Source organism: Lactuca saligna, chromosome 3 (genome assembly GCF_052625555.1).
Source record: "Lactuca saligna cultivar CGN05327 chromosome 3, ASM5262555v1, whole genome shotgun sequence".
Classification (NCBI taxonomy): Eukaryota; Viridiplantae; Streptophyta; class Magnoliopsida; order Asterales; family Asteraceae; genus Lactuca; species Lactuca saligna.
In genome coordinates, this window is record NC_136419.1 from 128,294,138 (window position 1) to 128,366,226 (window position 72,089).

General features: G+C 40.3%; 1 protein-coding gene and 1 long non-coding RNA gene across 2 annotated transcripts in view; both read left to right on the top strand.

The window, feature by feature from the left end:
* The first annotated feature begins 26,218 nt into the window (after window positions 1–26,218).
* Window positions 26,219–49,898, top strand: LOC145035967 (uncharacterized). The gene is made up of 4 exons (XM_078984459.1): window positions 26,219–27,709; window positions 27,829–27,905; window positions 28,500–28,937; window positions 48,797–49,898. Exons 1-4 carry the CDS (start codon window positions 26,219–26,221, stop codon window positions 49,896–49,898), a joined length of 3,108 nt encoding a protein of 1,035 aa, XP_078840585.1.
* A 21,118-nt stretch (window positions 49,899–71,016) lies between these two features.
* The window catches only part of LOC145033939 (uncharacterized), a 1,524-nt gene continuing 451 nt past the window's right edge, over window positions 71,017–72,089 (top strand). Inside the window, exons 1-3 of the long non-coding RNA XR_013677788.1 lie at window positions 71,017–71,690; window positions 71,802–71,852; window positions 71,941–72,089. The exon at window positions 71,941–72,089 is cut by the window's right edge and continues 451 nt beyond it. This is a non-coding gene — a long non-coding RNA (uncharacterized LOC145033939). The remainder of the gene's footprint in view (window positions 71,691–71,801; window positions 71,853–71,940) is intronic.

Consider the following 72,089-nt stretch of genomic DNA (forward strand, 5'->3'; position numbering starts at 1 on the left):
GGTTGCATGTACACCATAGGAGTGTTAGAATGCTCAAAACCCAACAGAAGGAGTGTTTATACAAGGACTTCACCAATGCAAAACCTCGATCCTTCAATGGCACTGGAGGAATCATTGCACTAACCCATTGGTTCGAGAAAACCAAATCAATATTCTAGATATGTGTATGCCCTAAAACAAGCAAGGTAAAGTTTGCAGCATGCACCTTCAATGATAGAGCAATAGGTTCGTGGAATAGCCAAGTCACATCACTGACTCTAGCGATATCTAATGTTGTGAGTTGGGATGATTGGAAGAAACTAATGCTCGCTGAATACTGCCGACAGGGCGAGATGCAAAAGTTAGAGCAGGAGATCTGGAGTCTAAAGATGAAGGTCTCCGATATTGCTTCTTTCATTGCGAGGTTCAGTGATCTTGCTCTTTTATGTCCTGGGATGGTCACCTCGGGGAGCAAGAAAGTGGAGAGATTCATATGGGGATTAACTCCCTCGAGGCAAGGGAATGTCGTAGCTACCAGCTCACTCATTTTTTATAGTGCCAAACAACTGGCGCAGACATTCATAGACCACCAGGATCGTCAAGATCCTGTGTCAGCCGCTCAAGAACCACCTAAAGAGAGTGGTGGGAAAAAGAAGTTCTTGAACAAGCGAAAGAGCCAATCTTCAAAAGAGCCCTCCAAGAAACCGCAAACACTAGTTGTCCATGCTGCTACCATTCCTGCTGCTGTTCCCACTACTCAAGCACTAGCCAGTAGATATGTTGGAACCCTCCCAAGATATGACAAATGCAACATCCATCATCACAGACCCTGCCGTGACATCCAATGCACCAACTGTGGCAGAAAGGGGGACACAATTTGTTTTTGTAAAGCACACGTCCAGCCAACCAATTAGGCTCCTGGAGATGGAATAGGCCAAGCCTGCTATGAGTGTGGTGGAACCGAGCGCTACAAGAGGAATTTCTCTAAAGCAACAACCACATGCAACATAGGGAAAGTGCTAGTAATGGGCCAGGAGGAGGCTGTTGCTGATCCCATCGTAGTCACGGGTACGTTCCTCCTCGACAACTCTTATGCATGCATTCTATTTGATAGTGGTGCGAAGAGGAGTTTTGTATTTCATACATTTAAACACCTACTCAAACAAAAATCCAAACCTCTAACCGAAACATTCACTATCGAGATGGTTAACGGAAAGAAAGAGAGAACTAACGACATATTCAAAGGATGCACCCTCACTCTAATTGAGTATTCCTGTCCAATCAACCTGATTTCGGTCTCCATAAAAAGTTTTGATGTCATCAGTGGCATGATTGGTTGAGTCCCAATCGTACTGATATTGTTTGTTACGAAAAATCCATTTGCCTCAATCTACTAAACGGCGAAGCCCTCGTTATCTATGGAGATAAACTCAGCACGAACCTTCGCATCATTTCGTGCATCAAAGCTAAAAAATACCTTTGAAAGGAGTGTCATGCATTCCTGGCGCATGTAGTCAATGAAAAAAAAATAAGTTAAAGACCTTGAGAGCATCCACGAAGTCTACAACTTTCCCAATATCTTCCCTGAGGATTTTCTAAGAGTTACTCCTGAACGCTAAGTTGAGTTCTGAATCGACTTGATTCATAGAGCTTCCCTGTAGCTAAATCGCTTTACCGTCTAGCACTGGCAGAAATATAGGAATTATCCAGCTAGCTGAACGAACTGCTCAACAAGGGATTCATGAGACCAAGCTTCTCACCTTAGGGAGCACCGATCTTATTCGTCAAGAACAAGGATGAATCTTTCCAGATGTGCATAGACTACCGCGAACTAAACAAACTCATAATTAGGAATCGCTACCCTCTACCTAGATTCGACAACCTCTTCGATCAACTTCAAGGAGCCAAATACTTTTTAAAGATAGACCTGAGATCTAGATACCAATAATTACAAGTCTGGGAGAGTGATGTTCCCAAGAAAAATTTTCGGACTCGCTACGGTCACCACGAGTTTGTAGTGATGCCCTTTGGTCTAACCAACGCACCCATTGTATTTATGGTTCTAGAGCACATTTGAGTAGTGGATCGGAATTTTGGGGTTAAGTGCTTAAGCAACTAAGCACTTATCACAATTTGGTCCTACGAGGGTACGCCCAGCGTAAGTTTTGTATGCCCCACGTTTGGTGTCAACCACCCTGATGGTGGTCAATGCAAGGCGAAGTACGCCTAATGTACTTAAGGAGTACACCTCGTGTACGTCATGTATTTAGATTTTAGACTTGGGCTTCGAGTATTGGGCAATTTGTTGGGCCTTGATGCTTAAGGCCCTAATGGATTAACTGGATAAGTGTGTTTTTGACTAAGTAGAGGGTTGAAACCTTTGGGTAAGGCCCAATAAGGAGTTGGGCCTAATTTGGAAAATTTGGGCCAAGTGTAGGATTTAAGTAATTTGGGCATTTGGATCAATATTTGCGTTTGGCTTGCATTGGGTTGTGATGGATCGTACGGGATTTCATGTTTTGGGCTTTTAGCTTGTTGGATCTTCTTGAGTGGAGGCCATTAGGCCTATTTTGGAAAACTGGGGAATAATTGGACTTAAGGAGTTTATTTTTATATTGGACCTTTTGTTATCTGGTTGGCCCTTGGCTTAGGGCCATGTTTGAGGAAGGGTAAAAAGATCTTTTAACCTATTTATTAGACTCATTATATGGGTGGTGACTAGATGCTGGTGTTTGTCATTTTGGTATTCACTAGCGGATCTGCAGTCAGAGAATACTCAGGGAATTAGCTTTGATGTGTTGTACTCTTGATGATCGTGGTTCCAGATCTGGTAGTCAGTGGTCAGGGATCGTCTGCGTGTTCGGCGGTGCGAGGTGAGTTTTCCTCACTATACTAACAAGCTCTAAGGCACCTCGGCCAACCCTTTGGATTGTTATCCTTCTTTATTATTATTATTATGATACATTAGATCGGTATCTTTATAGATAGGTTGTTTCTATTTCGTTATGATCTGTTATATCAGTATTCTGGTAAATAAGATGTTATTATGCTTAGTGATCTGTAGATCGGTTTGACTATTTGTAGACTGGTATGTAATTATCTAATATATATGACTATGTTTAGTTGGTGGTTGAGGCTTTTCTGCTTTGTACATGGCCAACAGAACGGGGAAATCCAACTCGATCGTTGTGGGCCAAGATTATTCCATCCTGAGGATGACTGGACTCATAGTATGTGGGCATTCCAACCTGATGGTTGTGGGCCGAGTGTATTCCATCTCGTGGATGATTGGACTCATAGTATGTGGGCATTACAACCTGATGGTTGTGGGCCGAGAGTATTCCATCCTGAGGATGAGTGGACTCATAATATGTTGGCATTCTAACCCGAGGGTTGAGGGCCTGGGGTATTCCAACCCGATAGTTGATTGGACAGATAGTATGTTGGCACTTCAACCTGATGGTTGAGGGGCCTGGGGTATTCCAACCTATTGGTTGATTGGACCTATAGTATGCTGTTATTTATATGTGTGCTACTGTTTATGTGTTGGTACTTTGGGGGAAACTCACTTAGCTTTGTGCTTACGGCTTCAGTTTATTGTTTTAGGCGCTCTAAATGTTTTGGTAAGGCGAAGGCGAGATCATGCACATCCTTGGATTTTAAACTTATGGTTTCTGGGAAACTCTGATACGAATCTATGTTGAAAACGTTTTGTAATAACAAATGGCTTTTGATTGTTTGAAAAAGTTTTAAGTTTTTTTATGAATTTTATGGATGTTACAGCTTATGTTAGGTAATTTTCTTATGAACTTTCTACCTAACCTAGTGTTGTTTGAATCAGCTGTGAGTTAGTCTTTAGTGTCATCATCCTTTTTTCGTTGTTTTAGTATCGCATGGGAGGCCTTGAGTAGACCATTGAGGATTTCTATAGCTGACGAACTTGTGGTCTTCCGTATGGATATCTATTGGGGCTATGTAATAGAGATATTTGGTGTTTGGTATCCGATATATACTATTGCTATTTTGATGGGAGTTGTAGGTGTTATTGTTGGAATAGTGTCGAAGCCCATAACTATATTTGGTATGACCCGGTTGTGCATGGTCCTTTTGGGTTGCCTTCACCAAAACAACTTGACAAGGTAATTTAAGGAGAAAGAGAGAATATTATGCTTTATTATATATTATAAGAATAATATATTAAAGGATAAATCATATTTACTTAATTAGTATTGCTCATAAATTAATTAGGAATTAATTTGGTGACTAAAAGAGATGACTTAAATAAAGGGGTATAAACTGTCAAATGTATGATAGTTATGTTTTGGGCTAAGGAAGCCTTATGGACTTATGGGGGAACGAAAGTATGATGGGGATCCATCATATTTTCGTCCAAGGCCTTATTCCAAAAGGTTCCTTGGGCTGCCTGGTGGTTAAGCTGTCCATTAGGGTTTTGACTGAAACCTAGTAGCGTGTATGTATAAATAAGACCCCTATGCTGTGGAAATCGGTGACACTTCATTCCAAGAGAATCCTAGTGCCGATTTCTAGCATCTCTCACCCTATCTCATATTTCCTTCTTGCTTGTGGGGTTTGTGAACCATTAGAGGAGTTACAATTATGACTCTAAGCTCAAGATCAAGAAGATTATAAGGATTTCAAGCTACTTGGAAGAGGTAAAACACTTATATCTATTTTCTTTATGATAATTTCGAATTATACATGATAGATCTAGGTTTGTAAGTCTTGGATTCAAAGCATGTACAATAGGGAAACCTAGATCCAAGCATTAGGGTTTGTATGAGCACATAGGATTGTTTCTTATGCATAAAACCCATCAGTGGTATCAGAGCCTTGATTGGTTTCAATTGTATGTGATGCTTAACTGTTTTGCTTGATGAAAATCGAGTTTTTTTTTGCCTCTGCGCGACTCAATTTGGCGAGTCAGTATCTGGACTCGGCGAATTGGCCCCTACTCGGTGAGTTCAGAGCTGACTCGGCGAGTTTGTGCGTCGGGCAGAGGGTATTTCGGGATTTAGTTGCAGTTTTGTTATCGCTTTAATGCCTAAATCGTTTTTTCAAGTTAAAACCTGAATTTTACCTTAATTAAATGATTAACCTTGCCACAACAATAGATAATTTCAAATATTTGAAATATTGGTTGTTTATATGATAAATATGGATTATTTAAAATTATTTGGTAATTATCTAATCACTAAAATTGGATTAGGTTAAATATAGATAATTATAAAATTAACTGTTTAATTTAAATTATTTGTTATTTGATCCCTTTAGTTTTGAAAAGTTCAAAACTTGTCCTCAAGTTTTGAAATTTGAGTTTTGTGATTAAAAGTTTAATTTTGAAGAATTTAAATTTCAAACCCTTAGAGTTTTACAAGTTTAAAATTCAACCCTATATTATTATATTATTACAAGCTTAATGAATATATATATATATATATATATATATATATATATATATATATATATATATATATATGTATGTATGTATAATTAAAATGCTAGTCTTATCGTTAGTAGGCCTCATTCACGAAGCCGGTTTATAAGGTGGGTATAAGGTTGCTGCCTATAAAATGGCACTTAATGGGTGTACACTCACACCCACCGCTTGCTTGACTGGTGGAGGGTCGTTAGCTGAACGGGTAGGATAGGGCAATCCTCTCCTCATTAAAAGTATAATGTAAGATACAAAGTAACTACATGTTTTACAAATTTGCAATCTTAGTTACTTTAGGGTAAAATGAGAAAATGATGTTATTCAATGGAATTACATTTTGTACCCTTGTCAAACGTTAGTGGAGTGTGTGTGGTTAACCGGCACACTAATTTGGGATTGACATTGGTGGTGAAGGGTGACTCGATGTTTATCATTTATCAATGGAGCGTATGTGATTTACCGGCACATTGATTAGGTGATAGAGACATTGAGTGCACCATGTTTATTCGCATGGTTATTTACAACTTGCTTGCGATCCTCGGTATTCCAGTTGAAAATTTGAAGTGCATATCGAGATTTAAACATGCCATTGAATAGTTCAATGAATCACAAAGATCTAGGAGTTTTCAATACATTTAAAACTTCAATTTTTTTTTTTCGTTTTTCATGGTAAGAATTAGTGAATCGTCATTCACTTACCTTCAAATTATTTACTTTTAGAGTACGGCATCCCTTTCTAAGTTATAAATAATGTTGTTGGGTTCTAGGCCTAATCTCTCATTTGGGTGTTTTATTAGGGACTCATTTCTAATCAAACTTTGTTCCTTTTCTTTTTCAAATGTCTGTAAACAACAATAACAACAACACTTCTGGGTCATTCTCGTTGATGAACCTATGTCAAAAGGTGACATTTGATGGCTCAAACTTCAACAAGTGGATGAGGTATATTCGCATGATCACTCGCTACGAGGAAAAATAATATGTACTCGATGAAAAGCTTGAGAAGATCATCCCAGATGTTGCTACTCCTGAAGAGTTAGTCGCCTTTGAGGCCCATGAGCATGATGCTACGAAAGTTCATTGCATCATGTTGGCCACCATGAGCCTCGAACTTCAAAAGTCCTACGAGGACATGTATCCATATGAAATGCATCAGGATTTGATGGACCGGTACCACCAAAGCACAAGGCAAGAGCGCTATGAGATCATTACTAACATGATCACCGCTAAGATGGGGAGTGGAGAATCCCTAACCTCTCATATGCAAAAAATGAAGAGGTATGTTGATCGTCTTCTCAAACTTAATGTTAAGTGTGATGAGGATATGGCTATCGACATAATCCTCCACTCTTTCCCCTCCTGTTACAACCAGTTCTGAAAGACCTACCACATGAACAAGGAGGAGGTCTCCTTGAGCAAGCTCCAAGGACTGCTGAGGGCTGCTGAGAGCAACCTATATGAAATGCATCAGGATTTGATGGACCGGTACCACCAAAGCACAAGGCAAGAGCGCTATGAGATCATTACTAACATGATCACCGCTAAGATGGGGAGTGGAGAATCCCTAACCTCTCATATGCAAAAAATGAAGAGGTATGTTGATCGTCTTCTCAAACTTAATGTTAAGTGTGATGAGGATATGGCTATCAACATAATCCTCCACTCTTTCCCCTCCTGTTACAACCAGTTCTGAAAGACCTACCACATGAACAAGGAGGAGGTCTCCTTGAGCAAGCTCCAAGGACTGCTGAGGGCTGCTGAGAGCAACCTCAAAGAGAAATACATTGCACCATCCCCTGATGTGGTTGCTCCTGTGTTGGCAATTGGTCAAGGAAAGGGAAATAAGAGAAAGGCTCCAAATAAGGGCCACCACAAGGGTAACACCCAAGATGGTTCCTCTTCTAGTGGAACCAAAGTTGGTTTGATCAAACCCTCTTCCGACCCCAAAGAAGCAGAGTGCTATTACTACCACAAGAAGGCCACTGGAAACGAAGTTGCCCTTAATATATGCAAGACATAAAGGATGGGAAGATCAAGCCCACTTTCGCAGGTATCTACTCTATTAAATCTAATAACTCATCATTTGCTACTTCATGGGTTCTTGATACAGGTTGTGGTTACCACATTTGTATTGATTTCTATAGCCTAAGAAGAAGTAGGGAAATGGAACATGGGAAGATAAACTTGATTATGGGAAACAGAAGATCGTTGCTTGTGACCAGATTCAAAGTTTATTCTTTATTGCTGAGTAATGGGTTAGGGTTAGATTTGGAAAATTGTTGTTATTCGCCAGATATGGCTAGAAACATTACTACATTTCATGGATTGTTTAGACAAGGTTTCGGATATTCCTTTGATGATAGTAATGGTTATATTAATGTTTATTTGAATGGTGTCTTTTATTTCAATGCATTACCTTGTAATGGGATTTATGAATCTGTGATCGTTGTTGATAATTTAGGAAATGATGTATTGAATATTGATTCGTCAACTAGCCTACACAAAGCATGCTTGTGGCATTATCGCCTTAGCCATGTCAACAAGAAACGTATAGCCCAACTCCAAAAGGATGGAGTGTGGAGTCATTCGACCTTAGGGACGATGACGCGTATGAATCTTGTTTACCTGGGAAGATGACCAAGTCACCCTTTACTTGCACTTGTGAAAGGGGTGATGGTCCATTGGATCTCATATACACCGATGTGTGTAGGCCCTTTAGATCCACCACAAGGGATGCTTGCCACTTCTACGTGACTTTTACGGATGATTATAGCAGATATGGATATATCTACCTAATCAAGCAAAAGTCAGAAACCTTTGAAAAGTTCAACGAGTTTGAGAATGAAGTGGAGAATCAGCTGGGCAGGAAAATCAAGATGCTTCGGTCAAACCGAGGAGGAGAGTACCTAAGGCTTGAGTTTCACAACTATCTAGAAGAATGTGGAATTGTTTCGCAATTGACGCCTCCGAGAACACCACAATTGAATGGTGAGGCTAAGAGACGTAATCAAACATTGTTGGACATGGTTTATTCTATGATGAGTCAGACTTCGTTACCAATATCTTTCGGGGGGTATACCTTAGAGACTGCCGCCCACATCCTTAACTTAGTTCCCACCAAGAAGGTTACCAAGACTCCTCATGAGATGTGGACATGGAAAGCTCCCTCGTTAGCACATATTAAGTTTCGGGGTTGTGAGGCTTTCGTAAGACGAGAGACTCACAACAAGCTAGAACCTTGTAGTGAGAAATGTTATTTCATCGACTATCCACAGAAGTCTTTTGGCTATCTTTTCCATAAACCGAATGACAATGTTGTCTTCTTTCCTAGAAGAGGAGTGTTCTGAGAAAGGAAATTGATAAGCCAAGAAGAGAGTGGGAGGAAAATTGATCTTGAAAAGATTCAAGAACAAAGCGATGAAGGAGCCTCTAACACTAGCGCTCAACCCGAGGAGGAAACTCCTGTTGAACCCGTTGATGAGTCCTTAGCTCTTAGACGTTCTAATAGGGTTAGTGTTCAACCCCAGTTTTATGGTTTTCATATTACTACTGAAGGGGATACGTTTATTAGTGATGAAACACTAATGAATTTGGACGAACCTAGCAGTTACAAAGAAACCATGGTAGGCACGGAGTCTGCTAAATGGAAAGAGGCGATGGACAACGAGATTCAGTCCAGGTACGACAATCAATTTTGGAACTTGGTTCATAATATACCGGGTCGTAAGACAATCGGGTGCAAGTGGATCTTCAAGAAGAAGATGGACATGAATGGGAATATGCACACTTATAAAGCGCGATTGGTTGTGAAGGGCTTTACTCAAACTCCCGGAGTTGACTATGACGAGACCTTCTCACCAGTTGCAAAGATAAAATCTATTAGGGTAATGTTTGCAATAGTTGTGTTTCATGATTATGAAATATGGCAGATGGACGTGAAAACCGCTTTCCTTAATGGGAAGTTGGCTGAGGATGTGTATACGAATCATCTAGAGGGTTTTGTCGATGCGAATCCTCCAAATAGAGTGTGTAACCTTGAGAAATCCATTTATGGATTGAAACAAGCGTCTCGCAGATGGAATCTTTGTTTTGACGAGAATGTTAAAGAGTTTGGCTTTCTGTGAAGCGAAGATGAATCTTGTGTATATGTCAAAGCTAGTAGGAGTATAGTGAGCTTCCTTGTATTGTATGTTGATGACATACTACTCATAGGAAATGATGTCCTAACCTTGTAGAAGGTCAAGTCCTGGCTTGGGAAATGTTTCGCTATGAAGGATCTCGAAGAGGCTGCTTATATTCTGGGAATAATGATAGTAAGAAACAGGGAAAAGATACTGATAGGACTCAATCAGGAAGCATACTTGGACAAGGTACTAAAGCGTTTTAGTATGGAAAATTACAATAAAGGGGAGTTGCCAATCCAAAGCAATACCAAGTTGAGTAAGCAGATATCAGGGGAACCCTAGTAGAGCTCATTGGATTGCGGTAAAGAATATTCTTAAGTACCTATGAAGGACCAAGGAATGGTTCCTAGTCCTCGGTTGGAGTGATGACTCGAGAGTACAAGGGTACATTGACGCTAGTTTTCAAACTGATCGGGATAGTTATCGATCGCATTTGGGTTGGGTCTTTACCCTAAATGTAGGAGCAGTGACCTGGAAAAGTTCTAAGCAGGAGACCGTGGCTGATTCAACGTGCGAATCAGAGTACATTACGGTAAGCGAAGCGTCAAAGGAGGCTATATGGTTGAAGAAGTTCATTGGATACCTTGGAGTTATGCCATCCATAAAGGAGATAATGGAAATTTTATGTGATAATGAAGGAGCGGTTGCCTTAACCAAGGAACCAAGAGATCATGGTAGATCTCGACATCTCGACAGAAAATACCATTTTTTCAGACATCGGGTAGAAGAGGGACTCCTCGTTGTGAAGAGGGTATCTTCAGAAGAAAATCCAGCAGATCCCCATACGAAGGGACTGAGTAGGGTCAAACACTTGCAGCATGCTAGTAGCATTGGGCTGAAGGATTATATAAGTTTGGATTAGATAGGAAAAATGTAATAGATAGTTTTTACTTGAAATTTGATGAATAAATAAAGTTGTGTTATTTATAAGTAAAGTTACTATGTTATGTTGGTTTTTTATTTATTGTTTCAATTTTGCATGTTTTGACTTCCTGAATAATAAGATTATTCAAACGGTCCATAGTCGTTCATGTTTTGGAAGTAGATGTGAGTGAAGACTATCATGAATTTTTTGTAGATTGTCTAAAAGGTTTGGGTATAGCAAAGGTATGCTTCAAAGTTCATGAATGCTTATGAATTTCATTTGAGTATTGGAATAAACCCGCGTTTGCTGGTATCACTTCATGGTGCTGTACCTAAAGTGTTTGCAAAGCGATAATATCATATAGTCTTAAAACGTAGAGATATGGTTGTTGTTTGCTGGTTGGTTATGCATTGATGATGTGTAAACACATCAGTAACTTGATGTTATAAAACACATTGTTGTGCATGATTCAATTAGTAGATAATAGATGCATATGAGTCGAAGTTAATCTGTTCCTTTTACTCTGTGAGAATAAAAGTGATATCTTGGCCACTTGATGATTTGGTTTGACATATGTGTCAGGCCTGGTCAGAACGTAGTTGATGTGTTCAATTAAATTCTATGTTGAACAAATCAGAGATCAAGAAACAAGTACTGGATAATAAGTGTTGTCAGCATGATATCTAGAACAGAGGATTATACGATCCCTTATCTGAAGGACAAGTTGATCAGAGTTGACATCAAAGTATAAGAGCTACGATTGCTAATCGGATTCTGAAGTCATATGTGAGATATAGTTACTAGATTTATCCAAGTGGGAGACTGTTGGAAAAGTGTTTAAACCAGGTAACTATATTTGGTATGTACTTGACCCGGTTGTGCATGGTCGTTTTGGTTACCTTCAACAAAACAATTGACAAGGTAATTTAAGGAGAAAGAGAGAATATTATGGTTTAGTATATATTATAAGAATAATATATTAAAGGAGAAATCATATTTATTTAATTAGTATTGGTCATAAATTAATTAGGAATTAATTTGGTGACTAAAAGAGATTAATTAAATATAGGGGTATAAACTATCAAATATATGATAGTTATGTTTTGGACTAAGGAAGCCTTATGGTCTTAAGGGGGAACCAAATTATGATGGGGATCTGTCATATTTTCGTCCAAGGCCTTATTCTAGAAGGTTCCTTGGGTTGCTTGGTGGTTAAGTTGTCCATTAGGATGTTCCTAGTTTGCGTGATTTCCATGATGTTTTTCCAGAGTTGTTAGCGTGTGTGCCTCAAAAAATTGAAGTGGAGTTTCGGATCCATCTGATTGCCGGTGTGGCACCAATTTCCAAGGAACCGTATTGTCTTGCACCTCGTAGATGCAAGAGCTATCATCTCAGCTTCACGAGATGTTAGGAAAGGAGTTTATTCAGCCGAGTAGTTCACCATGGGGAACACCGATCCTTTTTTGCAAGAAGAAGGATGGTTCACACCAAATGTGCATTGATTATTGGGAGTTAAACAAGATAACTGTGAAGGTCCATTATATATTGCCTAGGATTAATGACCTCATCAATCAGTTGTAGGGGGAATCTTGGTTATCAATATTGAACTAAGGTCAGGCTACCATCAGATGAGGGTGTGAGAGGAGGATATTCAGAAGACGGTGTTCCGAAATCTTTATGGGTATTACAAGTTCATGGTGATGCCTTTTGGACTCACCAATACACCAACGGCGTTCATGGATCTCATGAACCGGCTGTGTAGACCCATGTTGAACCGGTCATTGATTTCCTTCCTCAATGACATCTTTGTCTATTCTAAGACCTGGAGTATCATTAGGATCATTTGTGTGAGATTCTTGGGGTTTTGAGGATGGAAAGGATATATGTTATGTTCTCCAAGTGTGAGTTCTGGTCGCACGAGGTTCAGTTTATGGGACACCTTGTCAATCAAAACGGTATCTTGATTACCTAGCCGTGATAGAGGCGGTGATACATGCCGAAGTCTCCATTGGTGTTTTAGATCTTCCTCAGTTTGGTAGGATATTATCGAAGCTTAATTGAAGATTTCTCTAAGATTGTAGTCCCTCTCACTAACTTGACAAGGAATGATGTTGTGTTCAGTTGGTGGCTTGAGCAGCAAGCATCATTTGAGACTCTTCGCCAAAGACTTTGTGAGGCATAAGTACTTGCCCTCGTCGATGGATTTGAGGATTTTATGGTCTACTGTGATGCATTCATCTTAGGATTTGGTGTTGTGTTGATGCAAATAGGGAATTTGATTGCATACGCTTCGAGGCAGCTGAAGCCTCATGAGCGAAGTATCCCAGCCATGATTTGGAATTGGGGCGGTGGTTTTCGCTCTCAATATTTGGTGCCACTATCTCTATGGACTTTGGTGTACTATCTATACGGACCATAAGAGCATGAGATATCTTATGGATTAGCCTAACTTGAACATGAAGCAGAGGAGGTGGCTGGATGTAGTGAAAGATTGTGACTGTACGTACTATATCACCAAGTCAAGGCCAATGTGGTGGCTGATGCTATGAGTTGGAGGATGGTCAATACCCCGATTCAGGATGTGTGTTTACGGATGACTGTGATGACCCCAGTCTAGGAAACGATCTAAGAAGCATTGTCGGAGGTGTAACAGCCCGAAATTTCAGGTATTACTTTAAACTATTTTGGGGAATATTTAGGGGGGGGGACTCGGCGAGTTGATGCCTGACTCGCCGAGTAGGACCACGGTCTTGGTCACAGATTCGCGACTGGACTCGACGAGTCCATTAGGGACTCGGCGAGTCGACGCTGTTCAGCTGAAACCCTAGCCGTTTTGATTCTGGAGCGTATATAATGTCTTTAGGGCCGTCATGTCTCGTCTTTTGGCCGATTGAAGATAACCTAAACGTCTGTGGGCATTTGGAACAAGGGTGAAGGCTAGTGGAAGCTTGAAGAGGTTGTTAGGCAAGGAGAGGCAAGGTGGTGATCAAAGGAGGATCAAGGGGTTGAGCTCTGAAGGTTGGGGACACAGGGAACATGCTTTCCAGGTAATCCTCGGATCATTTCTGTAGTTTTGGTGTTGTACACGAATCTAGGGTTTAGGAAACCCATTTAAGGATTTGATAGATTATAGTGTTGTTACAAGTGTTTAAATCCCAGTAATAGTATGTGTAAAGGTCCAGGAAGTCCCATATCTATATATTACGGAATCATGCGAATTACAGGAGGCAGTTGATTGACTGCATGGCGAGGACTCGCCGAGTCCAATGATCAGACCCGGCGAGTAGCTTGAAGATTCACTAGGACTCGCCGAGTTGTTCTTCAGACTCGGCGAGTAGCTTGAAGACTTACTGGGACTCGTCGAGTCGTTCTTTAGACTCGGCGAGTGGAGTCGGGGTGTCTAGACTCGCCGAGTCGCCTTTGCACTCGACGAGTCCGTTCAAGTTGACCGTTGACCTGTATGTAATTTCGTAGGGTCAGTTGTCTTGTTTGATAAGATCATTAATAAAGGTATGTGGTATTATAGGGAGCCTGCAGATTAGCGGACCGAGTGCGAGTAGCTCCAAGGGTTTATAGCTTGCATACTACAAGGTGAGTTTTCTCACTATACTTCACCCGGAAGGGTTTGTCTGTGTGACCGGAAGGTCGTACGTGATATATGTGATTTATACTATAACTGGATAGGTAGATGCTATACATGCTATGTATGTTTAACCGGGCCGGAAGGCAATATGTTATGTGATTGCAGGAACAGGTATGATGTATGATATATGTGCTATGTGTGTTATGTTATATGTGCTATGCTTTGTAAATGTTATGGGCCGGAAGGCAATATACTATGGGCCGGAAGGCAATACAATACGGGCCGGAAGGCGATATGTAATGGGCCGGAAGGCAATTATGTTACGGGCCGGAAGGCAATGTTATATGGACCGTAAGGTCAGGGCCTGGAAAGGCGTATGTGTGTAAGTTGTATACTGGGGGAACTCACTAAGCATTTATGTTTACTAGTTGTGTTTACGTGTTTCAGGTACTAGTGATGACCGTGGGAAGGCACCGGCGTGACACGTACACACTGCCATGGTTGGAGATCTTGGGAATTCGTTATTTGTATTTTGAAATGAACTTGGAATAAATACTTTTGTAGAATAATGATGTTTTATTTTAAATGAAAAATTTATTTGAAAATTTGAGCTGTTACAATTGGTATCAGAGCCTTGGTTTGAGGGATTCGGGTGTACTTTCGGGTGCAACTGAACTCAGACCGAGGATTTGAGGAAAAATCTTTTAAAAATAATAAAGACATAACATTTCATAAATGGTAAAGTGGTAAAACAAGAACGGAGCAGTGTGTACGATCAGCCAGCGCCCGAACGGTAAAGATCCCCAGAATACCTTACAATGTTATGTTATGCACTGAATTATGAATTGTTATGCATGCTAGAAGACTAGGTATACATGATAGGACTAGAATGGCCTGTTTTGTGATGCCTTAGTCTAGGGAGATTGCTTATATGAGATATTTGGTAGCGTGCAACTAGATAGTGCATACTAGAGGTAGAGTACTCATTATTCGGGATTTGGGGTGGAAGATTTGGGACGAATACTGATACGGTGTGGTCGGTAGTATTGGGCCCGTACTACCGAAGACACCGGGTCAGTGGAAGACCCAAGTAAGAATCCCTGGAAATCGGAGACTGAGTAGCGTGCGTATCGAGTACAATTGTACTTGGTGGAGTCTCTGATGATTTTATGTTGTATTTCAGAGACATCATGGTCATCACATGCAATGGGGCGAGTTCGAGCGGTGCGAGTGACGAGGAGATTCGTCAGATGATTCAGGAGGAGGTAGCTGCGGCGGTTCGGGCTGAGATCCCGGAGATGTTTGGGTCTATTAAGACCACCCTGATGGAGGAGTTTGAGGAGCGGTACGCCGCACTTACTGAAGCTGCAGTCGCTGCCGCTACCGCAGCTGTGGCTGCTGCTAGGCCGCAAGGGGGTGATTCGTTGCTATTCAGGGAATTCAGCAACACGAAACCCCCTGAGTTCGATGGGACGCAGGATCCAATTGCGGCGATGAGGTGGATCGCCGACATTAAGGGGTGCTTCTATACTTGCTCATGCCCAGAGCACCTGAGGGTACGGTTCGCCTTGAACCAGCTCCGTCTGGGAGCGAAGGATTGGTGGTAGTTCGTGACGGCGAACTTCACTCAGGCGGAGATTTCAGCGGTGACGTGGGAGAGGTTTACCGAGATGTTCAGGGACGGGTACGTTCCCCCAGTGGAGAGGGAACGATTGATTCAGGAGTTCTTGACCCTTAAGCAGGGTACTGATTCCGTGGCGGTGATCACACGGAAGTTTCACGAGAGGGAGATGTTCTGCCCTGAGCTGGTATCTACGGAGCAGTCACGGATGAGCCGATATTTGGGAGTTTTGAAGAGGGAGATCCGGGAGTTTGTGTCAAACTCCACCTATCGTACTTTCACTGAGCTTCAGGCAAACGCCAGAAAGCGCGAGATCGAGTTGGAGACTCAGGCGAGGGAGGAGGCTGAGTCTCGGCAGGTGGATCGGCGGCCGACTCAGTCTCAGCCGGCAGCCAAGCGGACTAAGTTCGCTGATTCGAGGATGGGAGGTCCGAAGGGTCGCACTTGCGCGAAGTGCGGCAAGAGTCACGAGGGGGTGTGTCGAGCTGGTGGTTGCTACAAGTGTGGCAAGGAGGGACACATTGCCAGGGATTGCCCTAAGGGGTTTACGGTTTGCTTTCACTGCAACCAGACAGGCCATCGGAAGGCCGAGTGTCCGCAGCTTCGTCAGGGAGCTACACCTACTACCAGGATTATTGAGACCCGACCGGCGAAGGTCGAGGCCCCGAGGGCTCGCGGGAGAGCCTTTCAGCTGACTGCGGAGGAGGTCCGCGCTGCGCCCGATGTTGTGGCAGGTATGTTATCATTCACGTATTTACTTAAAGGTCGAAATGCTATGCTTATGTTAATTTATGTGTAGGTACTTTTCTTGTGAACTCTATGCCTGCTCTAGTGTTATTTGATTCGGGTGCGAGTAGATCGTTTGTATCGTTAGCTTTTAGTCAGCACATCGGCATTAGTCGTGAGCCGTTAAGTCGGCCTTTGAGCGTTTCTATTGTGGCTGAGAGGGTGATTTGTGCTACGGAGGTTCTTCGGGGATGTGTGCTAGAGATCTTCGGGGTCGCGTTTCCGATTGACCTAATTCCTATTGCGATGGGGGATGTCTGTGTCATCGTAGGCATGGACTGGTTGAGCCGATTCAGCGCTGTCATCGACTGTGAGCGTCAGCTGGTGACTATACGAGATCCTAGTGGGGGAGTTCTTACGGTATACGGCGAGGGTACCCGTTCGGGATCAGCTTTTTGTTCGGCCGCTAGGGCGAGGCAATGCCTACAGCGGGGATGTAACGGTTTTGTGGCGTATGTGATGGATACGCGGGAGATTTCCGAGAGACCGAAGACAGTGAAGGAGGTTCCAGTGGTGCGCGAGTTTCCAGATGTTTTTCCCGAGGATTTTCCGGGAGTACCTCCTACGAGGCAGGTGGAGTTTGGTATCGATCTAGTTCCAGGGGCTGCGCCTATTGTGAAGGTGCCTTATCGTCTTGCACCTCCAGAGATGCAAGAGTTGTCCTCGCAACTGCAGGAGTTGTTGGGAAAGGGATTTATTCGGTCGAGTAGCTCGCCGTGGGGAGCACCGATTCTGTTCGTCAAGAAGAAGGACGGTTCACACCGGATGTGTATCGATTACCAGGAGCTGAACAAGGTGACGATCAAGAACCGCTATCCGTTACCGAGGATCGATGATCTATTCGATCAGTTGCAAGGGGCATCTTGGTTTTCCAAGATTGATTTGAGATCAGGGTACCATCAGGTAAGAGTGCGGGATGAGGACGTCCAGAAGACAACATTTAGGACACGGTATGGGCATTACGAGTTCGTGGTGATGCCTTTTGGGCTCACCAATGCCCCAGCAGTGTTCATGGACCTCATGAACAGGGTATGCAGGCCGATGCTGGATCGGTCTGTGATTGTATTTATCGACGACATTCTGGTGTATTCGCGGTCTAGAGAGCAGCATGAGGGACATTTGAGGGAGGTCCTTGAGGTACTGAGGTCAGAGAAACTATATGCAAAATTCTCCAAATGTGACTTCTGGTTGCGGGAGGTCCAATTTCTGGGACACGTTGTAAATCAGGCAGGGATATTGGTTGATCCGGCCAAGGTGGAAGCAGTGATGAGTTGGGAGGCACCGAAGTCACCTTCTGAGATCAGGAGTTTCCTTGGGTTGGCGGGGTACTATCGGAGGTTTATTAAGGATTTCTCCAAAATCGCGGTACCGCTCACCAGATTGACACGGAAGGGTGTTACATTTTCATGGGGACCCGAGCAGCAGACTTCCTTCGAGACACTTCGCCAGAGACTGTGCGAAGCCCCAGTATTAACTCTCCCGGAAGGGATGGAGGACTTTATCGTATATTGCGACGCATCGATTTCGGGACTGGGTGCGGTATTGATGCAGAGGGGCCATGTGATAGCCTATGCATCCAGGCAGCTGAAGCCTCACGAGGCGAGGTATCCCACGCATGACTTAGAGTTGGGGGCAGTAGTGTTCGCCCTCAAAATTTGGCGTCACTACCTGTACGGGGTTCGTTGTACTATATACACGGACCATAAGAGTTTGAAGTATTTGATGGATCAACCCAACCTAAATATGCGTCAGAGGAGATGGTTAGACGTGGTTAAGGATTATAACTGTGAGATCCTATACCACCCAGGCAAGGCTAATGTGGTAGCCGATGCATTGAGTCGTAGGGCGGAGAGCACTACATTGCGGGACGTATGTTTGAGATTGACGGTGATGACTCCGGTATTAGATGCTATTCGTGGGGCACAGGCCGAGGTTGTGAAATCCGGGATGCAGAAGAAGGAGCGGGTCGTTGGGTTAATTTCAGAGTTCGCTATGGATGGACAGGGACTTCTGACCTTTCAGGGTCGGATTTGGGTACCATTCGTGGGCGGTACGCGTGTTACTTTGATGGAGGAGGCTCACAGATCGAAATTCTCGATCCATCCCGGTGCTACGAAGATGTATTTGGATTTGAGAAAGGAGTATTGGTGGCCTTGCATGAAGAGGGACGTCTCTTGGTTTGTTGAGAGGTGTTTGACCTGCCGCAGGGTTAAGGCCGAGCACCAGAGACCGCATGGTAAGTTGCAGCCCTTGGAGATTCCTGAGTGGAAGTGGGAACAGATCACGATGGATTTCATCACCAAATTGCCGAGAACTGCCAGAGGAGTCGATGCGATTTGGGTGATTGTGGATAGGTTGACAAAGAGTGCACACTTCCTTGCCATTAGCGAAAGTTCATCAGCAGAGAAGTTGGCAGAGTTATACGTGAGAGAGATAGTATCTCGGCATGGAGTGCCGATCTCGATTGTTTCGGATCGCGATGTACGTTTCACTTCCAGGTTCTGGAAGAAATTCCATGAGGAGTTGGGTACTAAACTGCATTTTAGTACCGCATACCATCCCCAGACCGACGGTCAGAGCGAGCGGACAATTCAGACATTGGAAGACATGCTTAGAGCGTGTGTGTTAGACTTCGGGGGTAGCTGGGATGCGCATTTGCCGTTGGCGGAGTTTTCCTACAACAACAGCCATCATTCGAGCATTGGTATGCCACCTTTTGAGTTGTTGTATGGTAGGAGGTGTCGGACTCCCATTTGCTGGGGGGAAGTGGGACAGAGAGTGATGGGCAGTACAGAGATTGTACTTCAGACGACCGAACAGATTCAGCAGGTGAGACAGAGGTTATTGACCGTCCAGAGTCGACATAAGAGTTACGCGGACAGACGCCGGTCCGAGCTCGAATTCCAGGTTGGCGACTTCGTTCTCCTAAAGGTTTCTCCTTGGAAAGGAGTGATTCGGTTCAGAAAGAGGGGCAAATTGGGGCCCCGGTTCATAGGACCATTTCGTGTAATTGCAAGGGTAGGTCGGGTAGCTTATCGGTTGGAGTTGCCAGCGGAGCTGAGTCAGATTCACAATACCTTTCACGTATCACAGTTGAGGAAGTGTATAGCCGATGAATCGGCAGTGGTTCCGTTAGAGGATATTCAGGTGGATGCGAGCCTGAATTACGCCGAGAGACCAGTAGCTATCAGGGATCGAAAGATCAAGGTTTTGCGAAACAAGGAGATACCTTTGGTGTTGGTTCAGTGGCAACATCGGAAGGGGTCGGAGATGACTTGGGAGCCGGAGAGTGAAATGCGGGAGCAACATCCGGAGTTATTCGCGGAGTGAGACTTCGAGGGCGAAGTCTAGTTCTAGTGGGGGAGAGTTGTAATAGCCCGGAATTTCAGGTATTACTTTAAACTATTTTGGGGAATATTTAGGGGGGGACTCGGCGAGTTGATGCCTGACTCGCCGAGTAGGACCACAGTCTTGGTCACAGATTCGCGACTGGACTCGACGAGTCCATTAGGGACTCGGCGAGTCGACGCTGTTCAGCTGAAACCCTAGCCGTTTTGATTCTGGAGCGTATATAATGTCTTTAGGGCCGTCATGTCTCGTCTTTTGGCCGATTGAAGATAACCTAAACGTCTGTGGGCATTTGGAACAAGGGTGAAGGCTAGTGGAAGCTTGAAGAGGTTGTTAGGCAAGGAGAGGCAAGGTGGTGATCAAAGGAGGATCAAGGGGTTGAGCTCTGAAGGTTGGGGACACAGGGAACACGCTTTCCGGGTAATCCTCGGATCATTTCTGTAGTTTTGGTGTTGTACACGAATCTAGGGTTTAGGAAACCCATTTAAGGATTTGATAGATTATAGTGTTGTTACAAGTGTTTAAATCCCAGTAATAGTATGTGTAAAGGTCCAGGAAGTCCCATATCTATATATTACGGAATCATGCGAATTACAGGAGGCAGTTGATTGACTGCATGGCGAGGACTCGCCGAGTCCAATGATCAGACCCGGCGAGTAGCTTGAAGATTCACTAGGACTCGCCGAGTTGTTCTTCAGACTCGGCGAGTAGCTTGAAGACTTACTGGGACTCGTCGAGTCGTTCTTTAGACTCGGCGAGTGGAGTCGGGGTGTCTAGACTCGCCGAGTCGCCTTTGCACTCGACGAGTCCGGTCAAGTTGACCGTTGACCTGTATGTAATTTCGTAGGGTCAGTTGTCTTGTTTGATAAGATCATTAATAAAGGTATGTGGTATTATAGGGAGCCTGCAGATTAGCGGACCGAGTGCGAGTAGCTCCAAGGGTTTATAGCTTGCATACTACGAGGTGAGTTTTCTCACTATACTTCACCCGGAAGGGTTTGTCTGTGTGACCGGAAGGTCGTATGTGATAAATGTGATTTATACTATAACTGGATAGGTAGATGCTATACATGCTATGTATGTTTAACCGGGCCGGAAGGCAATATGTTATGTGATAGCAGGAACAGGTATGATGTATGATATATGTGCTATGTGTGTTATGTTATATGTGCTATGCTTTGTAAATGTTATGGGCCGGAAGGCAATATACTATGGGCCGGAAGGCAATACAATACGGGCCGGAAGGCGATATGTAATGGGCCGGAAGGCAATTATGTTACAGGCCGGAAGGCAATGTTATATGGACCGGAAGGTCAGGGCCTGGAAAGGCGTATGTGTGTAAGTTGTATACTGGGGGAACTCACTAAGCATTTATGTTTACTAGTTGTGTTTATGTGTTTCAGGTACTAGTGATGACCGTGGGAAGGCGCCGGCGTGACACGTACACACTGCCATGGTTGGAGATCTTGGGAATTCGTTATTTGTATTTTGAAATGAACTTGGAATAAATACTTTTGTAGAATAATGATGTTTTATTTTAAATGAAAAATTTATTTGAAAATTTGAGCTGTTACAGGAGGCCATAAAAGAAGAGAATCAGAAGAATGAGTAGTTGATCGGTTAGGTTTTAGCCTTTGATTTCGACAATAGGGGGCTATTGACTCTTAATGATCGAGTTTGGGTATCATATATTGGTGGGCCTCTACGGGTATTGATGGAGGAGTCTCACAAGTTGATATTATTTGCTCATCTGGGGGCTACTAAATAGTAACTTGACCTGAAGCATAATTATTGGTGACCATGTATAAATAGGGATGTGTCCTTGATTTTAGAACGATGGTTGACCTGTCGGAACATCAAGGCCTAGCACCATCTCCCTCATGACAATTTGCAATCTTTCGAGGCTGCACTGTGGAAGTGGGAGCAAATCACAACGGATTTCATCACAAAATTGCCAAAGACTGCATGGAGATTTGATGATATCAGGCTGATAATTGATTGCTTGACAAAGAGTGCTCACTTCTTAGCCATAAATGAGAGCTCTTCTGCGGAGAAGCTAGCTGAAATTTATGTTTGAGGAGTGGTGCCTTGGCATGTGGTACGGACTTCTATTGTTTCATACCTACATGTTCACTTCACTTCATGATTCTAGAAGAGGTTTCATGAGGAGTTACGCACTCTATTTCACTTCAATACAACTTATCATCCATAGATACACGGGCAGAGCGAGTAGACTATTCAGACGCTTGAGGATATATTGCATGTCTGCATCATTGATTTTGGTGGGGGTTAGGATTCTGACTTCCTTTTTGCCGAGTTTTCTTAAAACAAATGCCATCATGCGATCAATTCCAAGCCTCCCTTTTCGCTTGTATATGGGAGGAGGTGTTGGAATCCTATTTGTAAGGGTGAGGTCGGACAAAGAGTCACGGGGAGCACTCAGATATTGCTCAAAATGAAACGTCCTAAAAAATATGATCCAAAAATTTCATTTTTTTTTAATTTAAGTAAAATAGTACTCCAACATCATCCATACATCCCAAATAAACTAAAGTATCAAATATCATAAAATCAGTGTGAAATATCAAGTGCGAAAGTATCTGAAACATAAACTTAAAATCGTAAGCACAAAGCTTAGTGAGTTTTCCTAAGATACCGGATACCAACATACATAATATATAATGGGCCCTACCCAATGAGTGTAACGATCTCAGCCATAATTCGCATAACGAGCCCCGCCCAATGAGAGAACATCACCATACACCCCACAATAGAATGGTTTGGCTGAAAGGAAGAACCGAACTCTTTGTGAGATGGTCAACTGTATGTTGAACCAATCGGGTCAACCAAACAATCTGTGGGGGGAAGCACTATTGACTGCTTGTTATGTTCATAACAGGATCACTAGTCGTGTGATTCCTACAAGCCCTTATGAGTTGTGGAAAGGTAGAAAGCCTAACCTAGACTATTTGAAAGTGTGGGGGTGTGTTGCTTATTATCGGACTCCCGATCCTAAGCGAACCAAATTGGGAGCACGAGCTAATAAGAGTATATTTATTGGATATGCTCAAAATAGCAAGGCTTACCGATTACTAGATATTGATTCTGGTGTTGTTGTGGAATCCAGAGATGTGGAATTCTTTGAGGACAAGTTTTCTAAGGATGAAGAAAACTCTAGTCATACAACACTTACAGGTACCTCTCGAGAAATACTCCCACCTCCTCCCAGTGTGGAGGAACCAAGGAGAAGTACTAGGGCTAGAATTGAGAAAACCTTTGGAGATGATTTCTATTCTTATTTGGTCGAAGGAACACAAAAGAAAGTGATAAGAGAGGTCATCTTTTCAATTAATTTGGATGATGATCCTAAGACATTTACTGAAGCCATGACGTCTCGTGATGCTCCTCTGTGGAAGGAAGCAATCAATGACGAAATGGATTCAATTATGGGTAATGGAACTTGGGAGTTAGCTGATCTACCCAAGGGGAGAAGACCCATAGGATCCAAACGGATATTCAAGAAGAAATATCATCCTAATGGATCCATATCTGCTTATAAAGCAAGGTTGGTTGCAAAGGGCTATAGGCAGCGAGAAGGGATCGATTATTTTGATACCTATGCCCCAGTTGCTAGAATTAGTTCAATTAGGACTCTCATAGCAATATCAGCTTTGAAGGGATTGTATATTCATCAAATGGATGTGAAGACAGCCTTTCTGAATGGTTATCTCAAAGAGGAGATTTACCTGGAGCAACCTGAAGGTTTCGTAATACCTGGACAAGAAAACAAAGTATGTAGACTTGTTAAGTCTTTGTACGGGTTGAAACAAGCTCCTAAACAGTGGCATGAGAGATTTGACACCACTGTGACTGCCTTTGGTTTTCAGCACAATAGTGCTGATAGATGTATTTACTCTAAACATACATCTGATTACATAGTAGTTATATGTCTTTATGTTGATGATATGTTGATCATTGGCACTCACCTAGAAGGTATTCTTGAGACGAAGAAATACCTATCCTCGAACTTTAAGATGAAAGATCTTGGAGAAGTAGATACTATTCTTGGTATCAAGGTGAAGAGGACGGGTGGTAAGATTTCTCTGAGTCAATCTCATTACATAGAGAAAATTCTGACAAAGTTTCAACATTTGAACATTAAGGAATTTAACACTCCTTTTGATTCAAGTGTGAAACTTAAGGTGAATTCTGGTCGAGCCGTGGCTCAACTAGAATATGCTAGTGCAGTTGGTAGCATGATGTATGCTACTCACTGCACGTGACCTGACATCGCATTCGCTGTAAGCAAGTTGAGTCAGTATACAGTTAATCCAGGGACGGAGCACTGGAAAGCAGTGGGTAGAGTACTAGGATACTTGAAAAGGACAAGTACTTTTGAATTGACATATTCGTCATCTAATGGAATACTTGAAGGTTATTCTGATGCCAGCTGGATTGATCACACCAGTGATTCAAAGTCCACAAGTGGTTGGATTTATACTCTAGCTGGTGGTGCTATTTCTTGGGCGAGCAAGAAACAGACATGCATAGCTCATTCAACGATGGAAGCTGAGCTAATTGCCTTAGCAGCAGCAGGCAAAGAGGCAGAGTGGATTCGAGATCTACTTATGGATATACGTTTGTGGGATATTCCGATGCCTTCAATACCCATGTACTGTGACAGTGAGGCCACACTGTCTAAAGTATATAATGCGGTATATAATGGGAAGTCAAGACATGTAGGTCTACGTCACAATTTTGTGAGACAACTAATTGAAAGTGGTACCATCAAGGTTGTCTATGTCAAGACAAGTAGGAACTTGGCAGATCCGCTTACCAAACCTCTGACGAGAGATTTGGTTACATCTACCATGAGAGTCATGGGTCTAAAACCACAATAGAATCGTTTAGTGATGGAAACCCAACTTGACATTAGTGCTCCTAATTTTCAAGTTTAAAGGGTAACAACGAAATCACTAATGATAGAAGGTACTATCATTCAAGATAGATCCATGTGAGGTAGGATAGTGCATCATTGCCGAGAATGAGGATGAGTTACGACTCTTAACATAGTTTTGGAGACATCTAAGCAACGAAGATGTTGTAAAACTATGCCTATATGATCTAGAGGTGGTGCCGCCTCAAGTGAAGATTAGTGGTTTATCTTCTAAAGGGTTATGAAAAAGATTTATAGCGCATGGCCATAATAGCGCTCAGGGAGAACACAAATATGACTTGTGGTGTGTGGGGGTAAACCGGAGAGGTCATTGAGGTTCATGGTTTAAACCTATAAGGATACCATTAAATCGGTCTCTTCTTGTTTGTTCTCATTAAACTAGGGTTTAATCTTCGTGACACCCAAGTGACATCATCTGTCTGAGTGAAAGGAAACTTACCAACTTGGTGGGGGATTGTTGGAACTTTATATATAAAGGAATTGCAAGTTGGCAACTTCCTTTGTATCCCACATTGGTGGGGGGAAGAAAACTTTGTGGGTTTATAAGCCTATTCCCTTGTTAGGCCTTCAAAGGATTTAGTGGATCAAGGGAATGGGCCAAGCCCACGCGCGCACCTAGCTTAGCCTAGCACTAGCCGACGCCGCGAGTGCGCGAAATGGCGCGATTTAGACGCACTTTGCACTTCGCACGACGCATCGGTCGCTGGGAGCTGAGGAGCTTTTATTTTCGACGAGTTCGGGTCAAGCCGGTTTGACCGATCCGGTCAAATGGTTGACCGCCGTTGACTTCGTGGAGACCAAGTCAAGGTATTCTAGAAGGATCAGGAAACAGATTGCTTGGAGAGCAAGCTGTCGCCCTAGGGTTTCTGGGGCCGACCTATGGGGGCCCGTTTGATGCCTTCTAGGGTTACGATAACTATAAATACAGCTCCCTAGGAGCCATATAGTACTCACGAAAATCTGAAAGCTCTCCCTCTCTCTGCGGTTTTTCTTCTAGTTTCCGAGTAGTCGCTTTGTGTTTGTCGATTTCCAGTGCTGTTGGAATATCGATCTAGATGCATTAAATCCTGGGGTTTTACTCTGTTGCTTACAGCCAATACAAGCGAAGTAAAAACCTTTAAGGACAGGAATCTGATCCGTGCAGTTGCTTCAAGATCAAGTCAGCAATCAACAGGTCGGTTTTACTTTTCTGTCTTGTGTTTAATTCGTCCAATAACAGGACAGTCTTCTTCTACCTTTCTTATAATCGGATCTAATCGAGAAGGATAGATCTGGTTTTGGACGAAACTCGGTAATATAATAACAATAATTGGGTCTATTATTTGCAACTAATCGACATATAATTCTCAATATTATTTGTCGGTTTCCTTGCGCGTTTATTAGTTTGTTTTACACAACAATCTTAAAGGTTTTTATATATTGTGATCAATCAACAGACTAATGGACTCTACTGCTAGCCTCCACTTCATGAACCAAGAGTTTGCCAAAATTGACCAATTCGATGGTCAGAACTACACTCGTTGGGCCGAAAAGGTCAAGTTCATGCTTCATGTCTTGAAGCTCTCCTTTTTGTTGGACCCAAAATTGGCACCAATTCCTAATGATCCAATTCCAAAGGAAGGGGAATCTGTGGACCCAGCGGTCATTGCAGAACTAGAAAAACAAAGGATTCTGCATAGAGAATCCGAGGAATTGTGTTTGGGTCACATCAAGAATTCCCTATCTGATCGGCTCTATGATCTTTACTCGCCGGTCAAAGATCCTAAAGAGCTATGGGGTGCGTTGGAACTCAAGTATAAGGCACATGAAGAAGGTACTAATAAGTACCTTGTGTCCAAGTACCTTGAGTTTCAAATGGTTGATGACAAACCAATTATGGAGCAAGTGCATGAACTCCAAGTTATGGTCAACAAGTTGAACGCACTCACCATCTCTCTTCCAGAACTCTTTCAGGTTGGTGCGATAATCGCAAAACTACCACCCTCGTGGAAAGATTTCTCTAAGAGAATGATGCACAAATCTGAGGACTACTCTTTGGATGATCTGATGAAACACCTCCGCATTGAGGAGGAAACTCGCATCAGGGACAAGCGAGGTAAAGTTAGACAAAGTGTGCATCATGTGTCATGTGGGAATTCTAGCCACAAAGGCAAATCTGGGGGACAGAACAAGAAGAACTTTGGGCCCAAGAAACAAAGCTTCAAGAAACCGGGTCATCAAAATCCTAACTCAAAGCCAAAAAGGGCCGGTCCTTGCCATGTCTGCGGAGAGATTGGGCACTATGCGAGAGAATGCAAAGATCGCAAATCCATACCGGTTGCACATGCAGTCGAGAAGGTTACTGAAATGGTGGCTAGTGTGAACCTTGGAGAGAGTTTCATGATCTCCTCTCTTACTCGAGCAATCTGTGCTCGAGGTTGGTTCGTAGACACTAGAGCCAATGTGCATGTTTGTGGGCAACGAGAGAGCTTTCGCACCTACCAACCCATGCCTCATGGGACGGTTGTCGTCTGTGCTGATGGCCATAGAGCTGAAGTTCTAGGAAGGGGTGATGTTTGGTTGAAGTTCACACGTGGTGAATGGGTGACTCTTCGAGATGTTCTTCATGTTCCTACTATCTCGAAGGGTCTAGTTTCTGCAGACAAGTTTGACAAGGGTGGGTTCAAGATGGTGCTTGAGAGAGGCAAAATTGTGATCACTAAAGGCAGAAGATATGTTGGGAGGGCTAACAACACTTCGGGAATGTATCGTTTATGTCTTAGTGATGAGGGAAATATGAGTGGTCCTAGTGTTGAGAGTGGTGTTGCTAGTGTGTCTAGTGTTGGAAATGATGTAATTGATGGATTGGTTGCTAATGTGAATGAAGTGAACTTTTCTTGTTATATTGTTTGTTCAATTTCTTTATGGCATAAACGTTTAGCTCACACTAATGTTAAAAACATTGAAAAAATGCAAACTAAAGGTATGTTAAAATATGACTCAAAAGATTTTGAAAAATGTGAAACATGTGTAAAATCAAAGTTCACTAAAAACCCTTTCCATCAGTTAAGAGAAACACATCTTTACTTGAGTTGATTCATTCTGATATATGTGAGTTAAATGGAATCCTTACTCGAGGAGGAAAAAGGTATTTCATCACATTTTGTGATGACTTCAGTAGATATCTACATGTTTATTTTCTGAGATCAAAAGATGAAGCTTTTGATGCATTTAAATGATATAAGGCTGAGGTCGAAAATCAACTTGAAAGACACATCAAAATTCTTCGCTCGGATAGAGGTGGAGAATATTTCAACCAAGAGTTTGACACATTCTGCGAAGAGAATGGAATTAAACATGAGAGAACATCACCATACACCCCTCAACAGAATGGTTTGGCTGAAAGGAAGAACCGAAGTCTTTGTGAGATGGTCAACTATATGTTGAACCAATCGGGTCAACCAAACAATCTGTAGGGGGAAGCACTATTGACTGCTTGTTATGTTCATAATAGGGTCACTAGTCGTGTGATTCCTACAAGCCCTTATGAGTTGTGGAAAGGTAGAAAGCCTAACCTAGACTATTTGAAAGTGTGGGGGTGTGTTGCTAATTATCGGACTCCCGATCCTAAGCGAACCAAATTGGGAGCACGAGCTAATAAGAGTATATTTATTGGATATGCTCAAAATAGCAAGGCTTACTGATTACTAGATATTGATTCTGGTGTTGTTGTGGAATCCAGAGATGTGGAATTCTTTGAGGACAAGTTTTCTAAGGATGAAGAAAACTCTAGTCATACAACACTTACAGGTACCTCTCGAGAAATAGTACCACCTCCTCCCAGTGTGGAGGAACCAAGGAGAAGTACTAGGGCTAGAATTGAGAAAACCTTTGGAGATGATTTCTATTCTTATTTGGTCGAAGGAACACAAAAGAAAGTGACGAGAGAGGTCATCTTTTCAATTAATTTGGATGATGATCCTAAGACATTTACTGAAGCCATGACGTCTCGGGATGCTCCTCTGTGGAAGGAAGCAATCAATGACGAAATGGATTCAATTATGGGTAATGGAACTTGGGAGTTAGCTGATCTACCCAAGGGGAGAAGACCCATAGGATCCAAATGGATATTCAAGAAGAAATATCATCCTGATGGATCCATATCTGCTTATAAAGCAAGGTTGGTTGCAAAGGGCTATAGGCAGCGAGAAGGGATCGATTATTTTGATACCTATGCCTCAGTTGCTAGAATTAGTTCAATTAGGACTCTCATAGCAATATCAGCTTTGAAGGGATTGTATATTCATCAAATGGATGTGAAGACAGCCTTTCTGAATGGTTATCTTGTCACACCCCGAAAACCGAAGGCGGAATACATTTCCGGGGTTGACTACCGTGTTGAGTATCAATTCCAATGTACATAGTAAGTAAAGTAAAACAAGCATTACATTACATAATAACAGTTTTACAGTTGTTTCAGAAGTAAAGTTTGTACAGTTGTGATACATAGTATATATAGACAAAATGTAACGGGTCTTCATGTACACCGTCTTCATGCAAAATGATCTTCGGGTACCTGTTCTAACGCTGACCTGAGAACACAAGCGGTTTGAAAATCAGCATAAAGCTGGTGAGTTCATAAGCGGTTTTGTTTTACGGAAATGTATCGGTTTCCTTTCTGTTTCTGAAATGTTATGTACACCAAGAAAATCCCGTATTTTCTTAAAAGTTGGTTATTGTTTCACAAATGTAAAGTATAGTAAGTTTGTACACTGAAAACATGTTTACTCGTGTGAAAATGTATAGTTGGTTATCTGACTGGTTAAACTGTTCTGTTTACTTATCATGTGTTACCAGGAAAGTCCCATACTTTCCTTATTGTATGTTACAAATTGTAAAAGATGTAATGTTATCCATTCTGTGACTCTTTCTAGTTATGTAAGTGTTACCCAGGAAAGCCCCATGCTTTCCTGCATGTATGTATCTTATGTAAACGATGTGAAAGATGTAAAAGATGTAATCATGATTATATTTCCATGTTTTCCCCAGGAAGGTCCCGTACCTTCCTGAATGTTAGTTACAGTAAGTAAAAGATGTAAAAGATTTAAACGATGTAAACGATGTATAAAGTAATCCATTATTACTGTAAGTAAATCTCTGTTATCCTAATTGCGAGTTCCATAACCATACAATAGACTGAAACCTGTGGCAATAAGTAGTCCACATGTGGCAATAAGTCGTCCACATACTTATGACTTTCGTCACCCTTGAACCATTTCGGTTCGGCTGTAGCTAGCAGCCAGGTGTGGGGTAGTCAGCCCCATATAGATCTATACACTCAAGTCACGCTCTCTAAATACCAGAGATTCTGGTTATGGGTGTAGTCCTCCACTCGCGAAATCCAGGTGGAGTGTTCTCCGAGGACGTGTCTCCAATCATATCGGAATAACAAATTTACTAGTAATAATATGAAAGTCCTCCACTCGTATAAGTGTGGGGAGTGTTACCGAGGACAAAACAGTGTACAGGTATTATATTCAAATATTTTAATGTCATGCTTTTAACTGATAAAATGTGGAAAACCATTTGTGAAATACATGTAAAACATACTAGTTTAAAGACTTATTTCACAAATATATATTACGTGATCTGTATGTTTGATCTGTTATCAGTTGTAGTTATCAATTATAAAAGCATAAGAATATGAAACACACATTTGAAAACATGTTATGAGTACAAGAATTCCCTTGTACTTTGCTTGTGTTCCCCCCCTGAAAACAGTGAAAAAGGGTAGGGTTATGAACTCACCGGACTCGGAAACGTGTCGGTTTTGAATGCTATACGTCGGTTCGGGGTTTGATTACTCGCGATGACCCTATGTAAAATGATATAATGTCCATATATATACAATTAGAGATACATTCACTAATCATATGGAACATTACACTCCAATGAGGTTAAACACTTCAAAACGAGCGTTTGGAGTGACCCGGGTGACATCTTTGGATTTGTAATGACACAAGGGACTTGGGACTTGAGTTTACTCCCCATAAGTAAACATTTTAAAGAGTTTACAATATTGGAACACCCACATACATGAGTTTACGGCCGTAAACTCATGTGGGTGAGGTTTTGGTGTTTTAAGGGCTCAAATGGACTTAGGGATTGCTAGAAATAATTATCTAAATACCTTGGAACACTTGGAATAGATTTAAAACATTTAAAACATGAGTTTACGGCCACACTCATAGAGTTTACGGCCATAAACTCACAATGGCTAAGAAAAATTGATTTAAGCTACTTAGTGCAATCACATGTGATTCAAACTAGTTTTCTAAGCATTGTTATGAATTTAGAACATCAATTAAGACCTTTGTTGGAGTTTACGGCCTAGAGGTATGTTCTAAGGCTGTAAACTCTCTTTTATCATTGTAAAAGATAGTTTTTGGTGTTTAAAACAATCACATGTGATTCTAGAAATTTGTACAAGCCATTTGGGTGTGTTTGATGCATCTTAAACATTGTTTTATGAGTTTACGGCCAAGGGTATGTTCCTAGGCCATAAACTCTCATAAATCATACTTTTGTTGTGTTTCAATCCTTTAAACCATTTTTAGATGCATCTAGATTTTACCACAAAGCCATAGATTGAGTTTGGAAGCATTTGAACATGTTTAAAGGCCTTAAATCACCCTTTTAGAGGAGTTTACGGCCCAAGAGTATGTCTTGGCCGTAAACTCTTCTTTATTACTCAAAAATCAAGTTTAAAGTGTTCCAAGTCTAGATTAGCAAGTCCATGGTGTTGGATAAGGTGTCTAAGTCCATAACTTATTTGGTATATACTTGACCCGACCGGCATGGTCCATTTGGGTTGCATCTCATCCAAACTATTATGGATAATTTTATGAGAGTTGTACACATATGTTTATTAATATATTATGAGTTATAATATATTAATATGAAGTTACGTTATTTAATTAGTTTTAGTCTTAAATTAATTATGGATTAATTTAGAGATTAAAAGGAATACTAATTAAATTATGGGCTATTTGTTTTATATAGTGTGGGCTAATACTCATTTGTTAATGGGCTAGGCTTATGTGGAAGTCCATGGATGATCCATGGAGCTTTTAACCCATGGATCCTTGGAAAAGGAAAAGACATGGGTTATTAGGGTTTCACCCTAACCATGCATACTATATAAGCATGCTTATGGAGCATGAAATGGAGCCTAAGAGAAAACTAGTGAACTAGTGTGTGTGTGCATGTGTGTGGCCAAAAATACAAGAGTGTGTATACTCTCTCAAAGTTTTCCAAGAGTTTGTGGTGTTTGTGATTCCATTTGAGGCATTCACACTATTGGTGCTTGGCCCTCAAACTCCTAAGAACCCAACTCATCAAAAGGTATGTAATCTCTTCTAACTCTTTTATGTTGAAATGTTCCCCATGCCATGTTAGATAGGTTATAAACCTTGGAAAATTATTATTTTGCATGTATTTAGACAAACATAGATCCAAGGTTTATTAGGGTTGCATGCACACTTAGGAAGTGTTAGATTGCTCAAAACCCAACAGTGGTATCAGAGCCTAGGCTTGCTTGTTTGATACTTGATGCAAAATAGTGAAAAAAGTCAAAATCGTTGCTGTCTGCATGGTAGACTCGCCGAGTCCATTTGGGGGACTCGCCGAGTCCAAGGCAAACTTCAACCTACTCGACGAGTCAGTTCGTGCACTCGACGAGTAGGATCGAAAGAATGTAGAATCTCGATTTTTGCTGCTGGAAATGGACTAGAAACATTACCCTAAACTGTTTTGGTGTTATAAAACTTATTTTAGTTGGTGTAATGGTTGTTCTAATCCATTTACAATAGCATATATCAAAAATCCATGATTTTATGTGTTCATATAATTCTTGAATTTTTGATGATCATGTTCATGTTCTTATGAATTTAGAAAATGATAGGAATTATTTGCTGAATTGTTTAGGATTAATTCTTTATCATTTATGTGTTTTAATGGAGTCCATAATTTGTCCTCAAGTTATGGATTACCAAAGGTCACTTTCATTTAACACACACTTAAAACACATAAGTTACATGAAAATGAAGAGTCTTCATTTTTATGAACCTTTAATTCATAAGTTATGAAATGAAGAGTTTTGGAAAGTTACAAAACTTGCCCTCAAGTTTTGGAATTTGTAAAGTTTCACACACTTTAATAAACTTTAATTCCAAACCTTAGAGTTTTAATAGTTAAAATTCAACCCTTATACTATTTATAACATTAATGGTTAATTATTATATATATGTATAAGAATAAGTCGTTTTACCGTTAGTAGGCCTCATTCACGAAGCCGGTCTATAAGGTGGGTATAAGGTTGTTGCCTATAAAATGGTGACTTAATGGGTGTATACTCTCACCCACCGCTTGCTTGATCGGTGGAGGGTCGTTAGCCGAACGGGTAGAACAATGACTTTAAATCCTCATTAAAAGTATAATGAATATTATAAAATAACTAAACTCTTTTAATTCCTAATCTTAGTTATTTTAGGAAAATATGAACATGGTGCTAATCCATGGAATTCACACTTTGTACCTTACCAAGTCGTTGGTGGAGCGTGTGTGGTTAACCGGCACACTAACTAGGACTAGTAAGGATCACGAAGGGTGACTTAATGTTGTCATAGATCAATGGAGCGTGTGTGGTTAACCGGCACATTGATTAGGTGATAATATTAAGAGTACCAAGTGAATTAGCATGGTTATTCACACCTTGTTTTGTGATCCTCGGCATCCCAGTCACAAAACTTGAAGGGCACAATCGAGATTGAAACATGCCATTGAAAAAGTTCAATGAATCTCAAAAGAATCTAGGAATTTCAAATCCAATTAAACCTAATAAATCATTTCGTTTTCATGGTGGAAATTGGTGAATCGTCATTCACCTACCTTTCAAATATATTATTACTTAGATTACGGCATCCCTCTTCTAAGTGTAATATATTGTGATTGGATCCTAGCCTTAATATTACATTTGGGTGTCTTATTAAGGATCCTAAATATCTAATCTAAACTTACTTTCTTCTTTCAGATGTCTTCCAACACTAATGCTTCAGGCTCTAACCCAACTGGTTCTTTCTCTCTCATGAATCTTCGTGGGAGGGTCATCTTTGATGGTTCCAACTTCATGGATTGGATTAGGAACATCAGGATGGTTACTCGTTACGAGGACAAGGAATATGTCCTCGATAAGGAGTTAAAAGAACTTGATGAGTCTACTGCCACTCCTGAGGAGATCGCTGAATTCAGGACTCATGAGAGAGATGCTACTAAGGTGGCATGTATCATGATGGCCACGATGACAGCCGAGCTCCAAAAGTCGTATGAAGATTTCTACCCTTTTGAGATGCACCAAGACCTGATGGAAAGGTACCATCAGAGTGCTCGTCAGGAGCGGTATGAAATAATCTCCTCCATAATAACTACCCGCATGAAGGACGGTGAATCCGTCACGAGCCACATGCAAAAGATGCAAAGGTATGTGGACCGTTTGCTGAAGCTGAATGTTAACATCCCCGAGGTGTTAGCAATTGACATCATTTTGCACTCCTTGCCTTCTTGTTATGATCATTTTCGAATGACATATCATATGAACAAGGAGGAAGTTACCCTCAGCAAGCTTCAAGGACTCTTGAAGACCGCTGAAACCGGTCTTAAGGGTAAAGCGGTTGTTACCTCTACTACTCCTACTCCAACTTCTACCCTTGTTTTAGCTATTGGGCAAGGCAAAGGGAAAAAGAGGAAGCACCCTTCGAAGGGTACCAAGGGAAAGTCTCTTGAAGGCTCCTCATCAAAGACTAAGAACGGTTCTGTCACTCCTTCTGCCATTCCAAAGGATGCTGAATGCTTTTATTGCCATGAAAAGGCACACTGGAAGCGAAACTGCCCTAAGTACTTGCAGGATCTAAAGGATGGGAAAGTGAAACCCACCTATGCAGGTATTTACACTATATTGTCTAATTACTCAACATATTCTAACTCTTGGGTGCTTGATACAGGATGTGGTATTCACATATGTTCTGATTTGCAGGGCCTAAGAAGAAGTGAGGATGTGGAGCACGGGAAGATAAACTTAATCATGGGGAATAGGAAGGCTTCACCTGTTTCCAAGATTGGAGTTTATACTTTGTTGCTTAATAATGGGTTAAAATTATATTTGAATAAATGTGTGTACTCGTCTGAAATGGCGAGGAATATTATTTCTTTTTATGCTTTGTACAAACAAGGTTTTACCTTTTCGTTTGATAATGAATGTGGTGGTATTAATGCTTTCTTTAATAATGTGTTTTATTTTAAAGCATTACCTTGTGATGGTGTGTATGAAACTGTGTCGATTGTAGACAACTTAGGAAATAATGTGTTGTATATTGATTCTTCTACTAGCCTAGATAAAGCATCATTGTGGCATTGTCGTCTTGGACATGTAAACAAGAAACGCATAGGCCAACTCCAAAAGAGTGGAGTCTTGGAATCATTTGACCTCAAATCAGATGATAGTTGTGAATCTTGTCTACTTGGAAAAATGACAAAATCACCCTTCACTGGAACTTGTGAGAGGGGTGAAGGTTTGTTGGACCTAATACATACTGATGTATGTGGGCCATTCAAAACCGCCACAAGGGACGCTAATCGGTATTATGTGACTTTTATTGATGATTTTAGTAGATATGGGTATGTCTACTTAATCAAACATAAGTCCGAAACCTTTGAAAGGTTTAAGGAATTCAAGCAGGAAGTAGAAAATCAATTGGGCAGGAACATTAAGATGCTTCGATCCGATCGAGGTGGTGAGTATCTTAGTACCGAGTTCCTTGACTATCTTAAGGAGTGTGGGATTGTCTCACAATTGACTCCTCCCAGGACACCACAGCTGAATGGTGTAGCTGAGAGGCGTAATCGTACCTTGTTGGACATGGTTCGCTCTATGATGAGTCGAGTTTCGTTACCAATCTCTTTTTGGGGGTATGCCTTAGAGACTGCCGCCCATATCCTTAATCTAGTCCCTACAAAGAAGGTTACCAAAACACCTCATGAGATGTGGACTGGGAAGGTTCCCAATTTGGACCACATCAAAATTTGGGGTTGCGAAGCCTTCGTGAGGCTCGAAGCTCATGATAAGCTTGAACCCCGAAGTGAAAGGTGTATTTTCATCGGCTACCCACAGAAATCCTTCGGTTACCTTTTCTATAGACCCAGTGAGAATGTGGTCTTTGTAGCACGAAGAGGGATCTTTCGCGAGAAAGAATTTATAAGCCAAGGAGACAGTGGGAGGCAGATTGATCTTGAAGAAATTCAAGAATCAATTGGTGAAGGAACCTCAGACACTAGCAATCAACCTGAGGAAGAAACTCCTGTTGATCCAGCTGACGAGTCTGTACCTCCGAGACGTTCCACACGGGTTAGGAACACACCTTCGTTTTATTATGGTTTTCATATTACTACGGAAGGTGATACGTTTATTAGTGATAGTACACTAGTAAATTTGGATGAACCTAGCAGTGTTAAGGAAGCCATGGCAGGCCCGGAGTCTGCTAAATGGAAGGAGGCTATGGACAGCGAGATACAGTCCATGTATGATAATCAAGTTTGGAACTTGGTTGACAATGTACCGGGCCGTAAAACAGTCGGGTGCAAATGGATCTTCAAAAAGAAGACCGACATGGAAGGAAAAGTGCATACTTATAAGGCTCGACTGGTTGCGAAGGGTTTTACTCAAACTCAAGGTATTGATTATGATGAAACCTTCTCGCCGGTGGCCAAGATTAAGTCTATTAGGGTTATGTTAGCCATTGCAGCATTTCATGATTATGAAATATGGCAAATGGATGTCAAAACCGCTTTCCTTAATGGAAAGTTGGCTGGGGATGTGTACATGAATCAGCCAGAGGGTTTTGTCAATGCAGAGTACCCTAATAGAGTATGCAAGCTTGAGAAATCCATTTATGGATTAAAACAAGCATCTCATAGCTGGAATCTTTGTTTTGATGAGAAGGTAAAAGAGTTTGGCTTCTTGAGAAGAGAAGATGAGTCTTGCGTGTATGTCAGAGCTAGTGGGAGTATAGTTAGCTTCTTGGTACTGTATGTGGATGACATACTACTCATAGGAAATGACATCCCAACCTTGCAGGAGGTTAAGTCCTGGCTTGGGAAGTGCTTTGCTATGAAGGACCTAGGGGAGGCTACCTATATCCTAGGGATAAGGATATTAAGAGAAAGGAGTAGAAGACTAATTGGACTTAATCAGAGTATCTACTTGGATAAGGTGTTGAAAAGGTTCAACATGGAGAATTCCAAGAAAGGAGATTTACCAATCCAAAGCAATACCAAACTGAGTAAGACTCAGAGTCCGAGTACAGAGGCAGAGATAGCTGAGATGAGCCAATTACCATATGCTTCCGCAGTTGGCTCGATCATGTATGCTATGACTTGTACCCGTCCTGATGTGGCATTTGCTTTGAGCATGGTCAGCAGGTATCAGGGGAACCCTGGCAAAGCTCATTGGACCGCGGTAAAGAACATTCTCAAGTACCTGCGGAGGACTAAGGATTGGGTCCTTACCCTTGGTGGCAGTGATGACTTGAAAATATTAGGGTATAGTGATGCTGGTTTTCAGACTGATAGGGATAATTTCCGCTCTCAGTCGGGCTGGATCTTTACCTTAAATGGAGGGGCAATTTCTTGGAAGAGTTCCAAGTAGGAGACGGTGGCTGATTCGACTTGTGAATCAGAGTATATAGCAGTGAGTGAAGCAGCGAAGGAGGCGATATGGCTAAAGAACTTCATCGGAGACCTTGGAGTTGTACCAGCTATTAAGGAACCTATAGAGATTTTCTGTGACAACAATGCTGCGGTTATCTTAGCCAAGGAACCAAGAGATCATGGCAGATCCCGACACATTGACAGAAAATATCACTTCATAAGACACAAGATTGAAGAAGGACTCCTTGTGACAAGGAGGATATCGTCAGATGAGAATCCTGCAGATCCCCTTACGAAGGGACTGACGAGGGTTAAGCATTTTCAGCATGCGAGACGCATCGGGCTGAGGGACGATATTAGTTTTACAGATTAGATAGTTTTCCTGAAACTTGTAAAATGTAATCGACGTTTGATGATGAATAAAATTTGTGATTTATTTATGAGTAAAGTGTTACTATCATTGTCAATTATTTACTATTGTTTCAGTTTTGCATGTTTTGACTTCCAGAATAATTAATTTATTCAAACCTCCACAATCGATCATACGTCGGAAGTAGGTATGAATCAAGATTGTCATGAATTGGGTTTGTAGATGCCTTAAAGGTGTTTAGACATGGCAATGGTTGCTGCAACATTCATGAGTACTCATAAGTTATGAGTATTGGTATAAACCCACGCTCACTTGTATCACTTCATGGAATTTATCTCGAGTGATCGTGAGACGATAACATCATATAAATCTTTAAACCTAGAGATATGAGTTGTTACCTATGAGTTGTTTGTGCATTGATTGCACGTAAACGCATCAGTAACTTGATGTTATAAAACGTGCCTTTGTGTACAATTCAATAAGTAGTAGAACAAGCATATCAGTCGAAGTTTATCTGTTCCTTCTAGAAATAGAAGCGATATCTGGGCCCCTCGATGATTTTGTGTTGACCCATGTACCAGGCCTGGTCAGAACTAAACCGATGTGTTCAGTGAAGTTCTTCGTCAAACAAATCGGAAAATCGAGAAACAACTGCTAGACAATAAGTAAGACATAGTTCCATGTGTTTGTCCGGCTGATATCATGAGAACAGAGGATTATGTGATCACTTATCTAAAATGGCGCTTCATAGTTCGACAGAGTCTTCATTGTTTGAGGGAGTTTTCGAGAGCTACGATTGTTGGTTGGTTCCTGAAGTTATAGGCAAATATAGTTATTAGACTTATCCAAGTGGGAGTCTGTTGGATAAGGTGTCTAAGTCCATAACTTATTTGGTATATACTTGACCCGACCGACATGGTCCATTTGGGTTGCATCTCATCCAAACTATTATGGATAATTTTATGAGAGTTGTACACATATGTTTATTAATATATTATGAGTTATAATATATTAATATGAAGTTACGTTATTTAATTAGTTTTAGTCTTAAATTAATTATGGATTAATTTAGAGATTAAAAGGAATACTAATTAAATTATGGGCTATTTGTTTTATATGGTGTGGGCTAATACTCATTTGTTAATGGGCTAGGCTTATGTGGAAGTCCATGGATGATCCATGGAGCTTTTAACCCATGGATCCTTGGAAAAGGAAAAGACATGGGTTATTAGGGTTTCACCCTAACCATGCATACTATATAAGCATGCTTATGGAGCATGAAATGGAGCCTAAGAGAAAACTAGTGAACTAGTGTGTGTGTGCATGTGTGTGGCCAAAAATACAAGAGTGTGTATACTCTCTCAAAGTTTTCCAAGAGTTTGTGGTGTTTGTGATTCCATTTGAGGCATTCACACTATTGGTGCTTGGCCCTCAAACTCCTAAGAACCCAACTCATCAAAAGGTATGTAATCTCTTCTAACTCTTTTATGTTGAAATGTTCCCCATGCCATGTTAGACAGGTTATAAACCTTGGAAAATTATTATTTTGCATGTATTTAGACAAACATAGATCCAAGGTTTATTAGGGTTGCATGCACACTTAGGAAGTGTTAGATTGCTCAAAACCCAACACATGGTTCATGTCTAAGTCCCAACTAGGTTTTGGAAGGGTTAATTGGCTTAAATACCTCTTGTATATGATTTTACGGCCCAAGAATGTTCCTTGGCCGTAAACTCACTTTTGTCCCTCTAAATCCATGTTCTACATGTTATAAGTTCTTCCCTTAAGCCCTTAAGTCATATCTAGTGTCCAACTATGCAAAGGAAGGGTTTTAGGGCTTAAAAACCCTTGAAATATGAGTTTACGGCCCATGAATGTTCTATGGCCATAAACTCATGAATGTTTGGCCTAATTCATGTCTTAAACTCGAAATTGAATGTCAAATATGTTATAGATTAAGGCTAGGAAGGTACCTTAGAGATTAGAAGCCTTAATTTTGAGTTTTGATCCCTTAAACTTGGATTAGGAGAGAGGTGGGAAATGTTTAGTAATAATTTGGCCAAAGGCTTCAAATGAAGTCCTAAACACGTTTATATAGTGTTTAGGTTTTGGACACAGTGGAATTCTACCCGATACCGGCGTTAGACGGGGTTTTTGGTCGTACCCGATTGAGTTACCGTAACCCGATACGGTAAATTTTTAGAATTATTCCGGTCACTAAAGTTGAGTGTTAAAATGATTTCTAAATGTATTAAGACACCCATTAAGTCATTTTAAATGTGTACTAATTAATGACTTAATTAAACGGAGAAATCGGAAATCGGAAATCGGAACGACGATCGGTTGCGCGAGTTGATTTATGAAAAAGTTACATTGAAATGAAGCGGAAATTTCGGGTTGTTACATTATCCCCCCGTTAAAGGGAATTTCATCCCGAAATTCAAGTTTAGAACATAAGACAAGATACAAATCATGGATAAGAAAAGAGTTGTGGATACTTCTGTTTCATTGAGTCTTCCCGTTCCCAAGTGAATTCCAGTCCCCGCTTGGCATTCCAGCGAACCTTCACTAACGGGATGCGACTTTGTTTTGTACGTTTGACTTCTCGATCCATGATTTCGATCGGTTCCTCCACAAAGTTGAGTTTTTCATTGATCTCGATCTCGTCTAAGGGAATTGTTAGGGTTTCATCGGATAGGCACTTTTTAAGATTTGAAATATGAAAGACAGGATGAATGTTACTAAGTTCGTGCGGTAAATGAAGTTTATAGGCAACTGGACCAATCCTGGAGAGGATCTCAAAGGGTCCAATATACCTTGGATTAAGTTTCCCACGCTTGCCAAAGCGTACAGTGCCTTTCCAGGGCGAGACTTTTAACAGGACACGGTCTCCAACCTGGAATTCTAATGGTTTCCGATGATTATCAGCGTAACTCTTTTGACGATCACGTGAGGCTTTCAGTCGGTTACGGATTTGAATGATCTTTTCGGTGGTTTCGCAGATGATTTCAGGACCAGTGAGAGCACTGTCGGGGACTCGACTCCTGGCTAACTGTGTATCCCCCACCTCGGCCTAGCACAGAGGGGATCTGCACTTACGACCGTATAGGGCTTCGAACGGAGCAACCCTAATGCTGGTGTGGTAACTGTTGCTGTATGAGAACTCGATCAAGGATAGGTGTGTATCCCACGACTTTCCAAAGTCAATGACACATGCCCGAAGCATGTCCTCCAGGGTTTGGATTGTTCTCTCACTCTGTCCATCGGTCTGAGGATGATACGCCGTGCTCATATCTAGTTTGGTTCCAAGGGCTTTCTGAAGAGATTGTCAGAATCTGGAGGTAAACCTACTATCTCGATCAGAGATAATGGATACAGGTACACCATGAAAACGTACTACTTCCTGAATGTAGATTCGCGCGAGTCTCTCCATCTTGTATGATTCTTTAATCGGGATGAAGTGAGCGGATTTTGTCAAACGATCGACAATTACCCAAATGGTGTCGTACCCACTAGAACACTTGGGTAGTTTGGTGATGAAGTCCATGGTAATCATCTCCCATTTCCACTCGGGAATTTCGGGTTGTTGAAGCAGACCTGAAGGCTTCTGATGTTCGACTTTGACCTTGGCGCAAGTCAGACATTTGCCCACAAATGTAGCTATCTCATCTTTCATGTTCGGCCACCAGTATTGTTTCTTGAGATCCAGATACATCTTGTCCGAACCTGGGTGAACAGAGTATTTGGTTCTATGTGCTTCCTCCATGACTATTTCCCTGAATCCACCAGATTTGGGAATCCAGATTCGATTCATGAAACAGTGAACTCCGTCACCTCTAATCTCAAGTTTCTTTTCCATTCCTCTCAAGGTTTCATCTAACACGTTTTCAGGTTTGAGGGCTGCATACTGAGCTTCTCGGATTTGCGTAGGTAAGTTGGAATGGATGGTCATCGTCTGGTTCTTCACTTTGTGGCTTGTATTATCCTTTCGGCTAAGGGCATCTGCTACCACATTGGCCTTGCCGGGGTGGTAACGGATTTCACACTCATAGTCACTGAGTAATTCTACCCATCGCCGTTGCCTCATGTTTAAGTCTTTTTGATTAAAGATGTGTTGCAGACTCTTGTGATCAGTGAAGATTGTGCACTTGGTTCCGTAGAGATAATGTCTCCAAATCTTCAATGCGAAGACTACTGCTCCTAGCTCCAAGTCGTGTGTGGTATAGTTGACTTCGTGTGCTTTCAGCTGTCTAGAGGCATAGGCAATCACCTTTCCTCTTTGCATAAGCACACATCCTAAACCTTGATTAGACGCATCGCAATAGACAACGAAGTCCTCTGTCCCTTTTGGCAGAGACAGAACAGGCACGCTGCATAAGGCTCTCTTCAACGTTTGGAATGCAGTTTCTTGCTTATCACTCCAACAAAAGGGTACACCTTTCTGTGTTAGAGTGGTTAACGGTTTGGCGATTTTAGAAAAGTTCTGAATGAATCGTCGATAGTAGCCGGCGAGACCTAAGAATTGACGAATTTCCGTGGGTGTTTTCGGTGCCGACCAACTCTCTATCGCTTTAATCTTGGAAGGATCTACATGAATACTCTCCTCGCTTACTACGTGACCGAGGAAAGTTACCTTCTGTAACCAGAATTCACATTTGGAAAATTTTGTGTAAAGCTTTTCGGATCTAAGAGTTTCCAACACTAGCCTCAAGTGTTGTTTATGGTCTTCTTCACTTCGGGAGTAGACGAGGATGTCATCAATGAACACGATAACGAATTTGTCTAGAAAGGGATGGCACACCCGGTTCATCAGGTCCATGAACACAGCCGGTGCATTGGTTAGACCGAAGGGCATCACTACAAACTCGTAGTGTCCATACTGAGTCCTAAATGCTGTCTTGGGAACATCATTCTCCTGGATTCGTAACTGATGGTACCCCGACCGAAGGTCTATCTTAGAGAAGTAACTGGCTCCCTGGAGTTGATCGAAGAGGTCGTCTATTCTTGGAAGAGGATATCGGTTCTTAACGGTTAACTTGTTCAGCTCACGATAGTCGATACACATCCGAAAGGATCCATCTTTCTTTTTGACAAACAGAATCGGAGCTCCCCAGGGTGAGGAACTCGGCCTAATGAATCCTTTACTGAGCAACTCATTGAGTTGACTGGATAACTCCTACATTTCTGCGGGAGCTAAGCGATACGGGGATTTTGCTACGGGAGTAGCTCCAGGAATTAGGTCAATACGGAACTCGACCTGACGTTCGGGAGGAATCCCTGGAAGTTCTTCGGGAAACACATCGGGAAAGTTACAGACTTCGGGAATGCTCGCGAGGTCTCTAACTTCTTGTTTCTCGTTGATCACATGAGCTAAGAATGCAACACACTCCTTTCGAAGGAGTTTTCGAGCTTTGATGCAAGAAATGATATGAAGGTTGGAACTGGGTTTATCGCCATAGATTACGAGAGTTTGATCCGAAGGAAGATTGAGACGAATAGCTTTTTCGTAACAAAGAATGTCAGCATGATTGGGACTCAACCAATCCATGCCAACGATAACATCAAAGCTCTTAATGGAAACGGGCATGAGGTTTATAGGAAATGAGTGATCATTTAGGGTAAGCGTACAACCTATGAATACGTCGTTAGCGCTTTCTTTCTCACCATTAGCCATCTCGACGGTAAACGTTTCAGTTAGTGGTTGAGGATTTGGTTTTAGATTATGTTTGAATGCATGACTAACAAAACTCCTTTCAGCACCCGAATCGAAAAGAATACTAGCATATGAGTTGTCGAGAAGGAACGTACCCGAAACAACAGTGGGATCGGCAACTGCTTCCTCCCTTCCCATGGTCAGAACCCTTCCAGTGTTACCAGTAGTTGACTTCTTGGTACAATCCCTTTTAAAGTGCCCGACTTCACCACAGTTGTAGCAGGCTTGACTAACACCTGCTCCCGATGATTGATTAGCTGATTGGGTAGGAGTTCTGCAGTATCAAACTGTGTGCCCTTTCTTACCACAGTTGGTGCAAGACAATTCTCGACAAGGACCAGGATGATGATGGTATTTACACTTGTCACACAGAGGGAGGTTACCAGCATATTTACTGGTAGGAGTTGAGGCTGTGGATCCCTTAGCAGAAACAACAACAACAAGAGTAGCAGTAGCAGCATGGACTGCTACCGTTTGTTGTTTCTTAGATGATCCTTGAGAAGATTGACCTTTCTTCTTTTTCCAGAATTTCCTCTTTTCACCACTCCTTTGAGTCGGCTCAGAAGTGGTAGTGATTTCCTTGACATCGTCGTTGTGATCAATCAGAATTTGTGCTAAGGTCTTGGCACTATCATAGGTATCCGGACGAGCAGCCAAAACATGACTCTTTATTGGTTGAGATAATCCCCAAACGAACCTTTCGATCTTTTTGTTTTCAGGAGTGACTAACCCTAGGCAGAGAAGTGCGAGATCATCAAATCGGGAAGTATATGAAGCAATGTCGGAACCTTTCATCTTCAGGTTCCAGAGCTCGTGCTCTAATTTCTGCATTTCACCACGGGGGCAATACTCAGCAATGAGAAGTTCCTTCATGGTTTCCCAGCCCATGGCATTGGCTACGGGTAAGGTCAGAGATTTGACTCGGCCATTCCACCAAGTCAAAGCTTTATCCGCGAAGGTACAGGCTGCAAATTTGACTTTATCGGATTCCGCACAAGCACAAATTTCAAAGATGGACTCGATTTTCTCGAACCATCGAGATAAAGAAATGACACCTCCAGCGCCATTAAAGGATGTTGGTTTCGCATTCATGAAATCCTTATAGGAACCCCCTCTTTGGTGTCCCTGGCTACCCTCAGGGTTTTGAGATTGAGTACCACCACCCGAACCACTAGGGTTCATTTGTGACATAGCTGCTACCATTGCAGCTGTCATCATTGTCTGAACTGATGCTAGGTCAAACTGGGGAGGAGGTGGCGGCGAGGAAGGATTGTTGTTGTTCTTTGAGCTAGGTCTCTTTCGGGGAGGCATCTTGATCTAATAAGATCAAGGAAAAGAGGATGGTAAGTCCTCTACATTGAATCGATAGATATGACAGTTATATGATTCGAGTAAGCGATAAAGCAGGAAAGAGTTATCGAACAGATAATTTATCGCTAAGAGTGATCACAGGGAAACCACTTGAATAAGGACTACTACAGAGGATCGGGATCGAGAAATACTCCCATAGTATTTCCTGAATTGTTTACGACAATGATTCGATGTTTGGGATATTAGGGTAAGTTTTAGGCATGCCACATACCACAGTTACTCCCAAGCACATGTTGGTCGTGTCTCGAATGAATATAGTTGGCCAGGCCATATTGATCCTAGACACGACTACATAACTGCCCAGGTTTAACCGTAGTACACAACACCCATTTACTTATGTTCTGTTCTACTTGTGGTTACGGATGGCGACGGTTTGGTATACTTGTATACTTTTGAAAATACTTGTAGTTTGAAGATACTTTTAATTCAGAGCACTTAGGCCCTTTAGTGTTTATAGTTTTATACCATGTAAGGTTTGGTATACTTTATTCACTATAAACAAGGGCTCTGATACCAATCTGTCACACCCCGAAAACCGAAGGCGGAATACATTTCCGGGGTTGACTACCGTGTTGAGTATCAATTCCAATGTACATAGTAAGTAAAGTAAAACAAGCATTACATTACATAATAACAGTTTTACAGTTGTTTCAGAAGTAAAGTTTGTACAGTTGTGATACATAGTATATATAGACAAAATGTAACGGGTCTTCATGTACACCGTCTTCATGCAAAATGATCTTCGGGTACCTGTTCTAACGTTGACCTGAGAACACAAGCGGTTTGAAAATTAGCATAAAGCTGGTGAGTTCATAAGCGGTTTTGTTTTACGGAAATGTATCGGTTTCCTTTCTGTTTCTGAAATGTTATGTACACCAAGAAAATCCCGTATTTTCTTAAAAGTTGGTTATTGTTTCACAAATGTAAAGTATAGTAAGTTTGTACACTGAAAACATGTTTACTCATGTGAAAATGTATAGTTGGTTATCTGACTGGTTAAACTGTTCTGTTTACTTATCATGTGTTACCAGGAAAGTCCCATACTTTCCTTATTGTATGTTACAAATTGTAAAAGATGTAATGTTATCCATTCTGTGACTCTTTCTAGTTATGTAAGTGTTACCCAGGAAAGCCCCATGCTTTCCTGCATGTATGTATCTTATGTAAACGATGTGAAAGATGTAAAAGATGTAATCATGATTATATTTCCATGTTTTCCCCAGGAAGGTCCCGTACCTTCCTGAATGTTAGTTACAGTAAGTAAAAGATGTAAAAGATGTAAACGATGTAAATAATGTATAAAGTAATCCATTATTACTGTAAGTAAATCTCTGTTATCCTAATTGCGAGTTCCATAACCATACAATAGACTGAAACCTGTGGCAATAAGTAGTCCACATGTGGCAATAAGTCGTCCACATACTTATGACTTTCGTCACCCTTGAACCATTTCGGTTCGGCTGTAGCTAGTAGCCAGGTGTGGGGTAGTCAGCCCCGTATAGATCTATACACTCAAGTCACGCTCTCTAAATACCAGAGATTCTGTTTATGGGTGTAGTCCTCCACTCGCGAAATCCAGGTGGAGTGTTCTCCGAGGACGTGTCTCCAATCGTATCGGAATAACAAATTTACTAGTAATAATCTAAAAGTCCTCCACTCGTATAAGTCTGGGGAGTGTTACCAAGGACAAAACAGTGTACAGGTATTATATTCAAATATTTTAATGTCATGCTTTTAACTGATAAAATGTGGAAAACCATTTGTGAAATACATGTAAAACATACTAGTTTAAAGACTTATTTCACAAATATATATTACATGATCTGTATGTTCGATCTGTTATCAGTTGTAGTTATCAGTTATAAAAGCATAAGAATATGAAACACATATTTGAAAACATGTTATGAGTACAAGAATTCCCTTGTACTTTGCTTGTGTTCCCCCTGAAAACAGTGAAAACAGTGAAAAAGGGTAGGGGTATGAACTCACCGGACTCGGAAACGTGTCGGTTTTGAACGCTATACGTCGGTTCGGGGTTTGATTACTCGCGATGACCCTATGTAAAATGATATAATGTCCATATATATACAATTAGAGATACATTCACTAATCATATGGAACATTACACTCCAATGAGGTTAAACACTTCAAAACGAGCGTTTGGAGTGACCCGGGTGACATCTTTGGATTTGTAATGACACAAGGGACTTGGGACTTGAGTTTACTCCCCATAAGTAAACATTTTAAAGAGTTTACAATATTGGAACACCCACATACATGAGTTTACGGCCGTAAACACATGTGGGTGAGGTTTTGGTGTTTTAAGGGCTCAAATGGACTTAGGGATTGCTAGAAATAATTATCTAAATACCTTGGAACACTTGGAATAGATTTAAAACATTTAAAACATGAGTTTACGGCCACACTCATAGAGTTTACGGCCGTAAACTCACAATGGCTAAGAAAAATTGATTTAAGCTACTTAGGGCAATCACATGTGATTCAAACTAGTTTTCTAAGCATTGTTATGAATTTAGAACATCAATTAAGACCTTTGTTGGAGTTTACGGCCTAGAGGTATGTTCTAAGGCCGTAAACTCTCTTTTATCATTGAAAAAGATAGTTTTTGGTGTTTAAAACAATCACATGTGATTCTAGAAATTTGTACAAGCCATTTGGGTGTGTTTGATGCATCTTAAACATTGTTTTATGAGTTTACGGCCAAGGGTATGTTCCTAGGCCGTAAACTCTCATAAATCATACTTTTGTTGTGTTTCAATCCTTTAAACCATTTTTAGATGCATCTAGATTTTACCACAAAGCCATAGATTGAGTTTGGAAGCATTTGAACATGTTTAAAGGCCTTAAATCACCCTTTTAGAGGAGTTTACGGCCCAAGAGTATGTCTTGGCCGTAAACTCTTCTTTATTACTCAAAAATCAAGTTTAAAGTGTTCCAAGTCTAGATTAGCAAGTCCATGGTTCATGTCTAAGTCCCAACTAGGTTTTGGAAGGGTTAATTGTATTAAATACCTCTTGTATATGAGTTTACGGCCCAAGAATGTTCCTTGGCCGTAAACTCACTTTTGTCCCTCTAAATCCATGTTCTACATGTTATAAGTTCTTCCCTTAAGCCCTTAAGTCATATCTAGTGTCCAACTATGCAAAGGAAGGGTTTTAGGGCTTAAAAACCCTTGAAATATGAGTTTACGGCCCATGAATGTTCTATGGACGTAAACTCATGAATGTTTGGCCTAATTCATGTCTTAAACTCGAAATTGAATGTCAAATATGTTATAGATTAAGGCTAGGAAGGTACCTTAGAGATTAGAAGCCTTAATTTTGAGTTTTGATCCCTTAAACTTGGATTAGGAGAAAGGTGGGAAAAGTTTAGTGATAATTTGGCCAAAGGCTTCAAATGAAGTCCTAAACATGTTTATATAGTGTTTAGGTTTTGGACACGGTGGAATTCTACCCGATACCGGCGTTAGACGGGGTTTTTGGTCGTACCCGATTGAGTTACCGTAACCCGATACGGTAAATTTTTAGAATTATTCCAATCACTAAAGTTGAGTGTTAAAATGATTTCTAAATGTATTAAGACACCCATTAAGTCATTTTAAATGTGTACTAATTAATGACTTAATTAGACGGAGAAATCGGAAATCGGAAATCGGAACGACGATCGGTTGCGCGAGTTGATTTATGAAAAAGTTACATTGAAATGAAGCGGAAATTTCGGGTTGTTATATATCTCAAAGAGGAGATTTACCTGGAGCAACCTGAAGGTTTTGGTAATACCTGGACAAGAAAACAAAGTATGTAGACTTGTTAAGTCTTTGTACGGGTTGAAACAAGCTCCTAAACAGTGGCATGAGAGATTTGACACCACTGGGACTGCCTTTGGTTTTCAGCACAATAGTGCTGATAGATGTATTTACTCTAAACATACATCTGATTACATAGTAGTTATATGTCTTTATGTTGATGATATGTTGATCATTGGCACTCACCTAGAAGGTATTCTTGAGACGAAGAAATACGTATCCTCGAACTTTAAGATGAAAGATCTTGGAGAAGTAGATACTATTCTTGGTATTAAGGTGAAGAGGACGGGTGGTCAGATTTCTCTGAGTCAATCTCATTACATAGAGAAAATTCTGACAAAGTTTCAACATTTGAACATTAAGGAATTTAACACTACTTTTGATTCAAGTGTGAAACTTAAGGTGAATTCTGGTCGAGCCGTGGCCCAACTAGAATATGCTAGTGCAGTTGGGAGCATGATGTATGCTACTCACTGCACGCGACCTGACGTCGCATTCGCTGTAAGCAAGTTGAGTCAGTATACAGTTAATCCAGGGATGGAGCACTGGAAAGCAGTGGGTAGAGTACTAGGATACCTGAAAAGGACAAGTACTTTTGAATTGACATATTCGTCATCTAATGGAATACTTGAAGGTTATTCTGATGCCAGCTGGATTGATCACACTAGTGATTCAAAGTCCACAAGTGGTTGGATTTATACTCTAGCTGGTGGTGCTATTTCTTGGGCGAGCAAGAAACAGACATGCATAGCTCATTCAACGATGGAAGCTGAGCTAATTGCCTTAGCAGCAGCAGGCAAAGAGGCAGAGTGGATTCGAGATCTACTTATGGATATACGTTTGTGGGATATTCCGATGCCTTCAATACCCATGTACTGTGACAGTGAGGCCACATTGTCTAAAGTATATAATGCGGTATATAATGGGAAGTCAAGACATGTAGGTCTACGTCACAATTTTGTGAGACAACTAATTGAAAGTGGTACCATCAAGGTTGTCTATGTCAAGACAAGTAGGAACTTGGCAGATCCGTTTACCAAACCTCTGACGAGAGATTTGGTTACATCTACCACGAGAGTCATGGGTCTAAAACCACAATAGAATCGTTTAGTGATGGAAACCCAACTTGACATTAGTGCTCCTAATTTTCAAGTTTAAAGGGTAACAACGAAATCACTAACGATAGAAGGTACTATCGTTCATGATAGATCCATGTGAGGTAGGATAGTGTGTCGTTGCCGAGAATGAGGATGAGTTACGACTCTTAACGTAGTTTTGGAGACATCTAAGCAACGAAGATGTTGTAAAACTATGCCTATATGATCTAGAGGTGGTGCCGCCTCAAGTGAAGATTAGTGGTTTATCTTCTAAAGGGTCATGAAAAGGATTTATAGCGCATGGCCATAATAGCGCTCAGGGAGAACACAAATATGACTTGTGGTGTGTGGGGGTAAACCGGAGAGGTCATTGAGGTTCATGGTTTAAACCTATAAGGATACCAATGAATCGGTCTCTTCTTGTTTGTTCTCATTAAACTAGGGTTTAGTCTTCGTGACACCCAAGTGACATCATCTGTCTGAGTGAAAGGAAACTTACCAACTTGGTGGGGGATTGTTGGAACTTTATATATAAAGGAATTGCAAGTTGGCAACTTCCTTTGTATCCCACATTGGTGTGGGGAAGAAAACTTTGTGGGTTTATAATCCTATTCCCTTGTTAGGCCTTCAAAGGCTTTAGTGGATCAAGGGAATGGGCCAATACCACGCGCGCGCCTAGCCTAGCCTAGCACTAGCCGACGCCGCGAGTGCGCGAAATGGCGCGATTTAGGCGCACTTTGCACTTCGCACGACGCATCGGTCGCTGGGAGCTGAGGAGCTTTTATTTTTGACGAGTTCGGGTCAAGCCGGTTTGACCGATCCGGTCAAATGGTTGACCGTCGTTGACTTCGTGGAGACCAAGTCAAGGTATTCTAGAAGGATCAGGAAACAGATTGCTTGGAGAGCAAGCTGTCGCCCTAGGGTTTCTGGGGCCGGCCTATGGGGGCCCGTTTGATGCCTTCTAGGGTTACGATAACTATAAATACAGCTCCCTAGGAGCCATATAGTACTCACGAAAATCTAAAAGCTCTCCCTCTCTCTGCGGTTTTTCTTCTAGTTTCCGAGTAGTCGCTTTATGTTTGTCGATTTCCAGTGTTGTTGGAATATCGATCTAGCTGCATTAAATCCTGGGGTTTTACTCTGTTGCTTACAGCCAATACAAGCGAAGTAAAAACCTTTAAGGACAGGAATCTGATCCGTGCAGTTGCTTCAAGATCAAGTCAGCAATCAACAGGTCGGTTTTACTTTTCTGTCTTGTGTTTAATTCGTCCAATAACAGGACAGTCTTCTTCTACCTTTCTTATAATCGGATCTAATCGAGAAGGATAGATCTGGTTTTGGACGAAACTCGGTAATATAATAACAATAATTTGATCTATTATTTTCAACTAATCGACATATAATTCTCAATATTATTTTTCGGTTTCCTTGCGCGTTTATTAGTTTGTTTTACACAACAATACCTATTAAGGATTAAAGGGTAAGGTGTTAGCTATGATAAAAAAAAATGAGGTAGTTTAGTTTTCTCACTCCATTAACGAGCGAATATGAGGTTTGGCATAGAAATGTTCAATTATTACCAAAATCAAGTATCGCAGTCAAAGCATAATACACTACAAGAAAAATCCTTATTAGTGACTAATTTTTAGTGACAACCTAAAATTTGGTCACTAAAAAGCATTTTTTAGTCACTAGAAATTAAGTGGTCACTGGAGTTTGATAATCCTACAAATTTAATGACGAATTATATGTGGTGGTCACTAACTCGGTCACTAAAACGTGAAAAACTAAACTACTTTTGTTTCATATCATAAAAACTATTTAGTGACTAAAAATAATTGTCACCATGTTAACTATATAGTGACTAAGAATAATGGTCAATATTTTAGAAGCTTAGTGACAAAATAAATGGTCACTATATTGGAGGCTTAGTGACCAAAAAAATTGGTCACTAACAACTCTTATTTAAACTACACGTCTACTCTTTAAATGAGGAAAAACAATTAGTGACCACCCAATAGTTGTCACTGATGAATTATAAGAAAAAACAATTAGTGATCATAAAGCAGTAGTAACTGACTATATATATATATATATATATATATATATATATATATATATATATATATATATATATATATATATATATATATATATATACACACACACACACACAGATATATATATATATATATATATATATATATATATATATATGATAATATTCAGTTAATAAAAACGAAAATATTTTTAATAAATTGTTTTTATTTTTGAAAATAACTACAACTTTATTTTATTTTTATACATAACTTCGCAAAGTGTAACATCCCGAGTTCAGGAGTGCAAGTTCAGGGTTCAAAGTGTAAATGTGAAAGAGCAACTCGGCGAGTCCATGGGTGGACTCGGCGTGTAGTGTCGCGATTCTAGTCGCATGTTAAGCGGCCAACTCGGCGAGTCGGCGGCTGGACTCGGCGAGTTGGTGCTGGGTGGAGAAAACCCTAATTTCAGAGGATGAGCCCTATATAAAGAACATTATACCCTCTCCCTAGCCTCTTTACCCTCTCTTGAAGTCCAGAAAACCCTAATGCGCATTTGTGAGTGATTTGAGAGCATTTGAACCTTGCAGAAGAGATTTTGGAAGAGATCTTGGAGAGTTAAGAGGCTTGTGTTGGAATGGTGTCTAAGGCTGCAACTATATTAGGCGAGTATTTGACCCGATTGTACATGGTCCTTTTGGGTTGCCTTCACCATAGCAACTTGATAGGATGATTTATTAAGAGAGAGTAAATGTTATTAGTATATTATGATAATAATATAAAGAATAATATATTAATATAAGTCATAGAATTCATTGGAATTAATTTGGTGACTTAAAGCGATTAATTAAATGAGAGGGTATAAACTGTCAATTGCTTGATAGTTACACTTTAGACTATAAATCCTTATGGAAGATAGGTTGGACAATTTCTAAGGCTTGGATAAGCCAAAATCGTCCAAAGGGTATCTAAGATAAGGATATGGATTAACTTAAAGTCTAAGTTATCCAATTAGGGTTTAAGATGTAAACCTTAAGGAGTCTACAAGTATAAATAGACCCTATGGTTGAGGGAATTCGACATCCCATCTAAAGTAGAGAGACTCTGGCCGAATTCCTTCCCTCTCCTCTCTCTCAAATCATCCTCCTTGCTATTTGGTGTTTGTAAGCCATTAGAGGAGTGACAGTTGTGACTCTAGAAGCTCCAAGACAACAAGATCAACAAGGACTTCAAAGGTATGATTCTAGATCTGTTTCAATATTGTTATTACACCTAAATAGTTATTAGAAGTCTTGGATTCAAAGCATGTTTGATTAGAAAGCCTAGATCCAAGCATTAGGGTTTTGCATGCGCACATAGGAAAGTTCTTATGGCTAAAACCCATCAGTGGTATCAGAGCCTAGCTTGGGTTTCATTGAATTTTTGCTTGATTGTATGAAAGTAAACTGAAAAATTCGATTTTTATGTTTCTGAGTCATGGACTCGACGAGTTCCAAAGTGGACTCTGCGAGTAGGCCTGACTCGACGAGTCCCTTTGTGTACTCGGCGAGTCCTAGCGTCAGGATTAGCCAAAAACGGGATTTTTTCATATTTATCTTATGGAAATTTACCTTAATCATATTAGATCAACCCTAATTCGATTTTATGATATATATGACTACATTTTTGATCTAATTGAAGATAATTATCAATTAATAAAATATTTGATTTCCTTATATGATAATTATTAATCAAATATAGATAATTATGTGATTTAGATTATTTGTTATTTGATCCTTTATGTTTTAAATGTTTAAAACTTGTCCTCAAGTTTTGAAATTTATGTTTTGTGATTAAAAGTTTAATTTAGACAATTTAAATTTCAAACCCTAGAATTTTATAAGTTTAAAATACAACCCTATACTATTATAATATTACATGATTAATATATATATATATATATATATATATATATATATATGTATATATATATATATATATATATATATATATATATATAACTTAAATGCTAGTCTTACTGTTAGTAGGCCTCCTTCACGAAGCCGGTCTATAAGGTGGGTATAAGGTTGCAGCCTATAAAATGATGCTTAATGGGTGTACACTCATACCCACCGCTCGCTTGATTGGTGGAGGGTCGTTAGCCGAATGGGTAGGATAGGGCAACCTCATCATCTCATTAAAAGTATAATAAGAAATAAAAAGTAACTACATGTTTTATTAAAATTCCCAATCTTAGTTACTTTAGGAAAAGTGAATTGATGCAATCCCATGAAATTACACTTTGCACCTTGCTAAGAAGTTAGTGGAGCGTGTGTGGTTTACTGGCACACTAATTGGTTCTAAGCGAAGGTGGCAAAGGGTGATTCATTGTTTATCATAGTTCGATGGAGCGTGTGTGGTTTACCGGCACATCGAATAGGTGATCGTTACAATGAAGGCACCATGTGAATTTGCATGGTAATTCACACCTGCTTTGTGATCCTCGGTATCCCAATCACAAAGAAGAGGGGCATATCGAGATTTAAACATGCCATTGAAAAGTTTCAATGAATCTCATCCGAACCTAGGAATTCTCAATACATTTAGGACTTAAAGTTATGTTTTTCATGGTGGAGAATTAGTGAATCGTAATTCCCTTACCTTCAAATTGTTTGCATATTAGATTACGGCATCCCTTTTCTAATGTGTAAATATTGTTTTTGGATCCTAGCCCTAATTCTTCTTATTGGGTGATAATTAGGGATTCATATTCTAATCTATCTTTGTCCTTTCCATTTGTAGATTTCGAACGCTAACAATGCTGCTGCGAGTTCTTTCACTTTGATGAGCCTTTGTCAAAAGGTCACCTTTGATGGAACGAACTTTAGCGAATGGATAAGATACATTCGCACGATTGCTCTCTATGAGGATAAGGAGTATGTCCTCAATGAGAAGCTCGAGAAAATCAACCCCGAAATCGCTACTCCCGCCGAAATCACCGCTTTCGAAACTCACGAGCGTGATGCAACGAAAGTGCATTGCATCATGATCGCGACTATGAACTCCGAATTCCAAAAGTCCTACGAGGACATGTATCCGTACGAAATGCATCAAGACTTATTGGAGCGATACCATCAAAACGCAAGACAAGAGCGTTATGAGATTTTCATGAACATGATTTCCGCTAAGATGGGTCATGGATAATCTCTTACCGTGAACTTGCAAAAGATGCAAAGGTATGTCGACCGCCTTTGCAAGTTAAATGTTGACTTTGGGGAAGACTTGGCGATCGACATGGTGCTTCACTCTTTGCCTCCGAGCTACAATCAATTTAGGATGACCTATCACATGAACAAAGAAGAGGTCACCCTAAGCAAACTCCAAGGTCTCTTCAGGGTCGCTGAGAGCAACTTCAAGGACAAGTCTATTGCACCAACTCCCAATCTGCCCGCTGCTCCTGTCTTGGCAATTAGACAAGGAAAAGGAAAGAAGAGGAAGGCTTCATCAAAGAACCATCTCAAGGTGAAAGCCCGAGATGGTGCCTCTTCTAGTGGGACCAAAGTTGATCCTGCTAAGCCCTGCTCTAATCCGAAGGAGGCAGAGTGCCACCATTGCCACAAGATAGGACATTGGAAGAGAAGCTCCCCGGAATACCTGCAAGCCGTCAAGGAAGGAAAGATCAAGCCATCTTTCGCAGGTATATATAAAATTAAATCTAATGATTCCCACAATACTTCTTGGGTTCTTGATACCGGTTGTGATTATTACATTTGTTCTAATGTGCATGGACTAAGAAGAAGTAGAGACGTGGAGCGTGGAAGAATAAATCTAATCATGGGGAACAGAAGATCATCGCCTGTGACCAAGATTGGAAGGAAAGATCAAGCCATCTTTCGCAGGTATATATAAAATTAAATCTAATGATTCCCACAATACTTCTTGGGTTCTTGATACCGGTTGTGATTATTACATTTGTTCTAATGTGCATGGACTAAGAAGAAGTAGAGACGTGGAGCGTGGAAGAATAAATCTAATCATGGGGAACAGAAGATCATCGCCTGTGACCAAGATTGGAGTGTATTATTTAGTGCTTAGGAATAGGCTATCTTTAGATTTGAACAATTATTGCTATTCGCCAGAAATGGCTAGAAACATCATTTCTTTTCATGGTTTGTTTAGACAAAGTTTTAGATTTTCTTTTAATAATGAAAATGGTTCTATTTTAGCTTATCTAAATGGTGTCTTTTACTTTGAAGCTATACCATGTAATGGAATTTATGAAACTGTTATGATTGTTGATAACTTAGGAAATGATGTTTTGTATTTGGATTCTTCCAATAGTATGGATAAGGCATCCTTATGGCATTGTCGTCTTGGACATGTCAACAAGAAACGCATAGCCCAACTCCAAAAGGATGGAGTGTTGGAGTCATTCGACCTTAGGGAAGATGACACATGCGAGTCTTGTTTACTTGGAAAGATGACTAAGTCACCCTTTGTTGGTACGTGCGAAAGGGGTGAGGGTCTTTTGGACCTCATACATACCGATGTGTGTGGACCATTTAGATCTGCCACAAAGGATGGTAACCGCTTCTACGTGACTTTTACCGATGATTATAGTAGATATGGGTATATCTACTTAATCAAGCAAAAGTCAGAAACTTTTGAAAAGTTCAAAGAGTTTAAGAATGAAGTGGAGAATCAATTGGGCAGGAAAATCAAGATGCTTCAATCCGATCGAGGAGGAGAGTACCTAAGTCTTGAATTCCACGATTATCTCAAGGAGTGTGGAATAGTTTCACAATTGACGCCACCTAGGACACCACAATTGAATGGTGTGGCAGAAAGGCGTAATCGAACCTTGTTGGACATGGTTCGCTCTATGATGAGTCGTGCTTCGCTATCTATCTCTTTTTAGGGGTATGCCTTAGAGACTGCCGCCCGTATCCTTAACCGAGTCCCTACTAAGAAGGTTGCCAAAACACCTCACGAGATGTGGACGGGGAAAGCTCCTTCGTTAGCAAATATCAAGGTTTAGGGTTGCGAGGCTTTCGTAAGAAGAGATACTCACGACAAGCTCGAACCTCGTATTGAGCGATGTATTTTCATCAGCTACCCGTAGAAATCCTTTGGATATCTCTTCTATAGACCGAAGGACAATGTTGTCTTTGTTGCGAGGAGAGGAGTTTTCCTAGAGCGAGAACTCATAGGCCAAGGAGACAGTGGGATGCAAATCGATCTTGAAGAGATTCAAGAATCGATAGATGAAGGAACCTCAACCGTTGGCGCTCAACCCGAAGAGGAAACTCCGGTTGAACCAATTGACATATCATTACCTCTTAGACGTTCCGAAAGAGTTAGGTTTCAACCCCATTTATATGGTTTTCATATTACTACCGAAGGGGACACGTATATTAATGATAGCACTCTAATAAACCTTGATGAACCTAATAGCTATAAGGAAGCCATGGCAGGCCCGGAGTCTGCGAAATGGAAAGAGGCAATGGATAGCGAGATCCAATCCATGTATGATAACCAAGTTTGGAATTTGGTTGATAATGTACCCGGACGTAAGACTGTTGGGTGCAAATGGATCTTCAAGAAGAAGACCGATGTGGATGGAAAGGTACACACATATAAAGCACGATTAGTTGCGAAAGGCTTTACTCAAACTCCCGGAGTTGACTGTGAAGAGACCTTCTCACCAGTTGCGAAGATAAAATCTATTAGAGTGATGCTAGCTATTGCCGCATTTCATGGTTATGAGATTTGGCAAATGGATGTCAACACCGCTTTCCTTAACGGGAAGTTGGCTGAGGATATTTACATGGCTCAGCCAGAAGGGTTTGTGGATCCGAAGCATCCGAATAGAGTGTGTAAGCTTGAGAAGTCCATTTATGGACTCAAGCAAGCGTCTCGCAGATGGAATCTTTGCTTCGATGAGAAAGTCAAAGAGTTTGGATTTGTACGAAGCGAAGATGAATCCTTTGTATATGTCAAAGCCAGTGGGAGTATAGTAAGCTTTCTCGTTCTATATGTCGATGACATATTACTCATAGGAAACGACATCCCGACTCTGCAGGAGGTTAAGTCCTGGCTCGGTAAGTGTTTCGCTATGAAGGACCTTGGAGAGGCTTCCTACATTTTGGAAATAAGGATAGTAAGAGAATGAAGTAAGAGACTAATAGGACTTAGTCAGAACACTTACTTAGAGAAGGTACTAAAACGTTTTAGTATCGAAAACTCGAAGAAGGGAGAATTACCGATACAAAGCAATGCCAAGTTGAGTAAGAATCAAAGTCCGAGTACCGAAGCCGAGATAGCTGAAATGAGCCGTGTTCCATACGCTTCCGCAGTTGGCTCAATCATGTACGCTATGACTTGTACTCGCCCTAATGTAGCCTTTGCTTTGAACATGGTTAGTAGATATCAAGGGAATCCAGGCAGAGCCCATTGGGTTGCGGTGAAGAATATCCTTAAGTACCTTCGGAGGATGAAGGAATGGTTCTTAGTCCTTGGAGGGAGTGATGACTTGAAGGTGCGAGGGTATAGTGACGCCAACTTCAGACCGACAGGGATAACTACCGTTCGCAGTCGGGCTGGGTCTTTATCCTGAATGGAGGAGCAGTAACTTGGAAGAGTTCCAAGCAGGAAACCGTAGTTGATTCAATGTGCGAATCAGAGTACATCGCAGCGAGCGAAGCGTCGAAGGAGGCAATATGGCTAAAGAATTTCATCGGTGATCTTGGAGTTGTACCTACCATAAAGGAGCCCATGGAGATTTTCTGTGATAATGAAGGAGTGGTTGCCTTGACCAAGGAACCGAGGGATCATGGTAGATCAAGACATATCGACAGAAAATATCACTTTATTAAACATCGTGTAGAAGGACAACTCGCACTGAAGAGAATATCATCAGAAGATAACCCAGCAGATCCGCTTACGAAGGGACTGAGTAGGGTTAAGCATTTGCAGCATGCTAGGAGTATTGGGCTGAAGGATGATATTAGCATAGATTAGATAGTATTAGAAACGTATAATAGATAAATGTAATTAATATTTGATGATTAAATAAAGGAGTTTTCTTTATAAGTAATGTTACTGTCACATGTTAATTGTTTAACTATTGTTTCACTTTGCATGTTTTGACTTCCAAAATAATTGAGTTTATTAAGAATAATCGAATTGTTCAAATAGTCCACAATCGTTCATATGTTGGAAGTAGATATGAATGAAGATTGTCGTGAATAGGTGTGTAGAGTGTCTAAATGGTGTTAGACATAGCAAAAGATTGTTGCAACGTTCATGAGTGCTTATGAACTAGGTTTGAGCATTGGAACAAACTTGCACTTGCTGGAATCACCTTATGGAATATGATATAAAAGGGTGATCGCGAGACGATAATATCATATGTCTTAAAACCTAGATATATGGTTTGTTATTGGTTAATTGATTGTACATTGATAATGCGAAAACGCATTGGTAACTCAATGTTATAAAACGCATTGTTGTGTGTAGTTGGTTAATGAATAAGTAAATGCATATAAGTCGAAGTTTATCTGTAACTTTTAAGAAGGAAAAAGTGATATCTCGGCCGCTCGATGATTTGATTTGACTTATGTGTCGGGCCCGGTTAGAACTGAATTGATGTGTTCGATTAAGTTCTATGTCAAATAAATCGAAGATCGAGAAACCAAATGCTAGACTAACTATTCCATAGTATTGTCAGCATGATATCTAACAGAGGACTGTACGATCCCTTATCTAAAGGACAAGATTGATTAGATTAGAGTTTGACAGCGTCTTTGAGAGCTATGATTGCAAATCGAAATGTACCTGCGCATATAGTTACTAGACTTATCCAAGTGGGAGACTGTTGGAATAGTGTCTAAGGCTACAACTATATTAGGCGAGTATTTGACCCGATTGTGCATGGTCCTTTTGGTTACCTTCACCATAGCAACTTGATAGGATGATTTATTAAGAGAGAGTAAATATTATTAGTATATTATGAGAATAATATAAAGAATAATATATTAATATAAGTCATAGAATTAATTGGAATTAATTTGGTGATTAATTAAATGAGAGGGTATAAACTGTCAATTGCTTGATAGTTACACTTTAGACTATAAATCCTTATGGAAGATAGGTTGGACGATTTCTAAGGCTTGGATAAGCCGAAATCGTCCAAAGGGTGTCTAAGATAAGGATATGGATTAACTTAAAGTCTAAGTTATCCAATTAGGGTTTAAGCTGTAAACCTGAAGGAGTCTACAAGTATAAATAGACCCTATGGCTGATGGAATTCGACATCCCATCTAAAGTAGAGAGACTCTGGCCGAATTCCTTCCCTCTCCTCTCTCTCAAATCATCCTCCTTGCTATTTGGTGTTTGTAAGCCATTAGAGGAGTGACAGTTGTGACTCTAGAAGCTCCAAGACAACAAGATCAACAAGGACTTCAAAGGTATGATTCTAGATCTGTTTCAATATTGTTATTACACCTAAATAGTTATTAGAAGTCTTGGATTCAAAGCATGTTTGATTAGAAAGCCTAGATCCAAGCATTAGGGTTTTGCATGCGCACATAGGAAAGTTCTTATGGCTAAAACCCATCAGTGGTATCAGAGCCTAGCTTGGGTTTCATTGAATTTTTGCTTGATTGTATGAAAGTAAACTGAAAAATTCGATTTTTATGTTTCTGAGTCATGGACTCGACGAGTTCCAAAGTGGACTCTGCGAGTAGGCCTGACTCGACGAGTCCCTTTGTGTACTCGGCGAGTCCTAGCGTTAGGATTAGCCAAAAACAGGATTTTTTTCATATTTATCTTATGGAAATTTACCTTAATCATATTAGATCAACCCTAATCCGATTTTATGATATATATGACTATATGTTTGATCTAATTGAAGATAATTATCAATTAATAAAATATTTGATTTCCTTATATGATAATTATTAATCAAATATAGATAATTATGTGATTTAGATTATTTGTTATTTGATCCTTTATGTTTTAAATGTTTAAAACTTGTCCTCAAGTTTTGAAATTCATGTTTTGTGATTAACCAAGTTTGGAATTTGGTTGATAATGTACCCGGACGTAAGACTGTTGGGTGCAAATGGATCTTCAGGAAGAAGACCGATGTGGATGGAAAGGTACACACATATAAAACACGATTAGTTGCGAAAGGCTTTACTCAAACTCCCGGAGTTGACTGTGAAGAGACCTTCTCACTAGTTGCGAAGATAAAATCTATTAGAGTGATGCTAGCTATTGCCGCATTTCATGGTTATTAGATTTGGCAAATGGATGTCAAGACCGCTTTCCTTAACGGGAAGTTGGCTGAGGATATTTACATGGCTCAGCCAGAAGGGTTTGTGGATCCGAAGCATCCGAATAGAGTGTGTAAGCTTGAGAAGTCCATTTATGGACTCAAGCAAGCGTCTCGCAGATGGAATCTTTGCTTCGATGAGAAAGTCAAAGAGTTTGGATTTGTACGAAGCGAAGATGAATCGTGTGTATATGTCAAAGCCAGTGGGAGTATAGTAAGCTTTCTCGTTCTATATGTCGATGACATATTACTCATAGGAAACGACATCCCGACTCTGCAGGAGGTTAAGTCCTGGCTCGGTAAGTGTTTCGCTATGAAGGACCTTGGAGAGGCTTCCTACATTTTGGGAATAAGGATAGTAAGAGAATGAAGTAAGAGACTAATAGGACTTAGTCAGAACACTTACTTAGAGAAGGTAATAAAATGTTTTAGTATCGAAAACTCGAAGAAGGGAGAATTACCGATACAAATCAATGCCAAGTTGAGTAAGACTCAAAGTCCGAGTACCGAAGCCGAGATAGCTGAAATGAGCCGTGTTCCATACGCTTCCGCAGTTGGCTCAATCATGAACGCTATGACTTGTACTCGCCCTGATGTAGCCTGTGCTTTGAACATGGTTAGTAGATATCAAGGAAATCCAGGCAGAGCCCATTGGGTTGCGGTGAAGAATATCCTTAAGTACCTTCGGAGGATGAAGGAATGGTTCTTAGTCCTTGGAGGGAGTGATGACTTGAAGGTGCGAGGGTATAGTGACGCCAACTTTCAGACCGACAGGGACAACTACCGTTCGCAGTCAGGCTGGGTCTTTATCCTGAATAGAGCAGCAGTAACTTGGAAGAGTTCCAAGCAGGAAACCGTAGTTGATTCAACGTGCGAATCAGAGTACATCGCAGCGAGCGAAGCGTCGATGGAGGCAATATGGCTAAAGAATTTCATCGGTGATCTTGGAGTTGTACCTTCCATAAAGGAGCCCATGGAGATTTTCTGTGATAATGAAGGAGTGGTTGCCTTGACCAAGGAACCGAGGGATCATGGTAGATCAAGACATAACGACAGAAAATATCACTTTATTAGACATCGTGTAGAATAAGGACAACTCGTACTGAAGAGAATATCATCAGAAGATAACCCAGCAGATCCGCTTACGAAGGGACTGAGTAGGGTTAAACATTTGGAGCATGCTAGGAGTATTTGGCTGAAGGATGATATTAGCATAGATTACATAGTATTAGAAACGTATAATAGATAAATGTAATTAACATTTGATGATTAAATAAAGGAGTTTTCTTTATAAGTAATGTTACTATCACATGTTAATTGTTTAACTATTGTTTCACTTTGCATGTTTTGACTTCCAAAATAATTGAGTTTATTAAGAATAATCGAATTGTTCAAATAGTCCACAATCGTTCATATGTTGGAAGTAGATATGAATGAAGATTGTCGTGAATAGGTGTGTAGAGTTTCTAAATGGTGTTAGACATAGCAAAAGATTGTTGCAACGTTCATGAGTGCTTATGAACTAGGTTTGAGCATTGGAACAAACTCGCACTTGCTGGAATCACCTTATGGAATATGATATAAAAGGGTGATCGCGAGACGATAATATCATATAGTCTTAAAACCTAGATATATGGTTTGTTATTGGTTAATTGATTGTACATTGATAATGCGAAAATGCATTGGTAACTCAATGTTATAAAACGCATTGTTGTGTGTAGTTGGTTAATGAATAAGTAAATGCATATAAGTCGAAGTTTATCTGTAACTTTTAAGAAGGAAAAAGTGATATCTCGGCCGCTCGATGATTTGATTTGACTTATGTGTCAGGCCCGGTTAGAACTAAATTGATGTGTTCGATTAAGTTCTATGTCAAATAAATCGAAGATCGAGAAACCAAATGCTAGACTAACTATTCCATAGTATTGTCAGCATGATATCTAACAGAGGACTGTACGATCCCTTATCTAAAGGACAAGATTGATTAGATTAGAGTTTGACAGCGTCTTTGAGAGCTATGATTGCAAATTGAAATGTACCTGCGCATATAGTTACTAGACTTATCCAAGTGGGAGACTGTTGGAATAGTGTCTAAGGCTACAACTATATTAGGCGAGTATTTGACCCGATTGTGCATGGTCCTTTTGGTTACCTTCACCATAGCAACTTGATAGGATGATTTATTAAGAGAGAGTAAATATTATTAGTATATTATGAGAATAATATAAAGAATAATATATTAATATAAGTCATAGAATTAATTGGAATTAATTTGGTGATTAATTAAATGAGAGGGTATAAACTGTCAATTGCTTGATAGTTACACTTTGGACTATAAATCCTTATGGAAGATAGGTTGGACGATTTCTAAGGCTTGGATAAGCCAAAATCGTCCAAAGGGTATCTAAGATAAGGATATGGATTAACTTAAAGTCTAAGTTATCCAATTAGGGTTTAAGCTGTAAACCTTAAGGAGTCTACAAGTATAAATAGACCCTATGGCTGATGGAATTCGACATCCCATCTAAAGTAGAGAGACTCTGGCTGAATTCCTTCCCTCTCCTCTCTCCCAAATCATCCCCCTTGCTATTTGGTGTTTGTAAGCCATTAGAGGAGTGGCAATTGTGACTCTAAAAGCTCCAAGACAACAAGATCAACAAGGAATTCAAAGGTATGATTCTAGATCTGTTTCAATATTGTTATTACACCTAAATAGTTATTAGAAGTCTTGGATTCAAAGCATGTTTGATTAGAAAGCCTAGATCCAAGCATTAGGGTTTTGCATGCGCACATAGGAAAGTTCTTATGGCTAAAACCCATCAGTGGTATCAGAGCCTAGCTTGGGTTTCATTGAATTTTTGCTTGATTGTATGAAAGTAAACTGAAAAATTCGATTTTTATGTTTCTGAGTCATGGACTCGACGAGTTCCAAAGTGGACTCTGCGAGTAGGCCTGACTCGACGAGTCCCTTTGTGTACTCGGCGAATCCTAGCGTCAGGATTAGCCAAAAACAGGATTTTTTTCATATTTATCTTATGGAAATTTACCTTAATCATATTAGATCAACCCTAATCCGATTTTATGATATATATGACTATATGTTTGATCTAATTGAAGATAATTATCAATTAATAAAATATTTGATTTCCTTATATGATAATTATTAATCAAATATAGATAATTATGTGATTTAGATTATTTGTTATTTGATCCTTTATGTTTTAAATGTTTAAAACTTGTCCTCAAGTTTTGAAATTCATGTTTTGTGATTAACCAAGTTTGGAATTTGGTTGATAATGTACCCAGACGTAAGACTGTTGGGTGCAAATGGATCTTCAAGAAGAAGACCGATGTGGATGGAAAGGTACACACATATAAAACACGATTAGTTGTGAAAGGCTTTACTCAAACTCCCGGAGTTGACTGTGAAGAGACCTTCTCACCAGTTGCGAATATAAAATCTATTAGAGTGATGCTAGCTATTGCCGCATTTCATGGTTATTAGATTTGGCAAATGGATGTCAAGACCGCTTTCCTTAACGGGAAGTTGGCTGAGGATATTTACATGGCTCAGCCAGAAGGGTTTGTGGATCCGAAGCATCCGAATAGAGTGTGTAAGCTTGAGAAGTCCATTTATGGACTCAAGCAAGCGTCTCGCAGACGGAATCTTTGCTTCGATGAGAAAGTCAAAGAGTTTGGATTTGTACGAAGCGAAGATGAATCGTGTGTATATGTCAAAGCCAGTGGGAGTATAGTAAGCTTTCTCGTTCTATATGTCGATGACATATTACTCATAGGAAACGACATCCCGACTCTGCAGGAGGTTAAGTCCTGGCTCGGTAAGTGTTTCGCTATGAAGGACCTTGGAGAGGCTTCCTACATTTTGGGAATAAGGATAGTAAGAGAATGAAGTAAGAGACTAATAGGACTTAGTCAGAACACTTACTTAGAGAAGATAATAAAATGTTTTAGTATCGAAAACTCGAAGAAGGGAGAACTACCGATACAAAGCAATGCCAAGTTGAGTAAGACTCAAAGTCCGAGTACCGAAGCCGAGATAGCTGAAATGAGCCGTGTTCCATACGCTTCCGCAGTTGGCTCAATCATGAACGCTATGACTTGTACTCGCCCTGATGTAGCCTTTGCTTTGAACATGGTTAGTAGATATCAAGGGAATCCAGGCAGAGCCCATTGGGTTGCGGTGAAGAATATCCTTAAGTACCTTCGGAGGATGAAGGAATGGTTCTTAGTCCTTGGAGGGAGTGATGACTTGAAGGTGCGAGGGTATAGTGACGCCAACTTCAGACCGACAGGGATAACTACCGTTCGCAGTCGGGCTGGGTCTTTATCCTGAATGGAGGAGCAGTAACTTGGAAGAGTTCCAAGCAGGAAACCGTAGTTGATTCAATGTGCGAATCAGAGTACATCGCAGCGAGCGAAGCGTCGAAGGAGGCAATATGGCTAAAGAATTTCATCGGTGATCTTGGAGTTGTACCTACCATAAAGGAGCCCATGGAGATTTTCTGTGATAATGAAGGAGTGGTTGCCTTGACCAAGGAACCGAGGGATCATGGTAGATCAAGACATATCGACAGAAAATATCACTTTATTAAACATCGTGTAGAAGGACAACTCGCACTGAAGAGAATATCATCAGAAGATAACCCAGCAGATCCGCTTACGAAGGGACTGAGTAGGGTTAAGCATTTGCAGCATGCTAGGAGTATTGGGCTGAAGGATGATATTAGCATAGATTAGATAGTATTAGAAACGTATAATAGATAAATGTAATTAACATTTGATGATTAAATAAAGGAGTTTTCTTTATAAGTAATGTTACTATCACATGTTAATTGTTTAACTATTGTTTCACTTTGCATGTTTTGACTTCCAAAATAATTGAGTTTATTAAGAATAATCGAATTGTTCAAATAGTCCACAATCGTTCATATGTTGGAAGTAGATATGAATGAAGATTGTCGTGAATAGGTGTGTAGAGTTTCTAAATGGTGTTAGACATAGCAAAAGATTGTTGCAACGTTCATGAGTGCTTATGAACTAGGTTTGAGCATTGGAACAAACTCGCACTTGCTGGAATCACCTTATGGAATATGATATAAAAGGGTGATCGCGAGACAATAATATCATATAGTCTTAAAACCTAGATATATGGTTTGTTATTGGTTAATTGATTGTACATTGATAATGCGAAAACGCATTGGTAACTCAATGTTATAAAACGCATTGTTGTGTGTAGTTGGTTAATGAATAAGTAAATGCATATAAGTCGAAGTTTATCTGTAACTTTTAAGAAGGAAAAAGTGATATCTCGGCCGCTCGATGATTTGATTTGACTTATGTGTCGGGCCCGGTTAGAACTAAATTGATGTGTTCGATTAAGTTCTATGTCAAATAAATCGAAGATCGAGAAACCAAATGCTAGACTAACTATTCCATAGTATTGTCAGCATGATATCTAACAGAGGACTGTACGATCCCTTATCTAAAGGACAAGATTGATTAGATTAGAGTTTGACAGCGTCTTTGAGAGCTATGATTGCAAATCGAAATGTACCTGCGCATATAGTTACTAGACTTATCCAAGTGGGAGACTGTTGGAATAGTGTCTAAGGCTACAACTATATTAGGCGAGTATTTGACCCGATTGTGCATGGTCCTTTTGGTTACCTTCACCATAGCAACTTGATAGGATGATTTATTAAGAGAGAGTAAATATTATTAGTATATTATGAGAATAATATAAAGAATAATATATTAATATAAGTCATAGAATTAATTGGAATTAATTTGGTGATTAATTAAATGAGAGGGTATAAACTGTCAATTGCTTGATAGTTACACTTTGGACTATAAATCCTTTTGGAAGATAGGTTGGACGATTTCTAAGGCTTGGATAAGCCAAAATCGTCCAAAGGGTATCTTAGATAAGGATATGGATTAACTTAAAGTCTAAGTTATCCAATTAGGGTTTAAGCTGTAAACCTTAAGGAGTCTACAAGTATAAATAGACCCTATGGCTGATGGAATTCGACATCCCATCTAAAGTAGAGAGACTCTGGCTGAATTCCTTCCCTCTCCTCTCTCCCAAATCATCCCCCTTGCTATTTGGTGTTTGTAAGCCATTAGAGGAGTGACAATTGTGACTCTAAAAGCTCCAAGACAACAAGATTAACAAGGAATTCAAAGGTATGATTCTAGATCTGTTTCAATATTGTTATTACACCTAAATAGTTATTAGAAGTCTTGGATTCAAAGCATGTTTGATTAGAAAGCCTAGATCCAAGCATTAGGGTTTTGCATGCGCACATAGGAAAGTTCTTATGGCTAAAACCCATCAGCTTGGAGCAAGGGGCTTTGCTAGGATTCAGATTTTTCTTCTGTTGGAGCTTCCTTTTGAGGTATTATTTCGTTGCTTGGGCTGTTATTCATCTAGATTCATCATTTTGGAGTATTTGGAAAGAAAAGCTTGTGATATTTTGAGTTTGGATGTTAGATCTGGGGTTGCTACCTCAGATCTGGAATGGAGAAGGTCTAGAGTGCATTAAATTCCTTGTTCTTGAGTGATTGGTGAGGCCATCTTGTCCCAAACCCTAACTATAGAGTGTTATATTCTTAGATCTCTTTGGATTCACGTAAAGTTTGCCACTTTATGTGATGGATGGGTTGTAGAAGGGTAGATCTATGGTTTGGATCATCTACATGTCCTGGAAAGCTTCTGTATGGATTAAGATCTAGGGGTACTCGGCGAGTCACAAGAGTGTACTCGGTGAGTTGCATGAAGGTGAGCAGGAACTCGACCAGTTGGAAGAACAACTCGGCGAGTTGGTTGAAGATAGCCTTGGAATCGGCGAGTCTGTTCTTGGACTCGGTGAGTCTGGTCTTGAGGTCCTAGCCTTTTCTGGTTAAGCTGAGAATCGGTGAGTCAAGAGATGACTTAGTGAGTTGAGATGGGATTTTTTAGAGTTGGGGGACTCGGCGAGTCAGCGGGCTGACTCGGCGAGTAGAGTCAGTCAGGAAGTTTGACCTTTACTGAGGACTTTGACTTTGACCGAGAGTTGACCAGTTGACTTCCAAGGGCATTTTGGTAATTTTTGGTATTCTTTGGATTCGGTCTTTTGGTATTATCAGGGGCGGAGTTCGTGTCGGAGGTTGGAGCAGCATGATCTTATCTTTTCAGTCAGCAGTTGCAAGGTGAGTTATCCTCACTATATCGTCAGGGTCTAAGGCACCAAGGCTGGCCCTTATTCAGATTGTAATCCGGGTAGTAGTCATGATATGTTATTGCTTTGCTATGTTGATATCCTGGTATGTAGGATGGTATATGTTAGTGACCGGTTAGGTCGATATCCTGGTTAGGATGTTGCTAGTCTATGTGATCTGTTAGATCGGTTGATTAGTTGTGAATGGTTATATGTTATATGTTATATGTTTATGTGCACATGGTTGTTGGACTGGGTTGGGTTGAGGTGGGTCCTGCCCAGGGCGGACCGGTTATCCCGAAGACCCAGCGAGCGGTCCGGATAGGCTGTAGGCCCCACGAGGGCGGACTAGACATGTCGAGGCTCGGAGAGTGGACCAAGCCGACTGAAGGACCGATGTGGGCGGACCAGTCATATTGTAGACTCAGAGAGTGGACCAAGTGGGTTGAAGGCCCGGTGCGGGCGGACCAACCACACTACAAACTCGAGGGATATGGCTAGACTGGGAGGGTGGACCAGGTGGACTGAAGGCCCGATGCGGCGGACCAGTCACACAGTAGACCCGAATTGCATGGTTGTTCTATGTTCTGTTATGATATGGCTTGTTAAGTATATGGTATATGTGGTTGGTATTTTGGGGGTATCTTACTAAGCTTTCGTGCTTACAGTTGTGGTTTAATGTTTTTCAGGTACTTCAGGAGACTGTGGCAAGGCAAAGGCGTGATCGTACCGCTCCTCATGTTTACGTTTTATGTTATGGTTATGGGAATACTCTGATAATAAATGTATTGAAAACCTTTTTATAATAACTTAATGGATTTGGGTTGCTTTTGAAAAGTTTAAATTGGTTTGAATTTTTAGAGAGTTACACAAAGACTGGTTACATTATTGACCGGTCCTTATCAAACATATTACTATAATAATATTTGGAAAAAGTTGATAAAATAAAAAGAAAAACACATTTGAAAAAGTCTGTTGTATTTATATTTTGACTAAATAAGGAGTCTTGACTAATTTTGACCAAATTATTTATATAGATAATTCTTTTAAACACGATTAATTGGTTTAACAAGAGGATAAACAAGATTGACTAATTTTGACTACCAATAAAGAGTGATATCCCTAAATCGACTAAACATCTCTTTTGCCCTAAATGGATACACAAAAATCTCCGGTACAACATCGAACTCAAGGCCAACTCCATACTTTTACACAAGATATCGTATCATCAAGCATTCTCCATCACATCTCCTTCCAACTTCCAAGCATTCATATACTCCGAGATAACTGCCCTCAATCTCTACAATGGCGTTACAAATTCATCATGTTTGCCAGCCGATTTCGTCGCCGATATCAACTGGATCACTATCATCATGGCCGACTAAACAGTTTACCATCAGCAAAGATGTTCACCGATCCGTTGCTTCAACCAAGTCGATCGATAGTAAAACCAAAAAAACTTGAGGTCTTCGGTGAAGGTGAGATCGAGCTTGGAGATGTCCGGTCCAATGGTCGTTGTAGGTTAAGTTACCGCGGTTGATAAGGATACATTTTGGCTAATCGTTAATGCCACTGGTGATAAGACTGTTTTTCTAGATATGTACACTCAATGGTAATGAATTAGCTCAATTATATTCTCCTGCATTTGCTATTATTTAATTCAGTGATTGCTTTTTTGAAGAGGTCAAATAGGGTATACTTCTCTTTTGTGATATCGAAACCCTAGACTTGGCTCTGTAGAGTGTTTATGTATGGAATAAAGCATCAGAATCAACAATCTACAAGTATCAACACTAAAACACAAAACTCAAAGCTTATAGAAAAGCTTCACAACTCTGAATCAAGAATCCATGAATTGCAGTTACAAGTGGATGACATGGCTTCTTTTAGTAACCAGTTGGAGGTGCTTCACAAAAAGCTTGATGCATCAATTGGGGGCATTTCCATCATTCATTCAAGTGAAGCAATTGTTGGTGACAATATCTTTGCTCATGTGGCTACTTTTATCGATGCAGCCATTAAAGTAATCCAAGATTTACAAGAAAAGCTTGAAGAATCTCTCAAAACCCGTAACTTACTTCTATAATCATTCAAGGAAATGAGTGAAAATATCAAGGATTTAGAACAGACGAATGAGCTTGTTGCCTATGTAATACATGAAGTACTTGATAACCTTCAGAAAATTATGAATGGTTCTACAGAAGAAAGTGAAGATGATACAAGAAATGAACAATTGGATCATCTAGAATTAAACAACTATGATGTGTTCATCGAACTATTAATAATGAATCTTCGTGGGCGTGCACAACTCGAAACAAAAAACAGAGAATACAATTTGGATTTGTTGAGAAGAATAAAAGATTTAGAAGAATCAAATAGAAACCATAATAATCCAGCCAAGGATTTGAAATTAATGGAGTTGCAGACCAAAGTAAACCAGTTAAACTCTTTAATCATCCCATACGAAATAAAAAGCTCCATATATATATATATATATATATATAAAGTTAATGTCTTAATGAAGTTTTCATGTATGGAGGGCAAGGATTAAGGGATACATGTGTTAAAATTATTCATGTTTCCTAATGATTCTGAATATGGAAGTAGGAAACAAATGTAAGCTTTCTTGAATCTTGACATTATTATTAGTCATTCATACAATATATAGACATATAGTTTCTACTAAATTTACAATCTTTCCGTTTAGATTGAGGCAGATGGAAGGGTCTTCTGTGTGAGTGACAATTCGTCTACAATAGTTGATTGCCTTTTAAATGAAGCAAGACAGAGAGGAGGTATAATTTTTTTGTTCTTATAACTATAGTATTTCTATACTTTATGTTTATTTGTTGGTATTTACATATTCACATTTTCAAATTTTGTCTGTTAAATTAGCTACACTGCAGACAGGAAAATTTGTCACATTAGCTTCTATTTCTCAAAGTGGAAAATTCATACTCAAAATTAAGAATCGTACGATTGATTATGTGGATTTTGTTGAAGCTGATTACTTATTAATTGCTAGTGGCATCAGTCAATAGGTTTTTTGTTACACTTTTTGACATATTTATTTTATCTAAATATGATGATTAATTTTTTATGACATGATTATTTTGTTACAGGGTTATAATCTTGCAAATCAACTTGGACATTCTATAATTAAACTGGTTCCAAGTTTATTTACATTCAAGATTGATGATATCCAGTTGATAGAGTTATCTAGGGTATTGATTATAGTTTATTATGACTATATTACAAGTAATATCATTGTTTTTTCTTTAAAGATGATGAGAATTTGAAACATTTTTTTTCTGATTACATTCCTGAAAGTGAAGGCAAGTTTAAAGCTTGAATCTTTGAAGAAGAACATTCCACATCTTACCAAAGTTAGTTTTTCTCATGAATTTTATAAAAAACTTATAAATTTATAAATACACAAATAAATAAAAGTACAGTGCTATTTCTTGAATTTAGGTTGGGCCAATGTTATTTACACATTGGGGACTTAGTGGGCCCGTAATTATTTGCTTATCTGCTTGGGGGGCCGTGATCTATTTGATTCTATCTATAAAGGCAAGAAACCAATTTCTTTATTATTTATTTATTTATTTATTTTAATTGTA

Bases quoted from the DNA above. Each gene is read 5' to 3' on its own strand.
- LOC145035967 (XM_078984459.1), top strand. From the start codon at position 26,219: ATGGACTCTACTGCTAGCCTCCACTTCATGAACCAAGAGTTTGCCAAA. The intron at 27,906-28,499 runs GTATTTCATCAC...TGTGGAATCCAG, and splicing joins CTTACTCGAGGAGGAAAAAG to AGATGTGGAATTCTTTGAGG. The intron at 28,938-48,796 runs GTTGGTTGCAAA...CAAAGTATGTAG, and splicing joins ATATCTGCTTATAAAGCAAG to ACTTGTTAAGTCTTTGTACG.